Source organism: Quercus lobata, chromosome 6 (assembly GCF_001633185.2).
Source record: "Quercus lobata isolate SW786 chromosome 6, ValleyOak3.0 Primary Assembly, whole genome shotgun sequence".
Taxonomy (NCBI): Eukaryota; Viridiplantae; Streptophyta; class Magnoliopsida; order Fagales; family Fagaceae; genus Quercus; species Quercus lobata.
The window spans coordinates 31853680-31925768 of record NC_044909.1 but is presented as its reverse complement, the minus strand read 5'-3'; the positions used below and the strand labels follow the sequence as shown (position 1 = coordinate 31925768).

The 72089-nt window shown below is 32.9% G+C and overlaps 5 protein-coding genes across 10 annotated transcripts in view; 3 read left to right on the top strand and 2 right to left on the bottom strand.

The window, feature by feature from the left end:
- Positions 1-1450, top strand: part of LOC115994208 — a 3479-nt gene extending 2029 nt beyond the window's left edge. For all 3 annotated transcript variants that reach the window (XM_031118268.1, XM_031118269.1, XM_031118270.1), the window contains exon 2: positions 20-1450. In XM_031118268.1, coding sequence (XP_030974128.1) covers positions 28-1326 — 1299 coding nt within the window. In that variant the 5' untranslated portion in view covers positions 20-27 and the 3' untranslated portion in view covers positions 1327-1450. The remainder of the gene's footprint in view (positions 1-19) is intronic.
- Positions 1451-16795: 15345 nt separating this feature from the next.
- Positions 16796-30474, top strand: LOC115995398 (agamous-like MADS-box protein AGL11). 2 transcript variants are annotated; one of them, XM_031119952.1, is made up of 9 exons: positions 16796-17094; positions 18532-18721; positions 26214-26295; positions 26700-26761; positions 28090-28189; positions 28446-28487; positions 28580-28621; positions 29536-29690; positions 30182-30474. In XM_031119952.1, the coding sequence occupies exons 2-9, from the start codon at positions 18540-18542 to the stop codon at positions 30183-30185; spliced, it is 669 nt and encodes a 222-aa protein (XP_030975812.1). In that variant the 5' UTR covers positions 16796-17094; positions 18532-18539; the 3' UTR covers positions 30186-30474. The 2 variants fall into 2 exon arrangements, with proteins under 2 accessions (XP_030975812.1, XP_030975811.1); XM_031119951.1 differs by having other exon boundaries at positions 17020-17212.
- Positions 30475-43509: 13035 nt separating this feature from the next.
- LOC115993976 lies at positions 43510-45885 on the top strand. Of its 2 annotated transcripts, none has more exons than XM_031117977.1 (2): positions 43510-43599; positions 45133-45885. In XM_031117977.1, exons 1-2 carry the CDS (start codon positions 43563-43565, stop codon positions 45657-45659), a joined length of 564 nt encoding a protein of 187 aa, XP_030973837.1. In that variant the 5' UTR covers positions 43510-43562; the 3' UTR covers positions 45660-45885. The 2 variants fall into 2 exon arrangements, with proteins under 2 accessions (XP_030973837.1, XP_030973838.1); XM_031117978.1 differs by lacking the exon at positions 43510-43599 and adding an exon at positions 44156-44178.
- A 514-nt stretch (positions 45886-46399) lies between these two features.
- On the bottom strand, positions 46400-52414 carry LOC115995016 (small GTPase LIP1). Of its 2 annotated transcripts, none has more exons than XM_031119413.1 (7): positions 51675-52414; positions 50269-50360; positions 50033-50174; positions 48247-48551; positions 47512-47565; positions 47278-47408; positions 46400-46819 (listed from the first exon to the last, which is right to left on the bottom strand). In XM_031119413.1, exons 1-7 carry the CDS (start codon positions 51772-51774, stop codon positions 46621-46623), a joined length of 1023 nt encoding a protein of 340 aa, XP_030975273.1. In that variant the 5' UTR covers positions 51775-52414; the 3' UTR covers positions 46400-46620. The 2 variants fall into 2 exon arrangements, with proteins under 2 accessions (XP_030975273.1, XP_030975274.1); XM_031119414.1 differs by having other exon boundaries at positions 46400-46816; positions 51675-52413.
- A 12425-nt stretch (positions 52415-64839) lies between these two features.
- On the bottom strand, positions 64840-68903 carry LOC115950939 (probable WRKY transcription factor 51). Its single transcript, XM_031068220.1, has 3 exons — positions 68564-68903; positions 68132-68278; positions 64840-65415 (listed from the first exon to the last, which is right to left on the bottom strand). The coding sequence occupies exons 1-3, from the start codon at positions 68788-68790 to the stop codon at positions 65214-65216; spliced, it is 576 nt and encodes a 191-aa protein (XP_030924080.1). The 5' UTR covers positions 68791-68903; the 3' UTR covers positions 64840-65213.
- Positions 68904-72089: the final 3186 nt, after the last annotated feature.

The following is a 72089-nucleotide window of genomic DNA, read 5'->3' as shown; positions in this document are numbered from 1 at the left end:
GCAAATTTAATTTTGTTAGATCAAAAGATGGGGCGTGCAAAAATAAACATGAAACTCATCAGCAACGAGAAGTCTCGTATGGTAACCTATAGTAAGAGAAAAAAGGGTTTGAAAAAGAAGGCCTATGAGCTTTCCACTCTTTGTGGTGTCGATGTGTGCATGATCGTCTATGGACCCATACAGAAGGACAATTCTAATGAGCTAGCAATCTGGCCTGAAAATCAAGAAAAAGTCGAGAAAATAATCAACAAATACAAGGGCACGAGTACAGGTACACGTAAGAAAGAAACTCTTAGCTTATCTGACTATTTCATTCAACGGAAGAAGAATATTGAGAAGGAGATCTCAAGAGTGCGTATGGAAAGCTTCAAAGCCATGTATTCGACATGGATTGAAGGTCTAAATAGTTTTTCAGATGCACAAAAAGAAGTACTTCTTGGGTTATTGGACTCTAAGATCGATGAAGTACAAAGAAAAATTAATGTTATAAGAGGACGTAATTATTTGATTAATGATGCAGCATTAGGAACAGCTAGCAGCTCCAACTTTGGATCAATCCGAAGTGATTTTTCTTACACTCAAGGCATGATTCAAAGGAGTGTAGCACCAAAGATTATCAACCAACAGCCTATATCTTATGTAAAGGTAAAGCCACTAGAAAACCAGTTGCCTATGACATGGGGTGAGCGTCTCAATAATTTTTCGGATGCACAAAGAGCAGTACTTCGTGGTATATTGGACAATAAGATTGATGAAGTACAGAGAAACATTGATGTTTTAAATGGAGGTAGTTACATGATAAATGATGCAGCGTCAGGATTAACCAGTAGCTCCAACTTTGGATCAATCCCAACCGATTTTTCTTACACTCAAGGCATGCTTCAAAGGAATGTGGAAACGAGTCCTATTAACCAACAGCCTATATCTTATGTGAAGCCACTGGATTACCAATTCCCTTCTTGCTATTCATCTGATCAAAGTCTTTTCCCTTTACTTCCATTTGATCATCTTAATCCTATGGCCAATCCAATGGAGGTGAAGGGTGTGGATTATTCTCAATTTGGAGGCATGTGTAGTGGCATACAATATACTCCATCAAATGATCAAATTTGTTATGATCCAACAGTTGGGATGGTGGACAATGTGATGGTGAACAACTCTAGGGTGCCTGCAATGCACTACCACAATCCTGCTATGCAGCAAATGGTGGCCTATGGACAGCAACCCATGATGCAAACTTTTTCTTCTCAAATTGAGGGTTCTCCAGTGGATGAGTTCTACAACATCAATGAGTTTGAAATGAAGAACAAGATGGAAAGGTTTTAGGCTTCTAGGTATATCTTAATAGTTTTGGATTAATTAGTTTTAGCATTATCTTGGATTTCAACTTTGATTTACTATTTTTTAAACAAAACATATATATTCTACATTATTCATGTGGTCTTATCTTGAGGGTTTTATTTTGATTACAATTGTTGAGATGACATGTTATGATAAGTGTATATCTTACAAGCTTTGGAAGTAGAGAATATTATGTATTGCATTAGTTTTAGCATTATCTTGCATTTCAGCTTAGATTTTACTATTTTTTAAACAAAACATATATTCTACATTATTCATTTAGTCTTATAATCTTGAGGGTTTTATTTTAATTACAATTGTTGAGATAACATGTTGTGAACTGTATACATCACAATTTGACTCAATAGAGCCATTTTTACCCCATCATAGAAAGATTGAATGGAGCAACTTGCAAATTCAACACAAGGGACAAGGCTTTGTTTTGAACTGAATCCCTAATTTTGGCTTTGCTTTCTAATCTTCCCTCACTCTTTCCTATCCCTCCAAACATGACACGTGGTTGCATCCCAAGCCAATCTACAAATAGAATGCTTTCAAGTTTTTCCTTTTCAGATTGTGTGGGAAACTATATAGGAATTGTCTACCATACCTTTATGCTGTGGAAAACTAGGAACTGTCTTCTCTTGTTTAATGTTGTGATTCAAGTAATAATTTTCAAATTCATTAGATGTGAATTTATCTATATATGTTGTCCGAAGACACTTCAAAATCTTCCTTTTCTTCCTTTTTTATTTTTATTTTTTATCATCATAAAATTTCTTGAAGTACTAAAAAAATTAGTCTTTTTTTTCCCCATAAAACTCATCTACACATTTCTATAAGTACGATCAACCAAATCGACAAATTAACTATTGTCATCTAAAGATTAATGAAATGATCACTCTATGATGTTTGCCAAATAAACCAAATCTTTCAAGTAGAGGATTTCTAAAATGAGATTCTAAAATGTTTACCAAATAAACAAGAGCCACAGGGATTTTGTGATAAGAAATCAGAGACTAATATTTTGCCAAAATGTGCAAACCATTTTCACTCATGTTAGTGAGGCACTGATGCCACAAGTTACTTGTCTCTCTTATAAAGTTTTACAACAAATCTTTCCTCTATCAAAGACCAATGACCCTCTTGATGCTTTTCTAAAGAGAATTTCCATTAGTTTGTTGATATATATGATGAAACACCATTAACGTCCATACCCTGTCTAATACCTCGAATGATTTTTCTATACATATTTTTCTCTCTTTGTTTGATATAATGCTTGGCTTGGCATTAGCAATATAGAATGCCTCCCATCATTAGCTTCCGACATGAATTATTTTATATGAACAAAACTTAGGTACAATACCTTAAGTGCTGATCCTTAAGTTTCTCTCTTAAAATTCAGCCATGTGATTACTTAATTAAAAAATATATTTTCATTCTATGAAAAAAAATCCACATAACAAAATCTTAATGGGAGAACCTAAAGAATAACACTTAAGTACTGTACTTAAGTTTTGTCCATTTTATATTGTGAGTTTAATTATGATGCTCCACATAGTCTCCAATTAATTTACAAAATAGTGCCCAAACAAACAAGTCCAAATCTTTTGTCCTACTTTTCCTACTCTACTCTATGCTCTACTAATAAAAACTTGTCATATGTTCACCTAACTAATTAAATACTACTATTATTGACTTATTATATATATATATATATATATATATATTAGGTGAACATGTGGCAAGTTTTTATTGGTGGAGTATAGTGTGGAGTAAGAAAAGTGGGACAGAAGATTTGAACTCCAAATAATAACCACAACTTTGATGCCACTTGTTGGAGCAATTAATTGAAGCTCTTTTATTTATTTATTTATTATTTTTATGGGAGAAATAATTGAAGCTTTGATACTACCAACTATCTAATTAAGCAATTAAATTAAATTAAAGAGACCCAAGCAATGATTAAAAAAAAATTCACACACACCAAAACACGCCAAATTTACGTTTAAAACCCTCTAGTGTAGGGATTATATTTGGCTGTCTTATAAAGGTAATTAAATTAATTATTAAAAAAAAAATAAAGGTTATCAAATTGGGAAAATAATTTTTTTATAATAATTTTTTTTGATAATTAATTTAATTACCTTTATAGTGAATAAGTGGACCCGACTATAAATATAAGAGAAAAAAATATCATATATTGTATTCCGCGAGGACTAATGCTATAGCTATAAATTATTTTACAATAGGACTTAGTTTAAGTCCAGTGCATCCAGTGCATTGGACCCGGTCAGATAGTAACACGTGTTCAAAAGTGGATACATGTTATTATCTCAACGAGTCCAGTGTCTACCTGAGCTTGACCCTTTACAATATTTTTACAAACTGTTGATATGACTAACTTCTTATTAGATTCACCAATAACCATCCATCACATCAACAGTTGGTTAAATTTTTTGTAAAAGACTTTGTATTTTTAGTATTACTCATTCCGAGAGTACCCAAGAATTACTCATCAAATTGATGATGTTGTGAGTTTATATATGGCTGTCTTAAAACGGTAATAATTTCATTGACTTAATTGATTATTGATTATAATATGATCTTAATTAATAAAGTATCTCGTAATCTCACGATTATAATATGTCAGATGGAGAACTGGACTCGGTGTGATTCTCCAATAAAAGTCATGAAGATGGTCTTCAATATTATGACCAAAGAAGCACGCAGAAAAAATATTAGAAGAATTCTCCTCTGTAATGGTATTTACTCTATTCCAATTATTTTCCATAGACTCCAATCAATATGTTAATGCTTCATCAACTCCAGAATTAAGGATTTGATTGATCTCTCTCAATAAATTGATTAAAAATATATAACTTCTTAATTTTGTAGAATTCCATCTTGTATCAAAAAAAAAAAAAAAATTTTTGTAGAAGATCAACATAGAATTTTACCAAAGAGGCTAATCAAACTTAGTTCTTTATTAATAGTTTAATATTTAGCTTACATGAATAATAGATCTCCTCATGAATAGCATCTATAGCAGTGGAGCAAAAAATTTAGCTTTTTAACTCTACCAAAAGTTACTTTATATCTATTTTACCTATACACATGCTACAGCAGTGGATTTATTTTAGCTTTCAACACAATAAAATAATATAAATATCACAATAAAATAATATAACCACTACAATAAAATAATATATCCCACTAATAAAAAAACATCCATAGCACCAACCACAACCACCTCTACCATCAGCCACAACCACAACCACCACCACCACCACCGCCACCACCATTTATCAACTAGAGAAACCCAGCTACCATTCATCAACCATCAACAAACCCCATTCATCAACCATCAACAAAATCAAAACCCATTCATCAAAATAAAAATAGAACCCATCATCAACTATCAAATTAGCCAAAAGCTACCATGAAACCAGAGAAACCCAGCCACCATTCATCAACCATCAAAAAAATCAAAACCCATTCATCAAAATAAAAATAGAACTCATCAACATAAAACCTAGTCACGGTGACAACGCTGTTTTGTCAATCACGGCGACAAAATCAAAACCCAGCACCAACGATCATGGGTCTTGGTGTTTGAGATGGAGAAAGATTGGGAGACAGAGTACAGGAAAAATGAGATAGTAGAGAGATAGGGGCGGATAATGAAGAGATCAATTGGCATTGTCGACGTTGGGCAGGGGCTTGGGTCGGTGTTGTTGGTGCTGGGCAGAGGCTTGGGTCGGTGTTGTCGGTGCTGGGCATGGGCTTGGGTCGGCGGCGAGTGAAGGAATTGAAGCTTGCTGAGGACTGACTGAGGGGAGAGAAGAGCAACGGGTAGAATTGGTTATAGCTCCACTGCTGTAGCTCTTCTTTTGTGATTAGTGGTGCTAAAAAATAGCAATATAGCTATTTAGCACCACTGCTGTGAGTGCTCGAGTATACATATTCATAACATTGTACTCTCTCCCTCTTCTTATATAAATAGTAGATCTCCTCAATTAATGAAATTCACTATTATGAGAGATGAGAAAGCATAACATGTAGTGAATAATTTCTCAAACTTATATTGTTTTTATTTATCATCTAATATTTTTTCTTATTTGAAACAGGAAATTCTTTTTCTTATTCTAAAGCAATAAAATGTCAATGTGCAAGAAACAAACCGAGAGCGAAACCATCAACAAGACCACTGAATATACGTTGCAGCCGTAGAAATAAGGCTATAATGTTATTAGTTGTTAAATCTTTCTCCCCCTTATGAAAGAAGTTTATTATGTAATTAATTTTGCAATTCAAAAATGAAAAATAAGTATAACTATAATCACAAAATCTTTCTAACACATGAAAATATTTAAGTCTGTGCTTTATTATATATATATATATATATATATATACATATATAATGACAATATGATTGAGAGAGGTCAAAAAACTCGGTTGACCTGTTCTTTTCTCGTCCCATAAGGGAGAAATACCACAAAAAACTTCAAAACTCTTGCTACAACTCATCACGTAGCGAATTGTGAGTAGTGAAAGTGTGGATTTACATAGACCCATATCGACATTAGTTTTGAAAAGGATTCCTCTTCCATACAGTATCTGCAAAGAACCTTGTAGTTGTAGTATACTTCAATGAAGAGTCTAGGGAGTCAAGTAGCTATCATATCCCTCTGGAAGTCCTACAAGCTCCTGAAATAGCCACCAAAAGTGAAAGTGATCAAGTTGGAAGGCAATTCAAATTATTGCTGGTCTCCTGCCACTGGTTGTGTAAAGATCAACTATAAAATTAGGCCCAAGAAATCGGCGAGCCATCTGATGCAGAAATTGGTGGTTCATGAGCTATGTTGGAAACTGTTTGATTTTTGAGGGGAAAGCAACCTGTTATAGGTTCCTAGCCTTTGGTATTAATCTCATGGAATATGTGAATTTCAAAGTAGATTCCCTCAATGAAGGTTGTTTATTGTCATCATAGATCAAATAGGCTAGCCATTTATTTTTGTCTAGATCATTTTTAGTGGCTATAAGATTAATCTTCCAGCCAATTTTCATCCTAGGCTTACCAAAAGTCTCAATTACTTAGCTAAAGATACGATATCCTTATTAGTTGAAGAGAGACCAAATATTTCTGGTCAAAAAGACGACTTGTACATGCAGAAACGGTATGACACTAGACGCATAAACTGAATCTTGTATGGCATGTTTTTACTTTTTTGGAGTGAAAAATGACATTCAACAACGAATGCCGTGTTAAAGTTATAATGTTTTGTCTTATTATTTTATAAAGATGGGTTCAAGTTACACCTGGTGTAACTCTTGTAAAGTGTTATAATGTTTTGTCTTATTATTTTATAGAAATGGGTTCAAGTTACACCTGGTGTAACTCTTGTAAAGTTACACATTTTTTACACTGTAGATTTCTAAAAGATTTAACGGTTAAAAAAGACACCATTAAATGCTATTATTTTCCACCTTATTACCTAATTAATACTAGCATTCTCTCTCTCTCCTTATTTATTGTTTTCCACCAAATTATATTTCCTTCAACACAATCTAACAAGTATATATATATATATATATATATATATGCTTTCCACCAAATAATATATGTAGCAATATATGCTACGTTAAAATTTTTTTTCCTCTCTCTTTCAAATCTCTTGAAATGTATTTAAAATTGTTCCAAATGGCAAAACACAAACAAAACTTAGCCAAGTTTCCTTGCACGACTTGGCTAGCTCAAATAATAAATATAGTGAAAATGGGAAACCAATTTTCTTTTCTTTTTTTCCCCCTAAACCCCACTACGAAGAAAGATAATCATTTCTTAAAATTCCATATCCATATGCAACTCAAAATACCATATCCATATGCAACTCGGAACAGAATACATATGCTATGTTAAATATTTGCAACTTCCAGGTTCCAATTTGTTTCAAGTGATTGAGTTTTATGGAAAGTTCCAATTTGTGCTTTGCCATTTGGAACAATTTTAAATACATTTCAGGAGATTCGAAAGAGAGAGGAAAAATAATAATAATAATTACTCGAAATTTCTAGCCTAATTTTATTGAAAAGTTTAATGAAATTTATTTACTTGAAACAGGTTGGAACTTTGGAAGTTTGAAACTGTTTAACGTAGCATATATATATTATTTGGTGGAAAGCATATATGTATATATATACATATTTTGGTTGATTGTATTGAAGAAAATATTATTTGGTGGAAAGCAATAAATAAGGAGAGAGAAATGCTAGTATTAATTAGGTAATAAGGTGGAAAGTAATAGCATTTAATAGTGTCTTTTTTAACCGTTAGATCTTTTAGAAATCTACGATGTAAAAAAGATGTAACTTTACAAGAGTTACACCAGGTGTAACTTGAACCCATCTCATATATATATATATGTATATATGTATTTTTTTTTCGTGAATTTGATTTAAATAGCCCAAACTTATTTTAGAATTATCAATCCTTTGCATTATCCATTTTTGTGTATTAAAAAAAATGTACTTGAAGTTCTGGGTAACTCAATTCACAAAATACATTTTACTAAAAACTGAGGTTTCTGTAAAGTTAATAATTGATGATCCTATAAATAATAGCCAATTAGCCACACATTTGGGTTCAAATCTGTTCGGGCTTGAATGAATAACATATTTTGTTTTACAAGTATAGGGTAGAACTTGACATTCAAACTGAAACATATGAAACCAATGAATTTCTTGTAATAAATACTCCAGTACATATAGAACTTGACATTCAAACTGAAACTAAGGGTCCTTTTCATAATAAAACAAGACAAACAAAGTGATGAGCCATCACATATTCACTTGAGTTCCCCCCTCACATAAATGTCCTTATCTATGTGTCATGTACTATCTAAATTTGTAGAGACTGAGACTATGAATAGCTATTGGTAGAAGTACATCAAATATCACTATAGGTGATAACATATGAATTTTACCTTGGTGTTTGTGAGTTACTGGTTCATCGATCCTATTAGTGATTTGGTTGCGTTTAAAGCCAATGTGAATGAATTAGTTGGTTTGGCCCCTATTAAGCAAGGGCTTGATAAGAAATTCCATTATGAGCTGAATTGCAAAGCTTGTAGATTTGAGTTAGACTCGCCAAGAGAGAGGTCTCAATTAGCCAAAATGTTTTAGTTAAAAAATAATGAGGCACACTAATAATGCAAAACTGAATGTTGCTCATTGCTAATAGAAATTACGACACATTTGAGGACCACTAAAGGGACCTCTATGTATAGAGAATAGAGAAAGACCATACCTTAATAAGACTGATCTTGTTATGGGAAATCTAAAACTAATTTATATTTTAGTGTAGAAATTAAATATGCCTCCTCATAAATTCAAAACGGGTGGGGTCCTAACATGAGAATGATGGGGAAACCACAAATTAGAAAGTGGTGGAAAGAAGCATTAATTGCAACCAAGAAAAAGATCAGATTGTAAAAAGAGGAATTCACATACATTTAACCAGCATCCTTTTCACTCATAATTTTGTTTTGTTTTGTTACACACTAGTGTTTGAGCAATGAGACATATCAAAGTTCCCTAAACATGCTTGGTCGGTTGGTGATCTCTTCATCCACATCATCCACAACAATCAAAATCTAAACTAAAGAGATATTGGGTAATGGTATTTTGATTTGACAGTAAAGAGCCATTATCATTGTGATTATTTTAGTGTAACTAGAGCACAAATACAATATCCAACCAAAAGAGTTGAAAAAAAAAAAGACATTACAAAGCAAGTTGATTGATGAAAAGCACATCTACATATAATGTGACCTACTTTACCAAAGTATATGTCATTTCTAATGCTTAACAAATCTAATTATTGATTTATGATTACTTTCTAAAAATCTAATTAAGAATGAGTTAAATAAATTAATTCCAACCATTATTTAAGAAGGGAGTTGTCAAGTCATTGAATGTACGTCATTTTCACCAGTAGAAACTTGAATAGGAACAAGAATGGAGGGCCGCTAAATACATATCTCTATGCAAGGGTGATTTAAAATAAAACAGAGAAAGAATGAAGGTTTTGAATCTTTTGATTAGATATTCACATGGTTGGCTAATTCAGAACTATATTATCATATAATATTATTAGCCTCACCGCATGTGCTACGGGCTCATAATTTTATTTTTTAATTTTTATTTTTAAATGTCAATATGGAAGTCTTTTTTAAACTTATGCAAAACAATTAGATTAAATAGAAATTTCGATAGAAGATATGTTATATATGTATAACAACATGAATCACATATGCCATTAACTTTGAGCAGATTTTAGTGTCTTTCATACTTAAAAATGTCACACATGAGAATGTTAATTTAAAGAAAGAATAAGCTTTTTAAGCTTTTTACACATTAGAATCTTTTATATGTCATGTCACAAGCCATTCTACAAAGAATTGCTTCCTTGAGTAGTTTTATTTGTTCATTTCATAGTTGTCCTAAATTCAGATATGAAGGCTTTAGATGGGCAACTTAGTTATTTTGAATGCCAACTAATTAATTAGGCCTAATATAAGGATTAAAGAATTTGCTCCAGTCCAAACCCAACCCTGCCTAGATAAGGCCAAGCTTATATAAGTCGTGTTCCAATCACTTTACAAGACTAGGGTTAGATCAAGTTTATGTTGTGTTTTCAAATTGTTCTCATTATGGTGAAGTATGTTTTTTTATTCTTAGCTTATTCGTTCCAAAATTTTGGATTAGGTTATGAAAATACTCAACAAACTAACGAAAGTCAAATAGAACATGTTTTATGCTCCTATACATTCCCATATTTGACCTAATCTGTATATAAAACTCTGGACCTTGACTTCGAAAATACAAGCTTTAACTGTCAAGACTCAAAAGAGTTTCAAAAGGTTGCAATAGAATAGACTGATTAAAATATTTATATTAATATAAAAGTGGTCAAAAAGTAATAATAATTGCACATTGTGTGCATCTCACCATCCCACTAACATTATTTATTTTATTTTATTTTTTAAATTTAAGATTAAAATTCTAATCTAAATATATGTGTGTAAAACTTTTTTATGGAGATTTGAACCCTGACATTTACCCTCCATCCCACAATAATTTATTCTTGAAAAATCTATTACGATAAGGGTGCATACTGCATAATGATTCCAACAACATTGTCAACTTAAACATTCAATTACATTCCCAAAAAAAAAAAAAAAAAAAAATCAATTACATTAAAGTGTAAAACTAGAGTTTTTGTTTTTGTTTTTTCCAGTTAGGATATAATTTGAACATATGTGGTATGTTCCGTGATAATTGCTCTTATCATAAGGGTCAAAACTCAACACACTAATTTATTATTATTATTATTTATTTATAAGAAGGCCAAAATACCAATTGATTATTAGTATAGGTGAGGTTTAACTCGAGGTCCCTTATATGATAACGAATTTTTTTACTAATTTAGCTAAGTTAGAACATGTAAAATTTAAATCTAAAGTGTAATAACAATCTTTATCAAATCGAAGCAAATGTGGCCTAATGTTAAAGTACCTGTAGTCTCATCATTATCAATGTCATCATTGTTAACATATTTGAGCTAAGGGTATAATCAGGACGCTATTTTAATATTGAACATTGGAGGGATTATGCTATGACGTTTTGTGAGGATCCTAAGTAAAAATGTATTAAGGGAGATAATACCTTGGTAGACTTCAATTCATATTTTAAAATAGGGATACTACTTTTTAAATATATAAGTTTGGGTCCGGTTATATTATATATCATATTATATTATATTATATTATATTATATTATATATAATAAAAGTTGGGCTTAAACACCGTGGTTGCGTCACATGGCTTTACCAAATTGCAGAAATTTTATTAAATTTTTAGATTTTTAAAGAACTAAAAATTAATAGTATACTATCAGGACTCTAATTCATTCTTATCATTAAATAAATTTAGATTAACATTATTTTTTTATTCGTTAGGATATATTTCTTAAATTAAAGGATAATATTGAACATCCAAAAATTTAATTTAGATAATATTTATCATCAAATTAACATTATTTTTTATTTGTTAGGATATATTTCTTAAATTAGGGGATAATACATAACATACAAAAATTTAATTTAGATAATATTTAACATCTAAATTTTCAAAATTTTAATATTATTAAATTACTATTATTTTATTAGAATATCAAGCTACAAAACTTGATTATTAAGGGATAAGCATAATCCAAATTCTTCAAGAGGTGATTAATATAAATTGGGCTTAGACGTCGTGGTTGCGCCACGTGGCTTCACCAAATTGCAGAAATTTTATTAAATTTTTAGATTTTTAAAGAACTAAAAGGGAAATAGTATACTACCAGGACTATAATTCATTCTTATCATTAAATAAAATTAGATTAACATTATTTTTTTTATTTGTTAGGATATATTTCTTAAATTAAGGGATAATATTTAACATATAAAAATTTAATTTAGATAATATTTATCATCAAAATTTACAAAATTTTAATATTATTAAATTAATATTATTTTATCAAAATATCAAGCTACAAAACTTGATTATTAAGAGATAAGCACAATCCAATAATTTGATAATCTCTATCCCAAGAAACAGTATATATCTCCAATAATTTGATAATCTCTATTTATTCCAAAAAACAGTATATATCACCATAAATTTGATAATTTCTACGTTGATGACATTTAAAATATATATATCAAAATTCCTTATAACTATCAACCATGTTCTCTCTTTTTTTTTTTTTTTTTCATTCTATTCATATGACCATTTTTTAATTTCAATTTTTATGAGATAAAAAAAAACACATTGATTAGATATCTTTAATTTCAATAAGATTTAAATGAATTATATTTTAAATGGAACTCTACCAATATATATAACCTTATATATCCCTTTTGGAGTGAAGCTTATTTCAACATGTGAATGCCTAAATCGCATGACAATGCAGATATGCATTCTTTCTTCTTTTATTATTATTATTTTCATTTTGTTTATTTTGTTTAGTGTTATTATTGGTTTTTTGTCTTCATGTGATTTTAATTGATGAATTCAAAATATTCGAAAACATTGTCAAGTTTCTAAAGGCTCCTTCTTTATTTTTGTATTTTGTTTTTATTAAATTGATTAGGTTTTGTGTATTGGTTGCCTTTTGTTTAAACTATTTTTCTTAGCTTTGATCTAATTTATATGCTTAGGGTTAGGGTCTTAGAATTAATGATTAAATTGTGTTAGAATTAATAGATTAATTTTAACAATTTTCTTATTTGATTTTTATGTTACATCAAATTATTAAGATGTTCTACACGTGTATTCTTGAATTATCACCTTTAATTTATAATTTATAATATTATCAAGATTTTATTAATTTTAGATTTATCAATTTTTTAGTACGTTTTAAAAAAAATAATAATTATCAACTTAAAATTCAATTTGGAATTATCAATTTAATTTAGTAGGAAGAAATCTTACCCCTTATTTTAGTGAGATAATTATTTACACTTGATAATTTTTTTCTTTTATCTTTATTGAATCTATTAAAATATATAATTATTTATACATTTATTTTATAAGCTTTTTCACAAAACCGTGCAATGCACGGGCTTATAACTAGTATTAAATGAAAATTCAATTTTTTTAGTAAAAAGTTTTGTAATTCAATAATAATAGTATTAGTATTAGTGATTATTCCGATAAAAAAAACATAGGTTCTACTTCCTATCCTTTATCTATTATAAGTTTATAACTATCGCAAAAAAATCCTTAATTATGTAAGTAATTTTTTTCTTTATATAAGATTCACTTAGGTGCATATCCAACAAAATCAACTGACTCATGGTACATATTATGGGGTCATTTGTAGAGGCCATAATTCATAAAAATTTGTACCTAGTTGGCATTAAAAGAAAATAAGAATATCTCTCAAATCAATTGGACTTGACCTAGTTGGCATTAAAAGAAAATAAGGATATCTCTCAAATCAATTGTATTCAAGTCCAGTAGGTCATTCCAGTATTCCACACGTTACCGAACTTTATTTTGATTTGACCCTCTTAACATATGTCACATTAAGTGGTAGAATTAAAATGTCAATTGGCTTGTATTCTCTACTCTATGACTAGAATAATTGTCCATTGTCTTAAAAAAAAAGGGACAAAAGACAAAAAATAAAGGAAAAAGAAGAGAATTCTTGTCCATTAAGGCATTAACTAATGCATTATCTTGCTCCCATTCAATTATTTAGACCAGTAATGTTAATGGTACAACTTTTATCATAACATTTTTCTATATAGATTAAAGTAAATATTACTATGAATTTTTATTTTGAGGAAAAGGTAAATGAACTTTATTACTGTAAATCAAACTAGAATACATCATTCAAATTCCATGGAAGGTCTTCCAACCACACATCAATATTTGCAGATAAAACTACTCTTCTAGCAAGGGCATGAGCTAATTTATTACCCCTCCTATTAACATGCAAAAAACTACAACTAACTATGGAAGACAAAAATCTAATCTCTTCAATAACATGTCTAAACAAAGTCTTAACTGGCCTAGTATCAATAATGGCTTGAATAACTCGCAATGAATCCCCTTCAACCACCATACGATGAATACTAAGCTCCTTGAGAAAGTTGATGGCCCTACTGGCAGCTTAGGCCTCCACCATATCAACCGAACCTGGGAGCCTCACTTTCTGACTTAAGGCCGCAATTATAAGCCCATCTGAGTCCCTAATGACCACCCCTAAACCTGCACACCCCTGATCCAAAAATAAGGCACCATTAAAATTGATTTTATAGAGACCAGAATTAGGCGGCTTCCAACGTAGGTCCTCATTATGAACAATCGCCCGAAGAGGCTTCTTATTATGAATTAATATTGATGTTACTTGTATTTTATATCAATTGATTATGTCAGTGATTTTTTAAAAATATTTTGTTTCTAGAAAATACTCCAAAAAAAAAAAAAAACATATTTAGAAAATACAAATATTTTCTTAAAAATAATTAAATTTGTCAATTTCTCAACTTTCCAAGCATCCATATAATATTTCCCTTTATTATTATCTTCTTCTTTTTTCTTTTTTTGCCTTTTTAACCTGTTTAGAGGGAATAATCTTGGCCAAATCATCTCAATTAATCATGTTTGGATCGATCTCTACAGTAATTTCTTTAATCAAAATTGGGTTTTTTTTTTTTGCTTTTTGATCCTGAGAGACAGTAAAAATAACTTGAGACCAAGAGTTTTTTTATTTATTTTTTATTTTTTAATAATTGTTTCCATTAACAAGTCTCATCTTTGCTAAAACATAAGAAGCATGATTACTACCAAACGTAATAATAATTTGAAAAGTCCTAAAACCTGCATGATTAACAATCACGGTCCATTTTTCTAAACTTTAGATTAGACCATAGATATACTGTGTGAATAAATTGACCATGCCCATGGTGTCTGGTTTATAATAATTATTCTTTAGTCTTTATTATTAAGGTAGGACACTAATATATGTTTATTTTTTAGTATAGGTGTGATTTAATATGCTATTTCACAATGAAAATAAATGAATTTACTAATTAAACTAATAAGAATTCATCTTCTCTTTGTAAAGCCAAGTAACCAAAGGAGGTACCTCCCCACCTTATTTTTGTACTTTTGGCCAATCATGGCTAATATTTTTTCTTTTAGTGTACGTTTAGATACTGTTTATTTTGTTGAAAACTGAAAACTTATTGTTGAAAATATTGTAGCAAAATATTTTTTATTACTACAAATTACTATTCATCCATTTTTATCACTTGGCTGGTCCATGAACAGTGCTATGGACCAGCCAAAAAAAAAACAATAAGGAAAATAAATGCAAATGCAGCCGCTCTACACAAACGGACCCTTAATATAAGTTGATTCCGTTTGCTTCTAAAAAAAAAAAAAAAAAAGGTAACCAAACCTTTATTGATAGAACACAATTCTTTTTTTTTTTTTTCCTTTTTTCTTTTCTTTGTTAAAAAAAAAAAAAAAAAAAAAAAAAAAAAAAAAAAAAAAAAAAAAAAAAAAAAACTAAGAGTGTAGAACTTGCGCGGTTAAAAAAAAAAACTATTTTGTATAATCTATTTTTAACAACTTTTCCATGTATGTTCATTTCCTTAATTCTAGGTCAAACCCTGCATTGACTATGAAAACGACATACCAGCCACCACGGCAAGTTCATGCATGGCGCCAATGGGCCTAAACCATAGCATTTGAGTTCTATCAGTGACACCGACTAAATCTTGGTTAAAAAATAAAAAAGTGACACATATATGTGCTAAATATAAGAGTACATGCCCAACTTTTATTACCACAAGAGGCCAACATCAAAAGAGTAGTGTTGAAGACGCAATAAATTTCATAATAATTGACATGTCCTATTGTGAATTTATGATTGAAGTATCACTTTTAAGTGAGTTTTTCAATATTAATGATATTATTTTAACTTTGAATCAATCACATTACACTATGTTAGCAGTTGTGAAAAAAAAAAAAAAAGATAAATAAAAAACTTGTCTTCTGTATTTTATTTTATTTTATTTTTTATAGGTAAACTTACTGAATCTTTGTTGTAATATTATTTCACGATCTATACAATCAAGCCATGATCATTCAAAGTATATAAATCAAGTTTGTTAGACTTTGGCAGTGGAGCTATTCATTTTTCACGTAACAATGTGCCTAAGAACAACGTCCATGCAAGGAAAATAAATAAATACTAAATAAAAAGCAAGCACACCGTTTGACCTCAGGCTCAATTAGTTGGTGCAATCTATAATACATACGAGTTACTTTTTTTTCCTTTTTCTTTTTTCCCTATTAGCATGAAACATCCATGGCCAAATTATATAGTGTTGTGGCCCTAAACCATAGCATTTGAGCTCTATTAGTAACACATACTTGGTTAATTAAAAAATAAAAAGTGACACACATGCTAAATATGATAGTACATCGCCTAACTTTTAATTTTTTTATCATCACAAATGATCAGTATCAAAGAGTAATGTTAAGGACGTAACAAATTTCATAATAATTGACATGTCTTATTGTGATTAAAACATCACTTTCAACTGGGTCCACTATTAAAGATACAATATTATTTTTATTTTGTATCAATCACACTGATTGGCATCAAAATGAGCAATGAGTTTCTTTTCTTTCTTTCTTTTTTTTCAAATTTTGGGTTTTTATTTTTGATTGACATTTATCCTAGTGCACATATACGTGGACTGCACATGTCCTAATCTTGTTTCCTTCACACATTGTCAATCAGTCTCTCTCAATCTCAGACACATACACCATCATATGCATTCCTAAGACACATTTGAAATCTAGATTTATGAGATAGATTCTTGAAGGGCATATTAGTCACTCAATGAAACAGAAATATTGAGTAAGCTTTTGCCCTATTTGGTGCGAATTTGCACCTGCAAAAGCATCCACACTTAGCAAGAAACTACTACGTCTTGTATGGCATTTAGGAAATCCCTATTCCCCACATCCTTCTCTCTCTCACTATAGGTAGACAAAGACAGAAAGAGCTATTAAAGAAGAAGAGAAGTAGCAGAGAGAACTCTATGAGCAAAGTTTCTTAGGGATATATTAGAAATTTTTTTCATAAAGCTGAACTAGCCGGAGTGAGTTCCAAAGCCAGGTCTGTGCTTGCCTCATATCTCTTCTTGCTCTAGAATATAATATTCAAAGTAGGTGAAGTTTTGAGTTCATCTCTTAGATCTATTTTCAGACAAAAGGATTTTCTTTTCCTTATTCAGGTTTACATTCCCATTTATTACTATTTTCTTTTCAAAACCCTTTTCTAAATTTGCTTGATGATACTGATTTTGTTCATGTTATAGTATTTATTTTTGGCTTCTAGAACTCATGGTTTTATGTAATAGCTAGGTTCATGATGGTGCTTTATCTTTCAGTAGTGCTGTTTCTTAAGCTTATTTACTAGCTTTTCCATGGCTTTGTTTGGAAATGTTTTTTTTCCCCCCTCAAAATGATTAATGAAAAATTTGCTTGATATTGCTGATTTTTTTTCTTTATATATATATATATATAAATATGGCTTCTAGAACTCACGGTTTTATGTATTAGTTCATGATTGTGCTTTATCTTTCAGTGCTGTTTCTTAAGCTTATTTTCTAGCTTCTCCAAGCCTTTGTATGGAAATTTATTTCTTTTTCTTCTTCTGTTCCCCCCCCCCCCCCCCCCCCCCCCCTCAAATGATTAATGAAAAATACTAGGCCATTGCCTCAAGTCTCATGCCAAGTTTGAGTCCTAATGATTTTCAGATTTTTAAAACAAAAAATTCTCAATTTTGTTCAGCTGATCTGAGTTGATTTTGACATGTTTCTAGTCTCTGAGCTTCTCATGAAGATCATGGATTTGGTTAGCGTAATAACCATAAAACCCTCAAAACACGCACAACACTTGCACACAAAGACACAAAAACTAATAAAGAAAGAGAAGGCCAGTGACAAGAATATAGAGGTCATGCACTCTTAAAGTACTAAACGAAAATCTTAGGAATTTTACTGAAAGATCTGGCTTTGTTACTAGGTTAAGTGCATGTTTCAACAGTAGTAGTTTATAGCTCTTAATTTATGCTTCTCCTTAATATTGAAGTAATTGTTCACGATCTATGTCATCCCTCCTTAATATTCGACATTCAACACATTAAACCAATACCTTTTTGTTTTTAGTAACCTCATTTCTTAAGGACAAAAGATTTTTAGAGATGTACTTTATTACAGTACGTATATGTACTCAATTAATCCTAAAATGTACCGTTGTTCCTTACAATTTCATATTCAATTCTGCAAAACCATTTTGGCAAGCATCAATTTTCTGTTGAAACTCTTAAATTTTGAGGTCTGTGGGGTCCTACAAATTATGACTTTGATTTTTTTTTTTTTTTTTTAAATTCTAAAAACTCTACATTATTTGAAATGTTTAATTAATTACACGCATCAAAGAAACGACTTGTGTAATTTTCTCATATTGAACAGATACAACTACTGATTTTGCTAAAGTAAATAACATATAACTACATGATGTCACTTTCTAATGTGTTTAGGCCTCTCAGGTTGTGCAATGGGGAGAGGAAAGATTGAGATCAAGCGGATTGAGAACACTACAAACCGTCAAGTCACCTTCTGCAAGAGGAGAAATGGTCTTTTAAAGAAAGCCTATGAACTGTCTGTCCTATGTGAAGCCGAAGTGGCTCTGATCGTCTTCTCCAGTCGTGGGCGGCTTTATGAGTATGCAAACAACAGGTAAATTAACCTCACATATCTTCATTTTCATTGTTTGTCATGTTTCTCTGCTCATTGGGTGAAAATAGTTAAATCAAACATATATAAATATATTTGTATTTTGGGATTTTCTAATTTATCTATATATGTACTTATTTATTTTTCTTTTTGACATTGATATCATAGATCTTTTATATATATATTTTTTATATGTGGAAATTATGGTCTTCTTTTATGTCATGACTTGTGTAATGAGTTAAAAGAAGAGAGTGAGGGCAGACTATATTCAAAGTAGGTAAATGAAAGTGAAGATACAAACATGGACTTACAAGTATATTTTGAAATTTAATGAGCTTATATATATATATATATATATATATATATATTGTGGGGGGGGGGGGGGGTGAGGGTAGACTACCAATGATTTCTGCAAGTTTCATTCATGCTGCTTCCTAGAAAAAGGAATTAAAAAAAAAAAAAAAAAAAAAAAAAAAAAAAAAAAAAAAAAAAAACCAAGTTACAGTTATCTCTTAAAAAAAATATACTAGTCTAATCATATGGTATTCTTTGAATTGAAGTACTTGTTAAGAAATGTCTGCACTAATGTGTGCGTATCAATCTAGAAAAAGGGAGTTTCAAATAACTGCCCATGAGAGTATCTAGAAACAAGTATCTTTGATTTGAAAAAACAGGCTCAAAGTATTTCTTAAAAATCTAGTTGTTGACTTGTGCCAAGGTTATAAGAGCCTTTACACTTCTAAGTAGTGTAGTTAATTAAATCTGATATCAAACAATAGTGACAAAAATAAGTGGTTAAGATAATATTGTTGGGATCAAACCTACAGACTTAAGCTTTCAACTATCATAAACCCCAGGTCCCAATACTTTTTTTTTATTCTAAGAGTACCTCTAGCAAATTCATTAAATTTTTGTACTATTTGGAGAATGAACAGTAACTTTTACCTTTTATCTATTCACTTTTTCAAATACACTTTCCAACAGATTCTCTATCACATTCTCTATCTCATTTAAATATTATTTCTTCATTTATTATTATTATTTTTTAATAACTACACATTTTTTAACATTTTTTTATTCAACACCTATTATTATAATAGAAAAAAAATTGAAAAACAATAGCCCATCAGACTTGATAAGCTACTGTTTATGAGCCAAAAATTTTTTTGAGTATAGAGAATCCATTGGAGTGGCTTTTTTTGGTCTCATTTTCTATTATAGAAAATATTTTACTTTTGCATAGACCATTGGAGATGCTCTAACATAGTATAAGGAGGTATGGGATTAAATGGGGATTGAATTGGGATGGCATGGTTTATATATCATTGGAATGGTAACATTAATATAATCCAGCACCTTCCTTCTTTACCCTTGTAAAATATACCTATACAAATTAAATATACTCAACAATATGGATTAGACTATATATATACACGAAAACCAATTGGTTTTGCTAACAAAACAAGGAGAAAAATACATACAAATGCAAGATATCCATCCAAGCATTGATGAAAATATTGCACTGCTACATCTCACGTACAGTGTCTTCATATGGTAATAGTTCATGTACACATATGTTCTCAAAGTTGTTTGATAAGACTGAGATGCATGAAGAAAAGGCAACAAGAATTCCCAGATGCATCTCTAGCAGTACTTTTGCATACAAATACATATGTTTACCAACAGTAACCATAAGAAACAAATCCTTGCTGGATGCCTTTTACACTTATTTAATTTCACTTTTTAGATTTGTGATCTTTGAGATTCTAGCAGTGTAAATAGAAAGATTACTTATCAGAGGTTCTGATCCTTTCCTGTTCTGTTGTTTGTGGGATCTCAGTTGAAGTAGTCTTCTATTTCCACTATTAGCTCAAAAATCTTCCTATAATTTCTTTTATTTCTATTGAGTGAAAGCCAATTGCTTGATATTTTATATGTGTGTACTGTACACTTTTGTTTGGTATACTTCACAATGAAAAGGTCTACAAGTTTCAGTGAACTTTTTGTTCTCTTTCTTTTTCCAATCTCATGCTAAGAGAGCTAATGCCAAAAGTCAGAGACTACGTTCTATTAGGGTTTTAGTTTTTAATGGTTGGCGCGTGGTCTACAAGTGCTGTAGGGTTTATCATTACCCTCTTCCATTCTTTGCAGGATCTGTTTTCTGTGGTCATCTTCTACCAATTCTAGCTTTGAGGATTACACTCCCTCCCCCCCCCCCCCCCCCCCCCCCATCTTTTGTTTGCTTTCTTTAGTGAAAAGAATGCATAACATATGTTTTTTTTTTTTTTTTTTTTTGCTTCATCCATGAAAGGTTTAAGACTTGCAAAGAGTCTTTGGTCCTGCTTTCAATTAGTACTTTTTGGTAAAAAAGAATGAAGTAGAAAAAGAAGACAGTCAAAATATTATGTTCATGTATTAGTTGCACAAGGATAACCCTTTCTGATCCATCAAAATGTCATAAAGTAAACAGACTTGAGCGCCACTAAAGCGTTTTCTAGCAATCTTCGGCACCCATTACTTCCTTGTTTGTTGTTTCAAGTTTGTTTCCCTCGACATTTATTTCCTCACCTCCTTTAAAACAAAGAGCCTTTGACTAAAGCTCTTTTATTTTTGTTTCTAATAAATTTTCAAATCAACAAAAGAATTCCTTACTTCCTTTGAAAGAGAGAATGGCTTGACCTGGCAACAGAAGTCAATGGAGACTTAAAACCATGGACGGAGGTAGACTTGGACATTGCCCTAATTTTTTTTATAAAAAATATTAGTATATATATAGCTACTAATTTTAGTAATTTTATTCTATAAAATTACACTTTGTCCCCCTTAATAATATCATTGATTTTTTTAAAAGGTAATACTATAGTCATAAACTTTTTACAACATATTAAAGTAGTAAATTCTTATTGGTTTGCATCTAGAGTTTTAAACTCACTACTTGCATCACTTTTTTACTTACTAATAACCATTTACCACATTAACAATTTGTAAAAAAAATTGTAACTCTAGCCTTTTCCTCTTTCTAAAGGCCATAAAAATTTTTATAAGTACAAGCTAAAAAAAAATTAGCCCAACAAGAAAAATTACTAATAGTGAAGCTAAAAACAATTAAGTTTAATCAACTAGTTTTACCCAAAACAAACAACCCGATCCTTTAAAAAATTTAAATAAAATATTTTTGTCCTTATCAAAAATAATAAATAAATAAGAAATCCCTTAGCAGTTACTTAAGTAGCAGAGCCGAAGGCCAAAATTGCCGTACATAGTCAATAGCAACGCCGTTCTTCTAACTCTAAGTTCTAACTTCGTCCTTGCTTAAAACACTACATGAAAGTCAAAGACACGCTTGCACACACACAAGACATACATACCTTTTTATATGTAGGTAATGGAGACACTCAATGATGCAGCTAAGGAACTTTGATAGGATGTAGTATTTAAAATGGATAAATTCAAGATATTAGAAAAAGATAGAGAACTCCTTTAGTAATTCAAAGGGCGCAACTTTTTTCACAATTTATTGAGATAGAAAATTGGAAAACCATTTTTTGAGAACCATTTAATCTAAAATAGTCGATTTGGTTAGCAACAGAAAACTTCATAATTTTTTTTTCTCACCTTGATCTTGTTAATTGAAATAGTATTACTTTCATGAGGGTCAAACCAGTTAGATCACTTCACAAGGCTACATCCACAACTTTAATAATCATAACCATGAAAATTTTTGTGCAAGAACCATGTTCCACCACCACGGGCAATGATAACATTTAATATTCGTACTATTTTTGTGGGGGGACAAATATTAAGTGGCAACACAACACTTGCCCTAAAAAGAATGTCGACACTGGAGCACAGAGCAAAACGTGTAAGACTGGAATTCTTGTTCATCAAAAGCCCTCTTCACTTTGTGGAATAAAATGGTTTTTCTCTATGCTTTTCTTCCTTTATTGGACCAATTTTGTTATGATACAATTTTTTCTGCAATTTTTTTTTCCAAAATGGCTGATCTAGTAAATTATAGAAAATTACCTTTACATGGATCTACAAGTTACATCACTCTATTTTTTACCATTCACAACCTACCACTGCAATAAGTTATAAACCGTTTTAATAGTATTTTTTTTTTTTTTTAGAAAAAAATAATAAAAGAATGTGTGTAAAAAAAAAATGTAGATTATAGACTCTCTTAGTAATTTGTTTTTGGTTAAATGACATGACTTGGATTAAGCTTAATCCTTATTTCCCTCATTGGCTGAAACTACTAATTATTTGAGTAGGACTAAGTTTAAGCTATGACTTAAGTCGCTTGATGGAACGCTTGTCATCCTTCATCCCCCTCTAGGCCACTCATTGATTCTTCAACAGGTGAAGGAGTAGGAATGAACCCACATTAGAACCAAAGGGTCCATGGCCTCGACCCCCTCTTTTCTTCCTGAATTCAATTAGTCCAAATAAGGTCTAGAAAAACAATCAAAATAAATGGTCGGTTAGTCTATAACTTTTGGCTTTCCTCTAAATAAAAAACCTTTTTAACATTAAATATTTTTGAAATTTGTTGTTTTACACATCTAAAATCAAAGAAAAAAAAATCTTAATTATTAGAGAATTAAGGGCAAATCATGAATAAGAGACTAAAGCTACGTTTGGATTGCGCTGAAAATCAACGCGTTTGCGTTTTTCCCTTTTTTTTTTTTTTCACGCATTTTCAGACTTGCGGTTACTGTTCATGTACTGTTCAATGAACAGTAACCACAAATTTGGACTTTTCAAACTTTTTTTAGCCAATCAGAGCACATCGTGTACTGTTCACGGACCCACAAATTTCACTTTTTAGCAACTTTTTCATTAAAAATGGGTCCCACGGTATTATTCACACATTTAAAAATTATTTTGCTACAGTATTTTTCAGTTTTCAGTTTCAGTTTTCAGTTTTCAGTTGTATCCAAACGGACCCTAAGGGCTTCAAGAAAAATACTTTTTATTTCTATTCTAAGTTAGATGATTGTTCTTATGTGTTTGTTTTTTTCTCTTCAAAATTTTGATGGGAATGGTATAGATCTTAAGTACATATATGTTATTATTATTTCTCTCTTGATTGTGCCAAGTGGTTAGTAAGAATTGGAAGATTAACAACTTATTAATTTGTTTTCCAGCCAAAAATAAATAAAACCAAAGTTTTTTTTTTTATATATATAGTGATTGTACTTGTACTTATTGTTCTTGTTTTTACTACAGCTAAAGTACAAACATTTACAGTTATAAATTTATCTAAAATTTTGCATTAAAAATGAAGAAGGGACTATTTGATTTTGCAGTTTAAAAAGAAGTTATTGTGAATTTAGTAAAAGATCAATCATATATTGTTTTGGGTATTTAAAAGAATTTTGAATTCCATTTGATAAATTCTGAATTTAAAATGTATCGAGACAAAATTGTTTTATATCTTTTCTTGAATTTATAGTTTTTTTTTGGTTAAAATTTTATTTATATCTTAACATTAAATTTTAAATGAATACTAATATTATTTTAGTATATTTTTCATTCATGAATTCTAAAAGAATGTTGGTTCATATATTATTTAAAAGAATGTTGGTTCATACAACTCCTAAAACTAAAAGGCTAGTTCCATCCTTATAAATTAGTTAGTATGGTCATGCCTAGATAAGATAGCTACAACTGATTCTCTCAATATTTGCATTAAAAAATTTATATATATATATATATATATATATAAAACAACTCTCTCTCTCTCTCAATGTATAGTATGTCATGAATCTGAATTTTTTTTATTTTATAAGAAAAATAATAATATATGATAGATTGTAATTAATAGAACACAAAATGGAATATTATAGTACAAATTCTACATTTATTGAAACATTTCATCTTTGAGAGGCCTTTTGTACCAATTAAGAGGGTACCGTCAATATTGTAGTACAAGTTCTTGGTGTCTAGCTTTAGTGTTTTTATTAGAATTTATACACTATACTTAGGTATGTCAAAAAGGTTTACCTTATAGTAGCTACATTTCCTTTCTTGTTCCATAGTTAACATAAAAATCTTAATTCCCATAGTTTTTCTTTCTAAATCTCATCTTTAAAGGTTTAAATTCCCTTTTTTTTAATGTTTTAATTAATTAAAAGCAATCTAAAAATATACTTTCTTTTAAGAGTTGTTCACTCTTCTATAGGACTAAAACTTTCAATACCGGTTTTTTTGGTCCATTCTGCTTTTATAATTAATTATACCAAGTGATAGATGAAGCAAAAAAGTAAATACTTATTCACAGTATGGTTTCTTCTATTTAGTGTAGAAATGAGAAGCAGGAAAGGTGATGCATGTCACCCTTTCTATACTTTGTGTGTGGGGATGCAAATGCATAGGGTTGGCATTAGTTTTTCTTTCTATGTAATTGAGACACTGAGTTGACTTGAAAAGGTACCACTTATAGAGTCATTAATGATTCTTTGGATTTTAAGGACATTGTTCTTCATCTTCTCGACAACATGTACAGATCACAAGGATTCTATTATAAATTTGATTATGAACACACCCCACTTCACAACCTATTGATTTGTGTAATTATGAGTGGTTGATGGAAAGTGATGTTCATATAATTAGTAGTAAGTAGAAAGTGTTAACCACTACTCACAACCACACAAGTTAACAAGTTATGAAATTAAGTATGTGATTGAGTATTCCTAAAATTATGCCCCTATTATATACCGAGTGTAGTCAACCTACCGATTGAACTCCTCATCTAGTTTGTCTTTTCTTCAATTTGGTTGAGCTAACTTAAATTTCTATTGTTTTAAAAGTGATGCTACAAGTGCAATATTTTTGTAACATTTTTTTTTTTTTACTCTTGTTGAGTATCAAGTTATTATTGATTTTCACATTGATTATAACTAATATAGTAATACTACTTAATTTCTATCATTAACAACTTGTTACTTTAAAGATTGTGAAAAAAGTTTTTGGCTATAAACTTATAGTTTCTCTAAATGATTAGTTTCTAGTCTTGATAAAGTATCATCCATAGTGTGACTCTCGCATTTGTTAGGAAGTAAAATGGAGATAGGATTGACGAGCATGATCAAAAGTATAGTATTCCTCTCATATGGCTAGTTCTAAACGCATGTATGTCGGTAAAATAAACAAAAGATTTATTCAATTAGATGAATTGTGGAAAATGTTATCAGCATTGCTTTGAAAACTAAAGCTATAACTTCAAGCCTTATGTGTTCTGATCTTAAATACTTACCTTCCCTTACATAATTTCATCTAGTGAACAATGTCTTTATTTAATTTTTTAAAAAGTACTAAACATGATCATCTTGGAAGCATAAGCATTTTATGACATCAATTTTACTAAGAACATAATTTTGTAAGAATTTCTAATTTATGTATGTGTTTTATTCATTTATGTGTTTGCATGTGTACAACTTAGATGTGCGTTTGAATTAACATTAGAAACTTAATTTGTTTTGCCAAACAGCACAAAATCAACCATAGAGAGGTATAAGAAGGCATGCAATGATGGCTCAGGAACAAGCTCTATTGAAGAAACAAATGCTCAAGTAAGCTATTTCTCTATGTTCTTTTTTACTTTTTTATCTCTTTCTTCTAGGGAGATATTTTTATATATTCATTATAATGAGTAAGGACATATTATAAATAAAGACGACAATACCCCAAATGTATTGGATTAAATGAGTATATATTATGCGAACATGTGTAGAGTCACAAATCATATGCGTATTTAGTCAATTTGTATCATACAAATGATTGCAAAATTCTACCGGTAACTTGACTATTCTTTTTAGGGCTTCGTGCATTTTGCATATTAACAATTTTTTTGTTAGTTGTTGCATATTTATTTATTTTTTAATTCTTCTTGTTTATCATATGTAATATAGAATTTATGAACTTGACAAAACTAACATATGCTTCCTATATAATTTATGTTTTTGAATGAATACAGTATTATCAGCAAGAATCTGCAAAACTGAGGCAACTCATTCAAAATATGCAGAACTCTAACAGGTTATTTCTATTTGTCATTGTTTCCAAATTCAAACGGAAAAAGAAGGATTAAAAAATTATTTTTCAATTTTATTTTTCTTTGTACGCAATTTATCAAAGACATTGAAAATTTGTTTATTCTATGGCATGAATTATAAGATTTTACAATGTTGCACACATTATGAAAACAACCAATAATAAAAATGAAAGAAAGATAAAACATGAAATTAATCCAAGAATTATATATATTGAATTTCAATTAGGAATTTAAGTTTAATACTATAAAGTGGTGGTCTCACAATTGACAATTTGACATTGTCTCAATTCCACTTAATGCTTTATGCCTCATCTATTATGCTTGTGATATTAATATTAATCAATCAAAGTTATCCAACAATAAATCTATTTGTGGCCTTGTCATGAAAGAGATGAAAATCTAGCGGTCATATCATTCCTTTATCAGTATATGTGCATCCATAAAACCTCTTAGGCAATTAAGCATGAGTTATACTAAGGATATATACAAACATTTTTGAATGTTTATATAAATGGGAGTTACATAAGAATTTGCTTACCTCAATTTTGTTTTTACCACAAGAACTTGAATGTGTTAGATCAAGAGAATTCTTTTCAATAAATATGCTTAGTTTCATGTGTTAGTAATATGTTGGCTTTATAAATTGATGGATGATGTATTAACATAGATAAGTTTGATGATTGGAGGTATTTTGGAGGCTCTTAAAGAGTTTAAAAAAAAAAATTGTTATTTGGATATAGTTTCATTGGTGTTAAGAAAATTATTTTCCTTAGTATGAAAGGAAATAGTTTTCCTTACTAAAAAAGTAATATAGTATTCATTATTCATCAAGAAATATAATTAAAAATTTTAAAATATGCATTATTATAAAAAGTTTGGTTGCTTTATTCGGATGAGAGTTCTGTTTAAATTAGTCCTTTCGTGTAAGGGGTGGTGTGGTAATGTTTTTAAGGTTAAAAATACCAGTCTATATGAGAGATTTTTTGAATGTGTTTGGACTTATGGATTGTGAGTTTGTATGTATGAGATTTGTGGGTTAGTTTTTTATTCTTTTTTTTTGTGAGGGCTTTTTGTGCAAGACTTTTGAGTGAAGTTTGTGAGGTTTGGTGGGTGTGATTATAAAACATATTATTGATGGTGGATTTTGATTGGTATTGTCGATGAACATAAATTTGTAGTTGACAGAAACACAAAAAATATTATTATTTTACGTGGATATCTTTATTACTTGTTTATATTAATGCATTTCCATTAGGCTTAAATCAATGAATTATAACAAAGAGCTTATTATAATTTTCTTCTTTACTTGTAGGCACTTACTGGGTGAGGGATTAAGTTCTCTTAATATCAAAGAGATGAAACAATTGGAGAGCAGGATTGAACGAGGACTCACTAGAATCAGGTCAAAGAAGGTAAATATATATATATATATATATATATATTGGTGACATGGAAAGAAAAAGTAAAGAAAATGTTAACATGCATTCCAAGACACAATAGGATAAGACCAAGTTCAATCACATTTTGACATATTACTGATTTCTTAACTTCTACAATTGAAAAATGCTTAACTTCTACTATCCAATATCTTAAAACCCTCTTGTCTATCTCAATTAATTTTCCACTCTTGTAATGTAGTCTAATTCTCTTACTTGTTCACTACAACAGCATGAAATGCTGCTGGCTGAAATTGAATATTCTCAGAAAAGGGTAAATCCTATCTTACTTTATTTTTATTCATTTCTATTTTACTACTTGTCAAAATTTCTTATAGGCTAATTGAAATCCAAAATTTTCTCTAGGTGATGGAGCTTGAAAATGAAAGTGTTTATCTTCAAGCAAAGGTATATTTGCTAAACTTCTTAGACTAAATTATAGAGCACTAACTATTGCACACACTTTAGTGTACATTGTTTATACACATCATCCATTTTATGCCTTAAACTTGGATATATTTGAAAAATGTGGATATTGTATGTGAAATTATAGACATTGTGTGTACGGAGTATACATTAATAAGTGTGTAAGAATATTTCTCTTAAATTATATATGTACCTGAACATGAGATTTGTTAAATAGCTTTCTATTTTGAGGATTGGTAACAAATTAACGGACTTAAAATAACTTATCAAAACAACTAGTTATTTGTATTTACAGATTCCAAATAATTTTAGTACAACACTTGTTTAGATAGGACATACCTATTCAACCTTTCAATAGGATTATCCCCACCTTATATTTAAATGGTGTGTCTTGTGATCCATTGCTTATTTTCACACCAAATTGACTTTCAAAATCCTTCCATGGAGTCATAAGGAGGAGGACGGAGAAGGAAAAAAAAAATACAAAACAAAACAAATAGGAAAACACAAGCAAGAGTTTATTAACTCCTTCTAGAAAGTGATTTACGTACTAGAACTCAACATTGTGGGATTTTGATATTTGATAGTTTGAATTGAATTTACATGCGGTCACCTTTGAAAGGTGATTTACGCACAAATGAGTGAAACATAACAATTCAGTTTCATGGCATTCACATTTTTAGTCTTATATATTTTCATTTCTAAAGTTGGAATTGATAATCTATGAGCTAAGGTACATGTCTGAATCATTCTAAAGTAGACCTAAAACCAAAAAATTATTTCCCAATAAAAAACATAATTAGAAAAAAAAGAGAATAAAATTTAATGGCATCACACGTAAACTTTTTTGCAAAAACGTACATTTCTTACTTCTAAATTTTTTTTCTACTTTTTAGATAGCGGAAGTTGAAAGGCTTCAGCACGTAAACTTGAATATGTCTGGATCAGAGCTCAGTGCAATTCAGGCATTATCTTGCAATTTCTTTACTCCACTTGTAGTTGAGGGTAGCACTTCCTACTCACAACCTGAACAGAAGATACTTCGTCTGGGGTAATTTATCTACTTCCTTTTATTTCATCATTTTTAAAACATTTATCTTTGGACTAATTAGTATTACTTATATTTACTTATAAGATCCAATGAAAAACCTTGTAATCAACCAAATTTTAATACATCAGTAATTTTAAATACTATGCTCTCTGAATACAACTACAAGATTGAAAGTTAAGCCTATAAGAGTTAACATAAGTAAAAATACACCATATGGTCCATATGTACTTTGACACAATTTTTTTGTCCCAAGCTCTATGAATATTGGTATTTAACATCTAGCTTGGTATTCTTTGACTTGCACTTTTTTAGAATTATTATTTTTTCCCTTAGGTTTAGTATCCATTACTTATCAATAATGGAAACCTAAGATACTATTCTTATCAAGCTTAGCAATGAAAAATATCTTTATGTTCGACTTGATGATCAATAACACTAGAAAAGAGAAGGATACATATTCTAACTTTAAATTCTTCATTGTGTTTATGCAGGTAAACTGTTCAACACTAAATCTGCAAGTGAGATCATATTATATAATGCCTAAATAAAGATCTCACTATCTACTATCTTATTAAGTTATTTGCCATTGAATCATTGTGACTTCTTGTTATGTAGCGTCCAACATTTCTTTCTATATGATAATTTGCACTTAGCTTTGCCTAACAGTATAAGATATGGTTATATTTTTATTAAGGAGTATAATATCAATGACTAGATTAATGCCAAGTGTATTTACTGTTGAATGCCAAGAGTATAATATCAATGACTAGATTAGTTTACTTTTGCATAATGTTTGTCAATCATTTTAAGGCAAAACCAATGTGACACAAACAATGCACAAGTCATGCATGTTATCCACAAGATAACTAAACTTGTGATCCTCATTCCCTTTACTTCACTTGTGCTAGCAGGGGTTCTCTATTGCTTAAAAGGGCCAAAATGGGCATTTGCCCTTTTCGCCCAAAACAAATAGCAAAATGCCCATGTTCTGAAACTATTTAATTAGCAAAATGCTTTTGTTTTGAAACTCGATTTTTAAAAAATCGAATTTCAATGAAAAACACGATTTAATGAAAATCGAGTTACTTGCAAAATGTTACATGGAACTCGAGTTCCATGTATTTTTTATTTTATTTTTTTTAAGTTTTTTGCCTATAAATCGATTTTCTAAAAATCAAGTTTTTCATTGAAACTCGATTTTTAGAAAATTGACTTTAAAACAGGGGTATATGGCTAAATAGTTTCAGAACATAGACATTTTACTACTTGTTTTGGGCGAAAGGAGCAAATGCCCATTTTGGCCGCTTAAAAGTTGGACACATGATGACCATTTTTTATTATAAGTAATGAAAAATAGTTAAATTTAAGTTTTTTTTTTGGTAATCCAATGATATGCATAATCTAGATTGTAAAGGTGATTAAAATTTAGTTTAAATTTTAAGTTTTTTATTGTGTAAAATTCTTGTGCAAACAACATTTTTCTTTAATCCCATAATGAATCACTTATTAGAAGACCACAAAGCTTGTTAGGGGTGTCTTTATCCCATAATGAATCACATTTTTCTAACTCAAATGTATTTTTTGAGTGGTAAACTTCCTTTGGTAATTTGGTTTTTGTAATAAGAAATGATTCTTAAAAACTTTTATTCTTTTTTTCTTCTTCTTAGAATTGTGTTTAGTTGGCAAGTAGATTCCTTTAAATAGGACTGCTCTTCTTTTTATTTTTAACCAAACCACCTCCACAACTAGTTCTATCCCATGATCAATTTTGGCTAAAATTACATCAAAATTTGTAACCATGGCCATGGAGTTCCCAATATGGAGCCTTGTTGTTGCACCATGGGAGTGCAACATTGAGTGGTTGCCAAATGGGACTTGGAGTCCATTTTTGTCCTTAGTTATTCAGCCAAACCAATAATTAATCAATTATTTTTGAAGAGGTGAAATTTGAACCATGATTATCCTAAAATTTTATTTTGAAAAAAAAAAAGAAAAAGAAAAAATGTCAATAATAACCTAACTACAAGCCTTTTAGCATTATTAACTCATTTTCAATGAAATGAACTTTATAGAGTCACAATATATTCATTACAAATGCCTATCCTAATGCTGTATTGAGTGAGATTGTATATGGCAAAGGCAATTCTTGAAATCCATCTAAATGCAACATTTCCATAACCAGTAATTAGTATAGAACCGGGACATTTTAATTGTCAAGATAGCTTTGTGACACCGACATATGTATAGTGGCAGTAAGTAAGCTTGGAAAGCATTGAAAGATACATAATAGTAGATAATGATTTATGATCTCTAAAATGCACTACATGAGTTTATAAATAAGATGGATTAAAAATACAAATTAAACAGATACCCAAAGTATCATATATTTCAAGTGGTAAAAATGAAGTTGGTATAGACATTAAATTGTATATGGGCCCACCAAAACATGAGACGCTAAAGAGAGCTGCCATTGTTGTTGTGTTGTGACTATCAGATTACAACTGGGCAGTTAATGCTAGATTGCGACGCAGTCTTGCCATTTAAGGAAAAACAAATAGACCACATTTGGCATCTTATAATAAAGTATAAACCATGTACCTCGATTGAAGTTGCTTTGGCCTGGTCCCATGTTATATTAATCTTTTTTTAATTTTTTTTGTTTACTATGATTTATATTTTATTTTTCTTGTAAAAACAATGTCAACTTTCGTGCCTGACAAAAATATAATAGGAGAGAGACAAAATGGATGCCTTAACATCATCATATACTTCATGGTCCAATTTAGAATAAATGCTAGATTTAGTGGGTATAAAAAACATTTTAGCTTTTTTTTGGTTATTGTGCTTGGTTGATAATAAATGCAATTACAAAACCTAATTTCATATAAATATTTTTATCCAAGAGAAAATACTAGTAAACACCCTATTACACACTCTTATACACGAACATTTCAAATGTGCATTATAGGGTGTGTATAATAAACACTACTTTTTTATCCAATGTTAATCTTTTGAACATGTCATAAAAGAGAGAGAGAGAGAGAGAGAGAGAGGTCAATCTAGAACTCAGTCTACGTCACCTCAAAACCTTTAGCTAAAAAATGGTTATGGAAAGTGTTACGGCATCTAAAATCATGCTTTGGCAGGCAGTCATAGAATAGAACCATTTTGTTATCATTGTGGGTGAATCATGAAGCTATTGAAGCTCAAAAATGGTTGATAGGAGTAGAACATTCAAGTACATGATAGTAGGAAGGGGAAGCACACCTAGTACTGGCTTGACTTATGGCACCCAAAGCCAAAAGGCCCTCCATGGTTGCATTATAATTCAAGGGTACCGGTACAGTTAAATGCTATAGGTACAAAATTTTAATAGGTAATCAGGAATATCTCATGGCATCTGCCTCCAAAAAGGTCCATCAGTTGGTGGGATATGCAAAGGGCTGTAGTATAAGTCCTTTTTCCCCAGAACTAGGTAGGATAGTATTATGAAAGACTACAATTAGATTCAACTGGCTAAGTTAAAAAAGGTTAATAAAAACATATCTATATTATATATTCTTGTTTTGATTCTAAGCAGGAATTGTAAACAGATACATACAGATCAAATCTTTTGATGATTAGATAAATTTGCAAGCAATAGCTTAAGAAAACTCCACAAAAAACAGAAAAGGGAGGAAAAAATATATTCTTGATGATCTGAACTCCACAACACATTGTCTTTATAATCTTTACCTCATAGAATGGCACACCGATTCTCACTTCTCTTATGGAGTTTCTCCTCCACTTTCTCTAGATGTTCTCTGAGCTTACGAATTTCATCATTTGAGTTAAATGTGCTAGCTCTTCAGCCCTCAGACGTGTAGCTTGCTCTTCTGCCAATTGTTGCTCAAGACTAGTAGTTGTCTCTCTAAGCTTTGTCTTGACCTACAGAACAATGCATCATTCATTACTAGACAAATTAAAGTAACAATCCAAAAGTAATTTTCTTCACAAAGCAAGATTTGAACCTGAAAATTAAACACACTACCACAAGCCCACCCACCTTACAGCTTACACTAACCATTTTCCACCTAAATCAAGGTCTTGTGATATACATAAGTTGTGCACAGCAGTTTGCTAAATAGTTTAGAATTAGATTACCGCATCAGATACATGTAGTTATAAATCTTTAAAACCATCTAAAAAATGGCTTCTAGTATTCAAACTAAACAGGGCAAAACAATAACACACACAGAAAGATCTTTCAACTACTTGCGAATGACCAATTAATCCTTAAAGATAAAAGAACAAGAAAGGACAACCAGAACCAAATAATGAGAGCATAAACTATAAGCTGCTTGAGTTCAAAGAGAATGATATTAAGTTATAAGCACTGATCCTTATTATTTTCTTTCACCAAGAATTATTGATGTGGTAAACACCAAATACTATTTAACAAATGAAATCCTACTTCATCAACTTCTATGTTATTAGCAAGTCCACATTCTCCAAAATTCCAAACACACCAACTCAAAATGCAATTTATTACTTGTGAAATCAATGAAGTTGACACCAACAGCATGTCATCCATTTCATATTGATTCATAGTATGATGCCCTGGATTGTTATTGAATTAATTGTGTTGTTGTAATGAGTCCCACATTGGGCTTATACTAGCCTAGCTTTATAAACAACTACAAGGAGCCTCAATTGTGACTAGACTAATCCTTTCAAGTGGTTAGCACTTTACTTTGGGTCATTACAGGTAATCATCACCTTACGAGATTCTAGGAGTAGGACATAACTGATAGATAGACAGATTCAATCAAGGTCCACTTCAGCAAATAAACTACAAGTCTAAAATGTGTATAACTAGTAGAAAAGGAGGGTAAAATTTTTACTTGGAAAGAATGTGCCCAGTGTTGCTCAAGAGGCACTTAATCACAAAGGTCTCATAGAGCATCGGTTCAAAGCATAAAGCAAAGGTGGGCCTGAACAAAGTACAGCACATGTTTTGGTGAATTCATCTAAGTCCTATATTAGCTAGGGATGGACTCAGCAATTATTCAATTATATACACCTCGTGTCCACACCATTTCTTTTTATTGGTAAATCACTCACAAAACCTGGTGGGTCTTGAGTTGTGACCGAGTAAAAAATGAAGGAGAAACTTATATATATATATATATATATATATATATTTAAAACAGGAGCAACTTATATTAACTTATGCAGCTTCACACTCATGTCTAACCAGGAGATAAAAGAACAAAATATGTTTCTGCATAATTTAATCAAGGTGCCTGATAAGACATCTTTTGCTGAAGGTAGGGTGGTCTTTAACAGTCATGGATTAAGAGTGCGGTAGTTCACTCCTTACCCAGGTTCTGATTTTAACACATTGATGACAAAAGTATACCAACTGTGAGAAGACAGATGCAGGTGGCAAAATATGTAAAATAGAGGAGCATTGAAGATACCATCTCAGTAATTTGTTTGAGCTGCTCCTCATATGAAAGATATTATCCTTTAATATTTCTCGTTCAGAGTAACCTTTCAGAGAATCAACATGTTCCTATTGATTGCGGAGTTTCATGGCCTCCTTCTGTTAAATGATCGAATTTGTTAGAATGATACTTTCATAGAAATTTTGATGAAAATATGAGAATTAATGTAATTAATGACCTTTTGTTCAGAAAATATCTCATCTGTACATGGTTGTCCACCATTTTGTGCTATTACCATGTTTACAAGCGAGAGAAGCTTCTGAACCTATTCAACCCTCTTGCTTTCATCCTTGGTCTTGTTATCAAAAAGCACAACCCGATTAGTATAACTATTATTTTCATAACTATTTAACCATCTGTGGTTCTTCCACAATAACATATGTCAACCAGCTTACAGCACCTTAGCATTTGCATATTGTTCTCATATGATTTTGTGACCAGACTGGGCATTAGCAGTTCGGAAGGTTATCAGCAAGTCCTTTCATGAAAAGAAAATGGGTAAAGGAAGTTGAATGGCAGAGGACCACAGTCGATCAAACAATTATACCCAAATAATAATATGATATTTATTCACAAGTCATTCATCCTATGCATTCTTCTTCCTTTGCAACACCTTTATTATCACCAGCGAAATCATATTAACTTTCTTCAAGTTATGATTCATGATTAATTATTGGCTAGGAAGCAATAGATTCATCAAGATTGAGAGAAATATCTGTATGCCTAAAATCCACACAGAACTGTGAAGAATAAGAGACAATAATATACCAAGATTCCTCTCTTCATAGAAGGGGCATCCTAAACAAGAGAGGGAAAAACACCTAATAAAGTAAAGAGGAATATGACATCATAATCATAACATTCTGACTTCATGAGATAGAAAAATACCATAACAGATTTTTCTACTGGGCTGGGGGGGCATGGAAAAAGCAGAGGAAATGTAAGGACTACTACCTTGAACCACACCTCACATTGCTACATGTTTCATGCACATCAAGAATCACGAAGCAAAAGCTAAAGTAGCTAATAGTTTTTCTCAATTTTTAATGAAAGAAATTCATCACATGCTAAGTTCAATTGATTGTCAATAGCTCACTACAGGAAAGTGGTCCTCATATGCAAGTGACATCATAAAAATAAGACCAAAAATGTAAAAAATAGAACATTTTAAAGCCGTCATTGATGTAACCATTTCCTAATATAATCAATATTGAGCCATGATGATTAAAAAAAAACTTCTACAGGCATAGTAGGAAAGTAGTCCTCATGCACCAGTGACATTGTAGAATTGGTCCAGAAATGTGAAAGATGAAGCACAATTCAAACATCACACAATGTAAATGTTTCCTAATATACTGAACATGGAGTCAAGATGATGAAATTACTTCTACAATGTATATTTACAGGTGTAATGAATCAATAAGCAGTTTGAAGAGGTACATAGGAGCTATCAACCATCACATGTCTGGACTAAAAAAGATAAATGCAAAACCAGAATACCCTTTCAAATATAAAAACTCAAATGATGCTTTTGAGTGAGAAAGCAGAGTGAGTTCAAGAGAAGGGGGATGGGGGAGACAACAAGGCATACTTTATATAGTTAATATTCTATCTTATGATGGTGTTCGTTCCATAATATTCATGCTGAACTTAATGAATTAATACTATCTCTAAGGATGACAAATAAGAATTCAGATTTCAGAGGTTTGGAAAGTCTACAGAAGATCACTGGTCTAAATTGTTGAGAATCCATAGCATTGCTGAAAATTTGGAGCCCTAGGAGATTGATGACAATCACACTTATGACACATTCAATAACAAAAAAAAAAAACAACAACAAACAAACAAACAAACAAACATGTCTAAAGAGCATAACTTGAGTCATTTCCAGCTTCAAAACTGAGATCAGTTCTCTTTTGTGTATGATCAGTTCATAAGTAACATAAAAAGGGAGCTATAAGAACAAACGTGGATACGGTTTTATTATTATTATTTATACATCTATAGTTGGGGGGGTGGGGATATTTGAACCCTAATGCCTCTGTTGGAAACATCAGGATGTGCATGTTGAGATACAAGGCTTTTGGCAAGAACAAACATGGATACTAACATATGAAGTAATGAATCCTATAAATTAAGGGGAGTCATGCAATTCAAAAAGTACTTACGGTTTAGACACCAGCAAGATTTTCAGCCAAAGAAGAAAAAAACATATGTGGAATCAAAGAGCTCTCTAGATGTGAGCTATTCGTAGTTAAGATGTAATTTATGTGTGTTTTTTCTAAAGTGGGCAACCTAGCATTGTACAACAATGTTTTTTCTTGTTCAATCTATAGACAGAGAAAATCAAGATTTTAAAATCATATAATCAATAGCTGAAAATATATAAAAAAGAATTTCAAAATTCTATCTTAGTGATTGCGAGGTTGAGCCCACATCGGTGCAACAACTGGAAGAGTACCAAAAACTTAGTTAGCATTTGACATCAGGCAATCACCAATAACCTGGTAAAGTAGATTTCTTAGTTAACAGAGCAGAGAAGTGAACAAATATCACCTTGACAATGTCAGCATCGCATCTGTTCTTCCACGAATCTCATGACTCATATGTCATATCCATTTCCTAAAGAAGCGTTGAAAGGAAGAGGGAGTGAGATAGAATCAATAAATCATATAATAACAAGATATAGTCCTTCTCAGAAATAAAACATAAAATAAAATAAAATGATGTAGCTTGTTACTCAATTCAATTCAAAAGCCTTTTTCGCAGAGCTGGTGATAGTGTGGTTGTGTTCTCTGTCTCTCTGTCTGTGACAACCCGAAACTTTTATACTCCTTTGTTGTGTTCCCTTCTTATCGTCGTTGGCGCCACCCTAGTCGTAAAGGAATTCCCAGAACTGAAATGTAAGGCCTGTTTGAGCCAGAGAGAACATGTAGGGCATGAGAGGTATAGGGTTGGTTAAGATATGTGTTACGAAATGCAACGGTTGTAAGAAAAACATGATAATTGAGTGTTGGACCTAGGATAGTATGGATAGGTTGTGGAGATCCAACTCCTCTGTCAGCTCCAGGACTAGTTGTCCTCCTGATATTGTAAATGAAGAAGATCACACTATTGATGAAAATGAGTTGATCCTTGATTTTCGTAAATGGAATATTCCTAAAGTTGATACTAAAATTGTTTATAAAACTAGTTTTGTTGAGAGTACTCTTCATTCTGCTTACAAAGCTAGAACTGTTGAACAAATTCTGTTCTTATGTGTTTAAGAGATGCTAGATTTAAATCTTTAAAGATAGCATTCTTGGTATGATTACGGCTTCTATGAATGATGGTCCTGTTTACTTAACTGTTATCCTGATCTTACTCTTACTTTGGATGATCCTAATATTGTTAAAGCTTTGACATTGAATATTGCTTCATATGGTTACCACATGGAAGAAGGTAGTAAGCCTTTTGTTTTGATTTATCGCATTTATTATAGACTGTTGGGTACTCAAATAAACCCTGGTGCTAAGATTCCTAGAGAACCTTCTGGTTAAACCATGTTAATTCAATGTTCAACCCCTGATGCTAAAGTCAAGTCCCAAAAATGATCCAATGGCAATATGTTAAGCTTCCTAATGATTGGTTGTTGGAACAAGAATCCCCTCCTGCTAAACCTGTTTTTGATGAGCTAGATCTCACTCATATTCAACAATATCTTGATGGTACTGTTAAAATAAATTTTCAAAACAATCCACCTTTAAAGATCAACGAAGGAAGACATTCCTTTGCTAGATTTGAAAGTATTTCAAAAAGAGATCAAGAGATCAATGATTTTTTGCAAAAGAATTTTGATAAACCCTTTGATTTAAAACTAAAAGGTATTTCAAGTGATAAATCTCAAATTAGCTCTGTTTACTATTCCACTAACCCTGACACTTCCTCTCCATATAGCAGAACAGCTAATGAAGAAGAAGATGACACTAAATCTGTTTGTCCTTCTGATTCTGATTTTCCTCCTATTAACAATCCTGTTTACCAAAATCAACTAAGAGTTTTGAATGTTTTGGATGAAAGATTTGAAGTTGATATAGTTTCCCTGTATAATGAATTTATGCTCGCTAAAAACATAAATAAAAGAAAATATTTCTAAAATAATTCTGCTCAGTCTAAAAAAGACTGTGTTAAGAGAAAATGGTTAAAAAAGATGAATCAATTGAAAAAACATAACTTGTTTTTTTATTTTCTTAAAAACCATTATGTTTCAAAAGATGAAGCTTCAATACAACATTTAAATGTGATAAAAAAATCAAATTTTGTTAAAGAAAACAAAACCATTGTTAAGTCTACTCATCCTCCTCTTGAAATAATTTTGATAACTACTAAGAAGAATGAAGTCAAGGCTTCTCCTTTCAAAATTGTTGATGATCAAACTCTCATTGTTAGTCTTATTGAACAAAACAATTTTACTAATGAATCTTTGCATATTATTGGTCAACAGTTTGACTGCATTGAAGAAAAAATTGTTGAAAAAACTGTTTCTCTTGAAAAATCTATTTCTATTAAAATTGAGAAACCTTTGATTGATTTACCCAGTCAAAGAGAAAAAGTTATGTTTAAAACTTCTCAGTCCAAGACTCTTGAAATTGTTGAAAAAAATGTTTTCTGATTTAAAAGATAAAACTGAAGGTACTTCTACAAGTACTCCGACCACTCAAACCACTACGAGTACTCCAGCTGCCCGAACTATTTCTAAAAATAAAATTGTTTTTGAAGAAAATACAGATTCTGATATTGTATCTTCTGTTTCTGCTAAAAAGTTTTTTGATGATGATTTACCAGAAATTAAAAGATTTATTGGAAATTCCAAACTTATGTCTTTTACAAAGAACTGGTATTCAAAACCCACTCCTCCTGATATGCAATTTGAAGAAAGATCTTTTCAAACACAGTTTTCTGTTTCTGCTGATAAGATTTATGAATGGAATATTGATGGTTTGTCTGAACAAGAAATCATTAATAAAATGAGTCATATGTCTATGGTTGGTATTGCTTATCAAAATAATCATGATCTTGATCAACCTGAAATTGTTAATTTACTTGATACTGGTTTTTCTGGTAATCTTCGTGGATGGTGAAATTCATATATCATTGAAGAATCTAGAGAGTCTATTAAACATGCTGTTAAAAAAAATGATGAAGGTTTGCCTATTTTTGATGAAAGTATTGGTCGCGATATTCCTAATGGTGTTAATACCCTGATATATACTATTCTCAAACATTTTGTTGATACTCCATCCAATATTTCATCTCGTGTTTCTGATTATTTAAATAATTTGAGTTGTCCTACTATGTCTGATTACAAATGGTATCAAGATGTTTTTACTTCCAGAGTGATGCTCCGGAAAGATTGTCACAAGCCTTATTGGAAAGAAAAGTTTATTGATGGTCTGCTTCCTATCTTTGCTCATAAGGTAAAACAAGAGTTAATGGGTAAAAATGATTCTATTGATTATGATAATTTAACCTATGGTGATATTTTCAGTACTATTAAAAAACTTGGTATCAATATGTGTAATGATGAAAAACTGTTAAAACACCAATTAAAGAATAAAAGAAAAGCTAAATATGAAATGGAAAATTTCTGTGAACAATATGGTTTGCCTCCTATTGCTCCTTCTAGGCAAAAAAGTAAAAAACATTATAAAAGCCATAAAAAATTTAAAAAAAAAATACAAAAACAACTTTGTTAAACCTAATGATTTCTATGCTAAGAAGAAAAATGTTTCTAAAAAATATGATAAACAGAGATCAAGTAAAGATAAATGATTTAACTGTGATAAACCTTGACACTTTAGTAAAGACTATAAGCTAAAACCTGGTAAGTTGAAAAACAAGTTTAACATGTTAAATATTGATGATAAAGAGCAAGAAGAATTATTCAGAATTCTTGAATCAAACAACTCGTCTGATTCTTTGGAAGATGATTTTTCTTCTTCATCTGATTCTTGCTATCAATCTGCTAATGATTCTTCTGATTCTCTTAATATTAAAATTGGTTGTAGAGATTCCTGTTGCAATGTTATTAATTCTGTTAATGCTCTCACTAAGAGTGAAGAAGATGAAAAATTAATAATTCAACTGATAAATCAAATTCAAAATCCTAAATTACAAAAAGAATATTTGGATAAGTTTAAGAAAAATTTGATAAAAGATGAAACTAGTAAAAAACTAAAATCAACTATAAGCTTTGAAGAAACTTTGGAAAGATTTAATAAGAAGAAATCCAAAGAATTGACTGTTAATGATCTCTAACATGAAATTAATGTTGTTAAACAAGAGATAAATGAATTAAAACATGAATTTAAAAGCATTAAAAATGATAACAATAATCTCAAACAAGAATTGATAATGTTAAAAATTGATAAAAATCTTAATAAATCTGATAACGAACAAGATGAACAAGATGAGCACAAAGATGAAGATGAATCCAGTTAACAGGCTCTTCTTTCTAATAAAGGTTGATAATTCTCAACTTAGTCTTGTGAATAAATTGCTTCCTCCAAAATGGTTTACAAAAGTTAAAATTGTTGTTTCCCATGATTATTATTTCACTGTTATTGCTATGATTGATTCTGGTGCGAATATGAACTGTATCCAAGAAGGATTGATTCCTTTAAAATATTTTGAAAAATCAACTGAAAGATTGGTTTCTGCTAATGGTTCCCAAATGAAGATCAAATATGAATTGAATAATGCTCATGTTTGTCATGATAATGTCTGTTTCAAGATTCCTTCTGTTCTTGTTAAAAACATGACTAATAAAGTGATTCTTGGTCTTCCATTTATAAATGCTTTGTATCCTTTTCTTGTTGAACATGATGAAATTATTATTGATCCTTTTGGACAGAAAGTAAAATTCAAATTTGCTTCAAAGTTTGAAATTGATATTGATAATCTGTCTTATGAAAAAGACTCTCCCATGAATGCGCTTATTCAAGAACTAATGATGAGTTCTTGCCAATATTTCACAGATGATTTTAAAGGTAATATTCATAATACCAAAATGTTAAGTACTATCAACTGTCCTAACATTATCAATGTTACTTTGCAAGAATCAGCACATGTCTCAAGGATAAATACCACTAATAAGTGGAATAATACTAATACTTATACCACTAGTAAGTGGATTATTATGACTTCCTCGGCAGAGAGGAGGAACAAGGGAAAAGCACCAGCACTCTATTCTCAAGACAAAAGGCTATATATATACAATGACAATGAGATTAAGAGAGGTGAAATATTGGTTGACTTTCTCTTTTCTCATCTCGTAGAGACATTACCTTGCCCTGTCTTTCAAATTAGGGAAACTTGCCTGGCAAGACTTCACCATACCTTGGTCTACAAGGCCTTTTGTAAAATGTTTAATAATAAATAATATTGATATTTTAAAACACAAAGAATTTCTTTATCAAGCAATACTCAATGAAAATACAGCAAATCTTTAACACTATTAATAAAAAATTTCACCCCAAATTTTTTAACAATCAAATAATACAAAGTTTAAATTACTAACACAATAATTTGTTGAACCAACAAATTCCATCTAATTTAAAACATGCCAAGTAATAATAAAAATAATCTCATTGAGGAGGTTCATTATTGAGTATTGACACTCCCTGTTTGTCAACTCCTTTTTTTAGACACAAAAGGATTTGAAAATTTTGGTGTTTATTTCATGACGATTGCTCAATGTTGTCAAGCCAAGATATTAAGTGAATTTTTTTTGGTAGACAAAATTTAAATCCAAATCCATTATTCAATAATAAGAAATTTTATCAACTGAAATAATTGAAATTTACTAGCACATCAACATATTGATTAGCCTCTCTAGTCTCTAAAGTAGTGTTTGATATGAATTTAAGGAATCTGTTGATCAGCTTCCCATAATCTAATTATCTTTAATATAATAAATTTTTTATTTAGTTTAGACATATTTTTAGAGAAGGTTTTTTTTTTTTTTTCCCTAGAGAAGTTTTTATAAATAAAATCCATTATCGTTTAAAAAAAAAATCTATAAAGAAGAAAAGAAAAATCAATGCCTTTTGTTTATTGAGCTAAAAACTTGCGCAAAATCTTTTGGTCTGAAATCCACATATGTAGCTCTGTATTTATAGATTAATTAATTAAGTTCTTTTAGACAAAAACTAATCAAATCTCAGCCCTTCATTTTAGGCACAAAGGAGAGTTGCAATTGCGAACCGAACTAGCTTTTTTTTTTTTTTTTTGGTGAGAAGCCGACAAAGCTAGTACCTAGTAGAATACTGTATATATACATAGCATAACGCCAAAACCCTCTCACAGCCCTTTTTTCTTGTTTCTACACTGTCTTTAATTTCTTATGTTTCCACAAAGTACAAACTCTTCGTCCTCTGCTGGTACGTGTTGATCTTCGTCCTCAACTTTTCTACTAGTCTAAATCTGTATTTATTTTTCGTATATATTCTTTCTTCTATATCTGTGTTTTGTGGATCTTTGTTTGTATTTTGAGTTTCATATATAGCCTGTGTGTGATCAGTATGTTTCTTGGTACCCAAGCAAAAACTATAAAGATAACTTCTTTTTTATGAATGCTTTTGATAACAGTATAAAGATACCTTCTTTTTTTATGAATGCCTCTGATAACCGTATGTATTTTTATATGATTCTATTTGATCATCAATGATTAATATTGCACTTGCACAGCTTCTGCCACAATGTAAATATATGTGGAATTTTGTATCTATGTATGAATTCTTTATCTTTCTCTCTCATTCACTTTCTTTTAATCTTCTTGGTGATTAATTTTATTATGTTCTTTATATAATACAAGTAATCACAAATCTAAACATAAACTTCTTCGGAAGATTTTCTAATAATTATCTTCAAATCTCTGTTGCATGGGTAGGCTAGCGTTGTGGTTATTCTAACCTTACACCACACTATCAGGGTTTAAAGCTTTATGGAATGGGTTTAAGGTGGGTTAGGTTTCACCCCTTCAATTTTCTCTTTGGGGGGTATAAAATTAATCATGTTTGTTAGTTTTTCTGGTTGCATTGGTTTGTTACAACAAATTGGTAGGCTTAATTAGATACATAGGTAGGCACTAAATTAGGTTAGAACTGAATTTGGTACAACAACTGCAAAAATTTGGGTTGGAATTGGATTAATTGATCAAAGTTTGTAAAATCGATTTGCAATCTATTCTTAATAACACGACGAAATTTAGGATATAATAACTTTAAATATACTTAAATGAAATTTACTCGTTTGATCACTTAAATTAGATTGTTGCATGCCGTTGCATAATGACATAAACAAAGTTAATGTTAAAGATATTAAAAGTTAAAACACAAACCCAAACCCAAACCCATGATATTATTCAAATCAAGATTCATGATATTATCCCAGACCAAATTGTACTAATAATCCTAATCCTATTACTACGTATATATGTATATCTTTTGCTGCCAATTATATATTATATGTTATAATGATTTTGAGAGTAAGGTTGTGTTTGTTGTTGTTGTCTACGTATAGAGAAGTTGGGGTCAAACTATAAATATGGGGTACCGCAAAAGGATCTAATCTAATCCAATTAAAAATAATTATTTGTCCAAGCAGTATTAAGATCTTAATTTGTGGGTTCAATTTATTCGCTCGATTTTTTGTCATTGAATAAAAGACTTGTGTTCAAATCGTATTATATTTATATTATTAAAAAAAATTGTAATCTTACTAGTATATGTTCTTATAAAATGGTACTCTCTCATATCTCATTAATAATGGATCTCCTAATTAATTTAATTAATGAGACATTATTATATAAGAAGAGAAAGATTCACAGGTGTGTTGAATAATTACTCACTCCAAATTCATATTGATTGTGCTGTGTCTATTTGCTATCTAATAATTTTCTTATTTGAAAGCAGGCAAAACTCTTTCTTATTCTCAAGCATTAACAATGTCATCTTACGAGAAGAAAACCAAGACCAAAACAATAAACAAGACCACCAGAAACATACCGCATCAGCAGATGCCAACAACTAGAGGAACAAGAGGGACAAATGAAAAGTGCACCTCAGTTGAGGCTTGGTCACCACCATACATGGATGGCAAAAGCAAGACCACAAACAAGACCACCCAAAACGTAACACAACAGCAGATTCTAACAACAAGAGACAAGAAGCAAACCGAGAGCAAGCCTATAAACACACCACAGCAGCAACAGCAGGAGATACTAACAAGAGGGACAAATGAGAAGTGCACTACTTCAGTTGAGAATTGGTCACCATATATGGAAGGCATAATGCCAGAAAAACCAGAGCACATGAGCCCAGAGATGGAGTTTCATTTTAGGAGGGCATTTCATCATTTTGTGGATGACTTCTTATATAATCCAAATAGGACAACTCGTCGGTTGCCAATCTTTGAACAACAATGCCAAGAGGAAAAATGAATATGGGAGAGCTTTATGCATTTTAGTCTTAGAGTGCAGGGAGCAATATGGACATGTTAACCAATCTAAACACTCAATGACTCTTTAGCTCATGATAATTCTTTAGTGGAAAAAACTAAAAATTTTAGCTTCGAACCAATATAGAGCTAAAGTTTGTCAATCTTTAGTTAGATGATTTTTGTATTTTTTGTGTGATACTCTATAGTGATGCAAATTTGCTCTTCAAATCATATTCTACATTTCTATGTCAGGCAACTAGAATTCACTTGGAAGCCAACTCTTGCTCTTGTCATCAAGATGATTTTGTAGACGGTAAACCTACGCAAAAAGTTGCTATTAGCTAGTTCCTTAGATTCTTTCATAAAAATAAATTAGAGAGAACTTTGAATCTTCATGCTCCAAAATTATAGAATTTAATTTCAAATTAAAAATCAGAAAAGAACATTTTACATAACAACCGAGCTTTTTTTTGAGTCACAAAGCCCACTTTTTTACTCAATAAAGTTACAAAATAAACTCTTGCCAGTTTGCCAAAACACCACTAAGATTAAGATTAAAATTTAAAAGTAGTGAAAGTATAAGTTAAAGTATGAGTTTGCTATATTTTAGGTCTCAGCTTTATGACCATAAAAGGTCAATTGGTACCAGAAGCACTCGAAAATATATGTCAAGGTTCACTATATTCATTATCCAAAGTAATTTTTAACTTGTACATTTAAAAAAATGCTTTACAAACAGAATTACTAAGAAAAAGAATTAAGAGAGTTCGATTACAAAGAATCACCTGTAGTTTCAGGTTCAACAATTAATTTTCATACACTTTAATTAATGGTATGACAAAAACCGCTTACTATGGGAGAGCCTGTAGATATAAAAGAATCAATAAAACGTTTAACCAGCATGGCAAAGAAATGGATTAACAGCTTATATGTGCAATCTTTGCAGCTAGAGGCAGTGATCATCACACGTTAATATCTGAGCGCTTTGATCTGGCATTACTGCTGAACTCTGAAGAGCCAGTCAGGGAAAATCTAGGGAGGCTGTAACTTTCTGAAACTGAAACTGGCTGCTGAGGATAAAGTGTGGGAGGTGGCGTGAGATTGCGTTGTGCTGGAAGGGGAGGAAGCACGTTGTATTTGTAAGGATCACCACTTAAGCTGCTGGCAGTAAATATATTGGTAAGCATAGCTACACATAGGGTGACTGAAAACAAGTTAAAAGTAGAAAGACAATAAATGATAAGCCAAAGAGGTCATGCTATAGAGAGAGAAAGCATATCAAAGGAGTCAATCAGTAAGACTTGTAACTACCAAAAAAAAAATAAACTACCATACAAACCCTTCATAGTAAAAGATTTCAGAGTTCTTGTCCTTTCCTCCATCTTTTTGATGATTAAACAAAGGCAAACCCAAAGAGCTATTATAAACAAATAGAAATGTAATCATATAGAGTCTAAAAATCAATTACCATATTCTATCATATGCAAAAGCTCTAATTTTAATCAAGCATACTTCAGCACAAGATGATGGGGCTGACAACAATGATTATTGTGATTGTTGTATAAACAAGCTTTGAATTGAAAACAAATCAGAAATTGTAAGTGTTCAGCAGAGAGTACCTCGTATTCTTATAAGACTGATCCTCATCACTTAAATCTTCATCTAAACGATGTGAGACTCTCTGCACTGAAGAAATAGACCAAGGAGTTTGTACAGATAAGTCATCTGAAAAGTATCTTCTTCTGATTAGCTGAAACAAAGGGTTGACACAGGAGTTGGATGACATCCCAAAAAGAAGGGAAAGGAAAAGAATGGGGAGGGGCAAAACATACAAAAAGAACAAGAATACAGACCGAACGAAAAAATTTCACCACAGCTTCCTTGTCATATCTTGCTTCTTTAGCAGCCTGCATATGTCCAACATTTACACCATTACATATATAAAGTAGTATGACATACACCATTACATAAATACATACAATGCATCAAATACTACTGTTTTAGTTTTACTACATGCTACACCTGCCTTTCAATAAAATAGTTTAGGAGTTAAATGACCATCAGGTCTTCCTAAATGAAATTAGGAATGGAACCTTTTTTATTTTTAAAAATTTGTTGCACAGGTCTTCCTAACAGACAAGATAAAACTACCCATAATTGAAAATGAAAATAGGAGGATAAAGTACACTTTTAACTCTCCAATTTTCTTTTTCTTTTTTTCTTTTTTTTTTGTGTATAAATAAATGTCCAATTTTCATTAATTAGTCGCAGTTCTTATAAGTATACCATATTGTCCTCCAATTTTTAACATCATTCCAAATTTGTCCTTCTGTCCAAATTTGTTAAGATTAAAATAAGACCATTAGTCCTGGAAGCTGACATTTCTTGTTTACATGGCAACCAAAAACACTTAATTTTCTGTATAAGAAGCCACACCTTAGCTCAAAAACATCACTCATGATACTCAATTATAGGGTCCATGTTGAAACCATTAATATAGCATTAGCCAAGAAGAAAGGAGAGAAAATACCCCAAGTTGAACAAATATTGATGCATTGAAACTTAAGAGGTTAAGTCCAAATTCTTACTGCAAGAAGGCCTCCACTGCCTGGAAAACTCTCAGTCAGCGGAAGTTCTTCACTGGATGGAAGCAAACCCTGCTTCTCAACCCACTGGCGAGCTGCATCAACAAGATTGCCACTGCTTCCTCTTGTACCCTCTTTTGCAGCAATATCAGCTTTGTTACCAATAACAATATATGGGACAGGAAGGCCAAAGGGACCTCCAGATCCTAGGGGAGCTGAAAAGGTCCCATTTGCAGCAATCTCAGTTGCCCATTTCTGCAAGCTTGTTTTTGTCCTTCTCTGGGAGAGATCATGAACAAAAATAATACCTGCATCCAAATTTCATGCCAGAACCATAATTAGAAACCATAGGATCGCCCTGTGTGCAATAAATATTGATGCACCATTAGTTTCAATGGGAACTGAAATTAGGAAAAGGACTTTATCTCAACATGGAATGATTTGTGTACCACTACAGTGATAATATCAGTATGCTGCTACTACTTATGAGAAATGTGAGATAGTAAGAATTTTATAAATGGCTCCAGAAAGCTTCCTCTAAAAGATAGATTTTTTATACTTCATCTATTTTTTTTTTTGATAAGTAAGAATGATATATATACGAAAGGCTACTCTATGCATGAAGAACATAGAGCAAACCTAGAAAAAACAAGAAGAAGAAAACAGAACAAAAACCAAAAAGAAAACCAAACAACAGAATAATTACAAAAGAGAGAGGGGGCTAAGAAAAGAAGGGAGAGAGTCACTAGTCGTGAGTCCCCATGCCTGAGACCAATCAAAAAGAGTCCCACTAAAAGAAGGAAGCATCTGATCACCGGTACTATCCAAGTCCTCAAAAGTCCGCCGATTCCGCTCCTTCCAAACACACCATAGGATGCACAACGGAACTAAATTCCAAATCTGAGACGAGTGCTTCCCCAATCAATTCCACCAGCCAAAAAGCAAATCTGGTATCGATCTAGGTATATCCCAAGACAAGCCAAAAGTTATAAAGACAAATCTCCATAACCGATAAGCCATCTCACAATGAAGAAGTAAGTTGTCTACCGTCTCTCCACAATGACGGCACGTAATGCACCAGTCCACAAAATCCAATCTCCTCAATCTCAAGTTATCACCCGTTAGGATCTTATTCCAAGCTACATACCAAACAAAAAAAGAAACTCGCCTAGCGGCCTTTGCTCTCCAAATAGCTTTCCAAGGAAAGACAATTGAGGGAGAATCCCTTAATTTATTATAAAATTTTCACAGATTTACTTTCAACAAATTACCAAATAACTATGATCACGTAACAAGTAAGAAGAACTTTCTAGATTATTTACTAAGTTTACTTTTCTACAGCATCATACTCAAGACTCAATGAGAAACTAATACTTAGTTGGGGCATATATGCATTTGTTTACTCTTCACTTGATGTCGATACATTGGCAAATTGCAGGATGGATCCAACTGACTAACCCATAGTTCTCAAAACTTGGTTTTCATAGTGTGAAAGTCAAATATGCGATCATCACCATATAGAACCTGAAAGGATCAGGAGATGCAATAATGTCTACTTATACACTGACTAGTGACAAGCCTAAGCAAGGTAGTGTATTTATTAACTAAACATATATATCACTTATTGGAAATTACTATACTTTTGGAACAGTTTTTATCTTCTTCAGGTTTTACATACACATGTTCTTTTAGGACTTCTTTCTTTTTTTAGATTTGAGTCATTTTGACACACACAATTAGCTATGAGGAGAATATGACATTTGTGAAAGGATGGAAATTCAGTAATCACCATTAATTTGTGAATAGAAAAGAGACCGGCAGTCTTTGTAACGATCATGGCCTGACACATCCCATAGTTCAACAAAGAAATCTCTCTCAGCATCACCTTTTATGCCACTTGAAGAGCTCCCGGAATATCCATAAGTAATGTGCTGGATAAAAGAAACAGCAATTACTTGGTGCAAAATTAAATTTCAGCACTATCTTAAAATTTCCTTGCAGAATTAAAAGAATATTAAATCTTACCTTCACACCAACAGTACACCCAATTGTTTGAGTAGGGCGAGTGATGGAGGAACCTTTGATAATCAAATGAACAAGAGAAGTTTTCCCAACTCCTATCAAAAGGTTATGAATTGAAAATAAGTACCTAAACATTAAGAGAAGTAACAAAAAAAGAAAGAAAAAAAGAATGCTATATGTACACACATACAAAAAGCAGCACTCATTTAGTGAAAGCAGATCATGGGTCTTCCTCCATTCGTCATTGATTTACATAGATTAGCATATCTCATGTTAGGCACAAGCACAAAATCAATTAAATGCCTATGAAAAAGCTTAAATTCAAATCACAGTCTGCATGCTTTAAAATTACTTCAAACTAACGCAGTTGCTCAGCATAGAGCCAATCACTGTCTAGTACAACCTAGTTCTGAAAACCAACATGCATGCGCGTACATACAAAAACACACACACCTGGGTTATAAGCACCTGAAGAACTTGTATACTTCTTGAAATTATTAAGATCTACATTTCTAATCTTAATTTAAGGAAAAGGCAGGTAAGGTTTTGCCAAAAGTATGGCAACAGTTACCAAGTCCTCCTGACATACAATGAGAGTAGAGTTTTCTGGTAATCAAAAGAATAAATCTCTAAACCTGATCTCATTGATAACAAGTCTGACTAAATAATTCAATCAGAGTAAATTCTGTCATTTAAGTCAGTCATCCTACCCAGTGAGATTTTCAAGTCCATGCCAATGAGCTATAGCTCAAATGATACCAACTTTTTCCTGTATGAACAAGATGGAGGGTGAAATCATGCATTCAAAACCTACCATGTGTTCTGTAACTTTCCAATAAGAAAAAAAAAAAAATGCCTGCAACCATCTGCCATTAAATACAATGATTGAAACAAAGACCACATACACTTCCAATTTGGAGTTTAAAAGTCATGGAATATCAAATCATCAATTAATATAGGTCTATAGTTTCATCTCTAGAACCAATTTCACGGATCATCTAAGTTCTTGTACGCTTTTCTAAATGTCAGTAATCATCTGAGAATGAAATGAGATCTTGTATAATTACAGTTCACGGAAGTAAGAGTGAGAAAAATAAAAGTTCAATCAGTCTACTTAAGTTGCACTTCTTGATCCAGAGTTCATGCGCTAATATAATCCAAATAAGCAAAATCATACAAATATTTACCTCCTATTCATCCAAATTGTTTCAAACAGAAATTAAGTCTCAGCAGCCCTATTCTATATATGGGGTTAACACATAAGGAAATCATTAAACATCCAACACACTAACACATTACCAGAACCATACAAGCATATATAAAACAACACATACCAAAAGCAATCAAAATTGCCAGAACCAACATAGAGTTACAAAACAGCAAAGAAAGAAGATTAAATTAACAATTACCTGAGTCACCAACAACAAGTACTCGAACCTGACCAGAAAGTGGTCCACCATTTTGCTCTTTGCTCTCCCTCTCCCTATCACGCTCCCCTCTCCAAAACATGTTTTCCTCCAAAAATCACTTCAAACTCCAAACAAAGCCAAACAAACAAAAACCCACCAACCAAATCACTCTCCCTCAAAACTCACACATTCACAAATCTCTCCAACTCTAAGTCCCATCAAACAAACTCAAACTCCATGAAAAGAAACAAATTTTCCAATTGGGTACCCCGGATTCCAATCTCAAATCCATACTAAACAAAGATTAGCCCAAGATCTAAGCTTGAATTACAAAACCCATAACCATACATCTCCAAAAAAACCCAATAACCCCAGCTGCAACAAAATAGATCTGGCAACAAATCTTGAAGTGGGTCTCTTTGGAAATCACAAAAAATAAGAACTGTGTCAGTTAAAGAACAAGTTTAAGCTCACAAAACCACAAAAACAAGAGGCGGGTCTTGCTCCAAATTGATGGAGGAGTTCAGTATTGAATAATAGACAATAAAGAACAAGATTTGAAGGAATAGGAAATGAGTGGGTTTTTTGGTTCTGTGTTTTTTTTTAGGGTCCAACAAAAAATGTTGGAAACAAAATAAAAAACGGTAAGCAAAATTGGTTTAGATCGGTGAGGTTCGAAATCCTTGGATTTGCTGGAGAAGGTGTAGTTCACCTTATGGAAGCGCGTGCATAAATGCTTTTTTGGATATTTAATATTAGTTAATAAATAAATACAGTAGAAAAAAAAAGTTTTAATTAAAGCATTTGTTTTTAAAAATCACTTGTTTAATTGGAATTTGTTTAGAAGAGATCAAAATCTAAATTAATCATAATATCTTTAATGCTGCGCTGCTTTATCAAAAATAAATACTGAGTACTCCTGTCAAAAATAAATAAATACTGAGTGAACCAATTGGGTGGAGTTGAAGTGGTGTGAATTTCCAATTGCGCTGGTTCGGAAATTTCACATGCAACATGTCTTTATGAGAGAGAATTGATAATAGGCTTTTACTATTATATATAGTAATAGAAATGATTGAGTTTTTTTTTTTGAAAAAGAGTTTCAATTTATGACATTTGCTCTTAATGATAGGATAAAATAGATAACATCAATTGATTTTTTATGTAGATGGGAATTGAACCTCAAATCTCTTAATTAATCATCAAAGATTTTACATATTGAGTTAATTGGAACCCACTATTAGGTTTTAATTAGTTTAAGATAGGATAGAATGGATAGCATTATTTGTAACACTAAAAACTATATTAAAAATATATACATAAAAAAAAAATGGATTTTTTAAGTTTATGTGGCAACATTAAAGAAACTATTATCTGTAAGTGCCGAAAATAAGTTGACGTAATACAATGAAAATTTGTAGAGGCAGGAGCTTGAATCAAATAATCTAGCACAGTTGAAGTAGAAGAAAAAGACAAGGAATGATGAAAAACACTAGTCCTCAGCTAAAATCCGAGGACTGATACTTGTGTTGGACTAATCTCAAGAACAGTTTGCTACAGTATTCCTCTCTCTCTCTTGGATTTTTCCAAACCCCCTCTTTCAAGAGGATCCCTTACATTATATAGCTGCTTTTCGCTGATCTTGGCTCTCTATTTGTTGATTATGCAGGCTACTACTCAAGTGCTTGTCCCATTAAACGCCATCCTAAGTCTTCTGTGAGTTGCGACAACCAAGACAGCACTATTCAAAAGTCTTCTCCACATAAATGTGACTAGGGGGTTTGGTAGGGTGCATTAAATGTGGTGGCAGCTACCATCCCTCCAATCACACCAGGGTTAGCTCTCTCTTTGAAGCTCTTCCTCTACAGTGTGACCCTTTTTGGTAATGTGCCATTGACGTGGCCATGGCTTGCCTCTCCAGCCTTATCGTCCGAGAATACGGTCTCCTCAGAACTGCATTGGCCTCCTTAGCCTCGGGAATGACATACGGCATTATTACCTTATTACCCAAGGCATGGGTCCCAGGGACTAGGCATGGCCGAGGTTTTGTTTATCCCTTAGATAATTTGTTGAGGCATTAATTTACCCAAGGCATGAGTCCGAAGGACCAGGCATAACCGAGATTCTATTTGACCCTTAAATGATTTGTTGAGGCATTAATTTACCCAAGGCATGGCTGAGGTTCTGTTTAACCCTTAGATGCAATGACACAAGAATAACAAATGAAATATTCTTGCATTAATAGTAATATCTTTTCAAGTTACTTACATTTCAGGTCGTAGTACAGTGTTTCCATCTAAATCTTCTAGTCTAAATGCACCTATGCCTACTACTGAGGTGACGTGATAAAAGTCTTCCCAATTTGCCCCAGGATGGGTCTCTTGTATTACCGACCACTTTCCTGAGGACAAGATCCCCTAGCACGAGTGGACGTGACTTCACCTTTTTATTGTAACCCTACCTTAGCTTTTGTTGGTAGTGGGCCAGTTTTATTGTTGTCATCTCTCTTTTCTCCTCAGCCCAGTCCAGACTTGCACATAGCTGACTATCATTGTTATGCTCCTCAAACTGATCTGTTCTCATCGATGGGAATCCTGTTTCCATAGGTATAACTGCCTCCACTCCATACGTCATGGAGAAAGGGGTTTCCCCAGTTAATCTTCTCGGAGTAGTTTTGTATGACCATAGTACATGGGGCAACTTGTCTACCCATTTCCCTTTTGCCTCATCTAGTCTTTTCTTTAGCCCATCAAGGATCACCTTATTAGTGGCCTTGGCCTGCCCGTTTCCTTGTGGGTATGCAGGGGTAGAGTAGTTATTCCTAATTCCAAGTTCACTACAATATCTCCTAAAAGCCTTGCTGTCGAACTGCGTCCCGTTGTCAAATATGAGGGCGTGTGGTACACGGAACCATGTGACAATGTTCCTCCACACAAATTTCTTCACGTCCCGGTCTCGGATATTAGCCAACAACTCGACTTCTACCAATTTCGTGAAGTAATCTGTCCCAACAAGTAACCACCTCTAGTTTATAGTAGCTCGGAGGAATGGGCTCATGATGTCTAGACCCCACTGAGCGAAAGGCTATAGGCTAGAGAGTGGGTTCAGAACCCTTCTGGGTTGGTGGATATTCGGGGCGTATCTCTGGCACTGATCATATTTCCTTGCGTAGTCTCGGGCAAATTTTTGCATATTGGGCCACTAGTACCCTTGGGTGAGGGCCCTATGAGTCAAGGATCTTCCTCCTGTGTGACTCCCACAAATTCCTTCATGTAACTTTTCTAACAACAACTCCACTACTTCTGGGTGTACACACAATAGGTATGGCCCAAAAGAAGACTTTCGATACAATTTTTGCTCCTAAGATAGCTAATATTGTGGGGCACGCCTCTGGATCTTTACGGCCTCCTCCTTATCCTCTGGCAGGTCTCCACCTCCTAGGAATGCCACTCTGGGGTCCAGCTTGAACAAACTGTACCATGGTTAGGCTCTAGTCCTTCCACCTTGGCCTGTCTAATTCCTCCACTATGATTAACCGCGGAACAGCACCATCGGACATCGTCGCCAGTGTAGTTAGTGAATCAGCATGAGAATTTATGCACCGTGATACTTGCTTCAAGGTGAAGTCCTGAAAGTGTGCCTATAGTTGCTTTATCTTACCCAAATAGGCTTGCATTCCTGCATCCTTGGCCTCGTATTCTCTCAGTACTTGTCCCACTATTGGTTGGGAGTCACTGAAGACCTCTATGTTGTTTCCTCCCAAGCCCTTTATTGCCTCCAGTCCTGACTATAATGCCTCGTACTCGGCCTCGTTGTTAGTGGCTGAGAAGGATAACCTTAGGGATTTCTCCAGAACTATCCTGTTTGGGGAGACGATGACAACTCCAACTCCTGAGCCCCACTGGTTGGCTGTCCCATCAATGTACATAGTCCATGGAAAGGAAATTTCAGTGGCAAAAACCCCCAACAGCTTCCTGGCTTTGTACACCCTCCTTGGTTTGATCCTCTGAGAACTCGGCAACGAGGTCAGCCAGGACTTGGCCTTTAACTGATGTCCTCGATTAGTACTTGATATCAAAAGCCCCTAGCATAGTGTTGAGGTCTAAAATAGGTCATAAAGAAATAAGCCCAAAAACAAAAGAACAAGTCAAGCCCAAAAGAAAAATCTCAGGCTAAGCCCAAAAGTAATAGGCACGGATGACCCATGGGAGGCAAAAGGAAGGCCCAGAGGATCCTGAAGCCCAGAAGAGGAAGAATCATCCCAAAAAGAGACCACGGCAAAATAAAAAGAAACAAGGATCCTCAAATCCCTTCAAGCACAAATAAAAAAAGAAAAAAGAGAAGACTGGGACAGATCGGTAGAAAGAAGACAGGAAAAGAAAAGAACAAGAAACGCAAGCTACCTTTCATGGCACAGACAGCAAAAGGGGCCTCGGGAAACCAGGACAGGGAAGAAAGAATGGCAACGAATGACTTTCAAAAATGGCAGAACAGGATTCCGCCCAAATAGGAAAGAAAGGAATACGCCAGAAATGAGGATACCGAGAAGGGCATACCTCAGCACGTCCTAAAGAGGATGGCCAACCAGAAGCTTTCGAAGGAATCAGAACCAAGAGAAGGAAAAAGTGAGAAAAAACGGCAAAGGGACTTACCGAGGCGACAGAGACAGAACATGCTCTGTTTGCAAAAGAACAAAACAGGGGAACCCGGGACACCCAGAAAAATTCCATTATAAAAGGAGGGGACGGGTCGTGAAGAAAGCAGCAAGAAAAAAGGAAAGAAAACACACACAAAAAAGAAGAAACTCTCTAGGAAGAACCATCAGAAAAATCTATCCAGAAAGAAAATACTAAGGGAAGAACGAAATACTTCTTCCCGATATCCTATAAAGGCCACTATTGCACATACTCGGATTCAACAGGAATCAAACTTTGCAAGTTTTGAAGGCTGAAATAGCCATTCAAGACTGCAATTTTTGAGCTTGATTGGACCTTGTATCACGTCCTAGTGAGCTTTCTGTAATCAAACAGATAACTTGTTAATGAAATACTGCCTCATAACTTCTAGGATCCCCACTGCACCTTTTTCTTTATCGTTTTTTGCTAATCCTGTCTTTGTTCTGAATTTACGTTGCTAACATTTTTGGGCATTCTACGATATCCTTGTTTGTCATTTTTTTATATTGTCAGGAGTATTCTCTGTACCTACTTGATTCTTAAACAGCTCGTTAGCTGCGGTGAGTCAAGGCCCGGTCCACCAAATCCCTCTTTTTTTTCATTTGGGCCCGGGATCCTTGGGCCTGAGTATCCTAAAAAGGGCACTCTCACACATAGTTCCCCATTGCACCACCCTTTCAGAATAGTCTAATTTCGTAATACCACTTGCAAGAGAAGCCGAGTCAGGACCACCACCGTATGTGCTTGGAAGTAGTGTAGCAACTTCCTGATAGCGTGGACGAGGGGTAAGATGGCTTTTTCTACGTGAAAGTATCTCGTCTCGGCATCTTACAAAGATTTGTTGACGTGGTACACTGGTCTTTGAACCTTGGAATAGAACTGAATTAGGACAAGGCTGACCGTGTGGTTCGTGACAACTAGGTAGGCATAGAGGATCTCCTCCTGCCTGGGACAAGACAACATCGACAGATTCAATAGATACTCCTTTAATTCTTGGAAAACATGATCACACTCCTCAATCCAGGAGAAATCCTTCAATTTGTGCAGAAGTTGGAAGAATGGTCTTCATCGGTCAGCCGATCGTGATATGAATCTATTCAGGGCAGCTGTTATGCTCGTCAACCGTTGCATCTCTTTGGGTTCTGAGGCGAACATAGGTCGTTTATGGCCTTGATTTGATCTAGGTTGACCTTAATGCCACGATGTGTTATCATAAAACCCAGGAACTTCCCTAAGCTCACTCCGAACGAACACTTTGAAGCGTTCAACCGCAGTTAGGGTTTCCTAAGCATAGAAAAAGCTTCCTCCAAGTCTTGTATGTACTTGGACGCAACTTTACTTTTTATCACCATGTCGTCTATATAGTCTTCCATATTCCTACCTAGTTGGACTCGAACATCCTTGTCACCGTACTTTGGTAGGTGGATCCTACATTTTTTCAACCTAAAAAGTATCACTCGGTAGTGATAGTTGCTGAGGGGAGTCTTAAAGGCTGTCTTTTCTTGGTCGGCAAGCGCTAGAGGCATCTGGTGGTATCCCTATAAAGCATTAAGAAAACTCATCCGAGGGTGTCCAAAGGTGGCGTCTACCAGCTGGTCTATCCTCGAAACAGGGAAAGGGACAAGCCTTATTGAGATCAGTGAAGTCCACACAAACTCTCTACTTACCATTCTTCTTTTTTACTACCACAGTGTTAGCCAGCCACTCTGGATAGAAAATTTATTTTATTGCCCTAACTTGTTTCAGCTTATTAACTTTTCCTTTTACTACATTGGAATGCTCATCGAAGGATCTTTAAGGTGGCTGTTTCTTTGGCCGAGTTTCGGGATTCACGTTCAATTGATGGCATATGAAGTCCGAATCAATCCCTGGCACTTCGTATGGGCCCAAGCGAATACATCAATATGCTGCTTGAGGAAAGCCACCAACTCGTCCCTTTCTACTGGTGATAGATGTGCTCCTAGCATAAAGTATTTGTTAAGACCGTCACCAATAGCCACCTTGATAAGGATCTCACAAGCCTTTGCCGCTCTAACCCTATCATCCTCGACCTCAGCCGAGATAAGCATTAACTACTATAACTTCGGTGGCGCTTCGTTCACTCCTTTTAGAGGGGTTTGATTATTGATTGCTGCGATGAGGCATTGTGTCACCAAGGCTTAGCATACTCGTAGTTCTCCGATTCGACCTTCGGTCGGAATTTCACCTTTTGGTGCAAAGTGGATGATACGGCTCTGAGGGCATGTAGCTACGACCGAGCTAGAATAGCCATGTATGGTGAATACGCGTCTACCACAATGAAGTCCACCATCACCTCTTCTTGCTCTACTTGGACCAATAGCTTGATTCTCCTCTTTGGGATAACCATTTTCCCATCGAATCCCATGAGTAGGGCTCTGTAACTCTCTAGGTCTTCCTCATTTAGCCCCAGTCCTTTAAACAGATTAAGGTACATGATTTTAACACCACTTCCCCCGTCAACCATTACCCTGTGCACATCAAAGCCCCCAATATGCATTGTGACAACCAAAGCATCAACATGGGATCAGGCAATGGCCACCAAGTCTTCATCGAAAAAACCCATGACCAAACTAGGTTCTGTCCTAGCCCTCTTATAGAGGTCTTCTTAGTTGAAATTGATAACAAAGGAGACACGGACATCACCCTTGTTGATGTGGCCAATGCATGTTTAGGTTCGGCGAGGATGACATGAATAGTTTCCAAAGGGGGCCGTGGCCTTGGCCCTCCCTGATATCCTCGATATGGGGCTCCTCTTTGTGCCAAGGTATCGTTCATGAACTTTTCCAACTTTCCTTCCTTAAGCAGACAGTTCAAGTATGACCATAGGGTTTTACACTCCTCAGTGGTATGCCCTTTATTTTAATGATGTTGGCAACACACTAACTGATTTCTTCGAGTCAGCTCCCTACCTATCTTGTGCGGCCAAGTGAAGTAAGGCTCATTCCGGATCTTCTGCAGTATTTAGTGGACTGGGACCCTAAACACCGAGTTAACCGGTTGGACCTTACTCGACTGTCCCTGATTGCGGAAGTTTGCCTTGGGCCAGTTTTCCCCTGTCTTATTGAAGCGGTTATCCTTCCCGTCGTGGAAGCCCTTTGCCTTTCCCTAACCTTGTGCTTGGTCATCTTCCACCCTTTATGCTTGTCTATCCGGTCCATCAACTGTCTCATGTTCCAAGCAGGCTTCATGGTGAGGGACTCCTACAGGTTAGACTTAATGGGCAACCCGTTCTTGAAGGTGTGTACCACCACATCCTCGAAGTCCCCATCCAAATTGTTGTATAGTTCCTAGTACCTATCCAAGTATGTCTTCAAGGTCTCTCCCTCTCTCATTGACAGCACTAGCAGGGAGTCTAATGTCCTCGATACTCTACTGCACGTAACAAACCTTGCACTAAAAGCGCTGGTGAGCTTGTCGTAGGAATCATTAGTCCTTTCACGTAGTCCATCAAACCATCTCATCACCACTGGGCTGAGGCTAAAGGGAAACACCTTGCACATCAAAGCCTCGTTTCTGGTGTATATGGCCATCTTCTGATTGAAATGGCTAACATGTTTTATGGAGTCGGTCCTTCCATTGTAAACAGCGAAGGTGTGTTGCGCGAAGCGTTTGGGCAGATTGGCCTTTTCGATCCGCCTTATGAAAGGTGACTTGGATATCTGGGAAAGGGCCTTACTCATGGTGTCCTTATCTTTATTTCCCCAAGGGATAGGTCTGTGCTATTTGTGATGCTGCCTTTCTTTGTACGAATCTTCAGAGGAATCGATTTCCGTTACGCTAGAAGGTGTCCTACTTCTCCTACGATGCCTTCATTCTGGCTTTGAACTAGAGCCTGAGCTTGCAGTGAGACTCCTACTCTGTCGGTCGCTCTAGTTCTGCCTTATTCGCCTGCGAAAATGGTTCACCTCCTGTCTTAGGCCAACGGTCTCATTTGAGAGATGACTACGTTGACCAGGATGGGCTAGTCTCGAGCTCCCGGACTCGGACCTAGCTATCTCACGATCTTGACGGTTTTTCAAGTTTACGAACTGGTCCTGCTGCTTAGGATAAGAACTCACGGATCCTTCCCTGCTAGACATCCTTTGGCGTTCTCCTTAAAGGTTGTAGGTTAAGTGAAGTTTTCCACAGACGGCGCTGATTGTAAGTGCCAAAAATAAGTTGATGTAATACAATGAATTTTGTAGAGGCGGGAGCTTGAATCAAATAACCTAGCACAGTTGAAGTAGAAGAAAAAGACAAGGAATGATGAAAAACTCTGGTCTTTAGCTAAAATCCGAGGACTGATACTTGTGTTGGACTAATCTCAATAATAGTTTGCCACAGTATTCCTCTCTCTTTCTCTTGGATTTTTCCGAACCCCCTCTTTCAGGATGATCCCTTACATTATATAGCTGCTTTTCGTTAATCTTGACCCTCCATTTGTTGATTATGCAAGCCATTACTCGAGTGCTTGTCCCATCAGATGTCCTCCTAAGTCTTCTGTGAATTGCGGCAACCAAGACAGCACTGTTCAGGGGTCTTCTCCACATAAATGCGGTTAGGGGGTTTGGTGGGGTGCATTAAATGTGGTGGCAACTACCATCCCTCCAATCATGTTAGGGCTAACCTCTCTGTGAAGCTCTTCTTCTACAGTGTGGCTCCTTCTGGTAATGTGCCATTGACGTGGCCATGGCTCGCCTCTTTGGCCTTATCGTCCAAGAGTATGGTATCCTTGGAATTGCATTGGCCTCTTCGGCTTCGAGTATGACACAAGACATTATTACCTTATTAAATTTCTATATCCCACACTATCAAAAATCATTTTATTGTGTAGGTTTTTTTTTTTTTTTTGGTTGAATCGTTAGTGTTGTCCCTAGAAAAGGTGAATAATTAAAAAAAAATACATAAGCAAATAATATAATTATTTAAAAGAAAAGGTTATTATTAAGATATTAAATGGTGTAAGGACATGGTGTAAAATTCATGTTTTACCCTTCCAATCCTAACATGTCATATCATCTTATTATATATTTAATAATAAGTACAATCACACCCAATTAATTCTAATACATACATACATACATACATACATACATATATATATATATATATATATAAACACAACCAAATTGGGAGTTTATTGAGATGTTATTAAGTGTAGTAGGATATATTGAATTTTAAGTAAAATACTGATGTGAAAATCTCTTATTGGAATGTGTAAAACTTAGGTTTTACACCCCATCTTTACCAAATTTGGACTCTATTATTAAACAGACGCATGACTGTTTTATATTCATTTGCTTGATTCTTTTTATAAAGAGAAATTAGATTGAAATTCCCTTACTCTTATTTGCCGTAACAAAAAAAAAAAAAAAAAAAAAAAAAAAAAAAATACCATCAGCAACTCAAACCCATAATTTTTTTTAATGTGAGTACAAATCTCTTCACCTTTATTTGATGTAATTCAACAATAATTGGTCACCATCATACCTAATCAAACCCATAGTTTCTCAACCAAAAAAATAAAAAACTCCCATAGTTTCTATTAAGAAAAAAACCCATAATTTTGTTTATTTAGGTTTGAATCTTGTGGATTCCAGTTTGCTCAACTGGTAAAGTCTCTGATGGTTGAATTGAATGAGAGATCTGAGGTTCAACCTAGGGGTGGCAATTTGTGTTCGCGTATCGGATTCGTATCGTGTTGACTTATGACTATTTGACTATATGGGTGTGAGAGTGCTTTTTTCTTTAGCACACAGGCCCAAGAATCCTGGGCCAAATAGTTGTATTTTTGATGGACTGAGCTTGGTTCACCGCAGCTAAATGGTGGCTGATTACGAACCAAGTTGTGCGCAAGTCACATAAATCTCCTCAAGGAAAAAATGTGATTCCTCCTGGTACCCCGGGCATACTGTCGTGGGATCCCGGGACGTATTAGGCCTGTAAGAACCCAGAATCTCTGGTTCTCTGCACTATTAGGATATATATATATATATATATTAATACACATACATATATGTAAGTGAATTTTATGAGAATGATTCAGCCACGAGGATCCTGGCCCCAATTCTCACAGACTTATGCTTTTGCACAAGACTTGTGGGATTTGGAACTCAAGTCCGAGTGGCTTTACTTGGGCAGGGACTCAGCTTTACAAGTAAGAATATATATGTATTGAGCAACAAGAAGCAGTAAAGAAATATGCAAAGTAATCGTTAGAAATTCTCAAATCAATATGAGATATTTCATTATTTTTCTTGATTGTGGATTACAAATGTGCTCACTAAGACGTGATACAAGGTTCAAATAAGCTCAAAAATTACAAACTTTGATGGCTATTCAAGCCTCTAAGACTTGCAAAGTTTGAATCCTTTTGAATCCAAGTATGTGCTATAGTGGCTGTTTCTGGGATACCGGGAGACATTCCTCTGTTTTTCTTAAATTTTACAGAGTTCTAATGACTCTGTTATGATATTCTTCCTACTAAAAATCCTCCCCCCTCTTCAACATGGGTTTTCTCTTCCTTTTATAGTAGGTTTTCTAGGGCTCCATGGTACTAATGATTTCTCTCTTTTGCCCCTCAGAGCTCGTGCTGTGACAGTTGCTCAAGGGCTAGTCTCTTCCCCTTTTTCTCATGGTTTTCTCTTCCTTTTATCTAGGGCTCCATGGTACTATGATTTCTGCCCCTCAGAGCTTGCTGTGACAGTTGCTCAAAATGGTTTTCATCTTGTTTCTCTAAAAGTCACTTGCTGACTTTCCATTTCAGGGCGTCCTAGCCTTCAATCTCTCTTCCTTCAAGATTTCTCACTTTTCAGACTCATCCGTCGGTGTTGTTTCCTTGTTGTCATTATTCCCAAATAGTTGGAATCTTTTACTGCTGGGTTGAAAGTTCTCTTCCAGTTGCTTCTACGTATGATTTTCTCATTCTTGGTTCCTTGTGGTACAGCTCCTTTGTTCATGAATGTTTGCTTTATACTTTCTGATTCTTTGCTGCACCAGTGGGTACTTGAGAAGGACATCTCTGTTCTTCATTTCTTGTATTTCGTGGTACCTTTGAGTTGTCTCAATCCTACAGCAGCTGTCCTGCATTACCTGAGGATCCCGGGCCTCTGGCAGCCTCTGGGTATCCCAGCCCAGTTCTTTCACTGAATTTTGCTGGACTTTTTGATGACCTTTTTGTTGGAAATCTGAATATAAATTGGGCCTTAATGTTGATTCTTCTTGCTGCTTGAATTGGGCCTTCTTTACTTTTCATGGAATGGGCTTTTTTTGTGAAATTTTAGCCTTCAACAATGGGTCAACCCTAACCTGACATGTTTATTAAACATGTCAAGGTTCATCAATCCTAAGACAATCAATTTATTAAAAGGGTCAATGGTGTCAACCTATTTATCAGATTTTATCAAAATGAAAAAAAAAAAAAAAATAGTATTAACCAAATTGATATGAATTATGAAAAACAAACAAAAACAAAATTTAATATAAAATTCAGAACTAACGAATAACTGCATTATAAATAGTTAATCAAAATTAAAGCATATTTCAATATCACAAATAATCAATCATAATATGTCAGAGAAAATAAACCACAACAACTAATAAGTTTATATACCTAGGATTTGAATGATATATTGGTAAAATGTTATTCAATTAAACAGGCCAGATAGGTCAAACGGATTCTATGTGATGAACACTAACTCAATTCATTTATTAAATAGGTCAGTCGTGTCAACTTGAATATGACATGAACCCATTAAGCCTCAACACATAACCTATTAATTTCGTGTTGTGTCGGATTCACGGGTCGTGTCTAATTTTGCCACCCCTAGTTCAACCTCCTCTTATACCAAAAGCTGATTGGTGTCTTGGTCTGATTATAAAGAGTTATAATTAGGAGCGGACGCCATAGGTTGGAACTATCTAAAAAAAAAAAAAAAAAACTTGCAATACTCTAAGGTTGAATTTATAATAATCATAGATTTCATGGTTTAATTTAAAACTTTTGAATCTATAAAGTTTAAAAATTACCCTTAAAGTATAGAGTTTACAGATTAATTATCTTATAATTTGTTAATTTTTTATTGGGTATTTTTTTTTTATATGTATTAATTGGGGGTGAGGAATTTAAATCCTAGTTACCTAGACATCTCCATTGAAAATGTCATAAAGTATTGGTTAATTTAAAGGTCATTGGCTTTAATTAGGTAATTTTTTTTTTTTTTTAAAAAGTTTACTAAATCTATTAAATTTTTTGAAAGAACTGATGTGGCTCATTACCTAAAAATATTTTCTCTATCGGTGTTATTTTTTATTTCTTATAACTCCAATAATCAAAATTCATTTTCCTCAAAAAAAAAAATAATAATAATAATAATAATTAAACTACATAGCGGTGGGTATGTATGTATCTTAATAATCGGTTGACCCAGAATTTTCAATTGTGCTCTTAAAGTAACTTCAATACTTTATTTCTTTTTTGGTCCTAAATATTATATTTTATAATGCGAGTACATAATTTCTTTTCTTAAGTGAAACTGCAAAGTCGTACATAACTTCAATATACATAAAGTAAACCCATAAACCTGAGTTTATGGATAAGTCTGGCCCCATTTTCTTTTTGGGTGCCCAGGAGCCTGAAGTGTCAGGCCCAAACTAGTGCAGTCAGAGTCAAGCCCATAGTGGACCCACCTAACGCCAAGTTGCCTACGCAATAGCTGTTCTAAATTCCCAGCAAGTCCCTACTACTATTCTCTTTCCACATTATAAATTATACACAAAATGTCATTTCTGTCACACTCTTTGACTCTGGTACAGTACAAACACCTTGTCTAGAATAGTAACTACGAAAAAAAAGTTGTGTTTTTCATGGCGTAGAAGAGTGGGATGAAGCTTGTGATGTCCAACCATTAGGAATCATGTACGGCATCTGATTATAATAGACCATACAAGGGCTCTCATGGTTGTGTGTTCCTTCATATGTTGTTATCACATAGCTTGAGTCATCTCTGTCCCTTTCGACCCTCTTCTTCACGTTACATCCTCCACTTGAACATTTGTAATAATTCCTTTAATTTAAAAAAAGATAATATCAATTAGAATTTTCTATCTCAAAAGATAAACACAGTAAAATTTCAAGTACAAGTACCAAGTGCATGAGAGCCAAATATATTCCAAAAATAAACATAGTCAAGAATAAGGCTAATAAAAGGGCATAATCATATTGCTTGCCATAGGATTCCCTTCAATTGGACTATCTATGTAGTAGTTTTTAGTATTCTTACATCAATTCATTACCACCATCCACTACTTCTAAGGTAGTTTCCTAAGAGTTATAATCTTAGTATATGATAAGTCGTGAGTTTGAACATTCAAAGGTAACATAAAGTCATTATTTAGTGATCACAATTTTAGTATAAGGTAAGTCTTGAGTTTGAATATTCAAAGAGTAATAACGTATTGTTGATTTGACTTTAAAACTGTGGACTGCTATCATCTGAAACCACTAATATTCTAAATAAACTCATATAATCAATGTCTCTTATATGTGGTCCAGCTACAAAATTTGTATTTGAAATTTGAAAAGATGGCTTGGGTAGTGTTTGTACACCTGTCTTGCAGTCCAATTAATTAGGCTCCAAATGGCCATGTAAATAGACCACATTCTTTTGGACTAACACTTCACCATCATTCTCCTTCTCTTTCAGCCCTCCCAATTCCTCCTATAATTCACCCCATTCTTTTACAAAGCTTTAAGCACATATACTCTAGTTGCTAATCTATCCAGGAAGCTTAGCCTCCGTACTCTCTGGACCCCAAGAATCATACTTAACAATTATTGACCCACCATTAATTTGAGAAGCACTATATCCTGAACTACTCTTCCAACAGAAAGTTCCAACCCACTGGGCAAGTGGGTAACTACTAACCAATGCAAGGCAGCTAATAATTATAAGAAAACTCCACTTGAGTCTTATATATGACTGTAGAAAGGAATGAAAACTCCACTGGTAAAATTTAAGTACAACTTTTAAGGCGTTATCTAAGGGTTTTTTTTTTTTTTTTCCTAATTAAAATTTACTATGTGGGTGTGATCTTGAAACTTGGAAGTTGTAATTATATACAAATAAGTGCATTGGCAAATAAGTTACTAAGCTATATGGTTGTAGTGCATTGGACAAATCACTTGATTGAGTTTAATTTGATGATTGAAGGTACAATTAATCTAAGAAATTGTACCTAAATTAGTGAAAAATTCTGACATCAATCAAGTATTACACCAAAAATTCATTGACAAGTGGATGTTACTCTCTATTTATGAAACTATTTTTCCATAAGCATATTAATAATTATTTCTTTTCAGTAGTGTATGTGTATAACTAGAATCGACAAAGCTATAGCACATCCTGCATAACTCACCGTTATCCTGAATCTACCATGCTTTGCATAAATATAGAAATAAAAAAGTTGGACGACCATGCTTTTGCATAGGACTAGAACGGTGCAAAAGGTGTGCAAACTAGAGTGATGTGTATGATTATTATGATCAACTCAAGTTCAAAGTGTAGGGTTTATGAAGACCCAGAACTTCAGGTGAAGTTGGCTGGCTACAATTAATGAAACATTCACTATCATACCCTAATATTATCTTAAGCATACATTGTACCACAAAAGTTATTGCTGTCAAATAATCCAAAATCGAAGCTCATGTACTAATTAATATGCATAAAACGCAAAACTTTTTGTTGGCTAAGGAAGTGTATCTAAAGCTGTTATATAAGAGAATTGCCCACTTGCTTGAATGTCGATTGTGGTCTAGACTCTTCCTTAATCATTTGTCTTTCGACACATGACAATTATTTTATAAAAGTCATCTTTTCCTTTACTTTCTACTCATATTCCTTACCCTCAGTATTGGAAGCATCTGTTTAGTGATATAATGATAATTATACAAGCCTCTTTGCCTCTTCTGTATGATGTTCCCCCTTTCTCTCACACACACAATACAAAGTACAAACACATGAAGACCCTAGTGCAAGAGCATGTATATATGTGTCATAGAGGCAAGCATAAAAAGAAGAAGAATAGAGGCAGAAGAAATTACTCAGTTAAAAGTGTATGTCAGACAGTGGATGTGGGTGTCTTAACTGTCTTAAGTCCATATATATAGTGGCAACATCCAAAAGTACAGTACTATTACTATATCTAACAAGTTGTTATAAGAAACAATATCTTATATGTTAGCTTAATCCAAGAAAAATTCTTTTCGATTTTCAGATCTATTCTTAACTATTGATAAATAAACAAACAAAATTCTTATGAGATAAGCAATGTCAGGTTGAACGGCCCCCATTGATCAACAAAAAGAAAACTCAAAGATGGGTTTTTCAATCTCAAAGTTGATTTGCTACCCAGTGCTCATTATGTGTGAGAGAGACATAGAAGTGATGAGCCGCCTAACCAGCCAAAAATGCATACATCGAAGCTGGGGTCCATTGAAAGCATTTAAACCACGAGATCGACTGGTTAAAACCCCATGCAATTAGCATAGATGACATCTACACAGCTCCAATACATTACTGTTGGGAAGCTCTTTATGTATCAAACCAATCCACCATTTTTGTTGAGAGAAAAAATACAATTTATTATGCACATTAACCCATCTTTATCCAATTCTTTCACCATCTTAAGCAAAATAATTTTTTTTTGAAAGTACAACTATATATATAAGAAATAATAATAATGAATCATAAAGTTTGAAAATTCAAGAGTATATTTAATTACCTTGGGTTTGGACTGTTTTTCACTGACTTCTTCCCATACTTCCTCCATTTAAATCCATCATCCATTACCTCTAGCTCAGATTTTGTTCTAAATGCAACCCTATGACCCGCTTCCATCTTGTTTTTCTTGACCCCATCTTTGCAACTTCTACAAGAATTTAAAAACAAACAAAAAATAAAAGGTTATTATTCTCATTCAACAAATACCATAAAATAAGATGAAGATTTGAATGTTTGCAGTCACCACTTTCCAATGTAATGAACATGTCATATATGTAAAAGAAACCTTCTTTCATGTATGCTTCACAACTTATTGAAGATCTAAACAATCAGAATTACTTTCTGAAAGTTGGGCGGTTATGTGAACAAATACCATAATATAAGCATGATAATAATTTTTTGAAACAAAAAGAAAAAGATTTGTATCACTTGCATGTTGTTGTTTCTTAATGTTGCACCAGTGGATCCACTAGAGCCCCCCATAACCTGTTCTGATGAGGCCATGCTTTGTGAGGTTGAATCTTGGTCCACAGCATGATGATGATGATGATCCTCAAGCATCAAATACTCCGATAACTCAAAATCCAAAGACCAAGGGTCACTATTTCCAGTGAGGTTTGTGTTACTAAGGTTAGAATTAGGGTTTTCAAGGTAGTCCATTGAGATGGATAAGCAAGCAGCAAGAAGCTGGAGATGGAAGTGGTACAGCTAGTGAAAGATGGGGATAGCCTGTTAGGTGAGTTTCCCAAATAAATAATATATAAGAATATAGAATATAGTTTATAGTATATATTATATATATAGTGTCAAGAAAATTATGATATATATCTCTTTTGCTTTTGTAGCTCTTTCTTTCATACACACTTTCGAGGAGAATTCACCGAAGGTTCTTTGCCATGGGAGCCACGTGTCACAACAGGAAGAGAGAGTGATGTCATGGCGGTGACGTATAATCAATTTATCATATGTATAGTACTACTATAGGGTATTTGGGACCACATTCTAAATAGTACTTTGTTTTATTGCTTTGATAGGCGGCGGAATGTTGGTGAGCAAAGTGGTGCATTGCCACTAAAAATTGTAGATAAGAAAAGCCATGATGATCAATACCACTATATCTCTTAGCCATTGGATTCTCAATTTTTCTTTTTACTTAGACATTTGAATTTTCAACTCCTATAACTGTTATGGTCATGTTCTTTTTGTTTAGGTAAGTTTTCATGACAATCTTTAATAATAGTAAAAAAAATTATTATGATGTGAGCAATATCACTAGATCTTTAAAGTATTGGATTCTCAGGGTTTTTTAGGTATTGGATTTTTGTAAAAATTGTTTTGGTTATGTGTTCATGACAACCCGTTTTCTTATTAAAAAAGAAAAAAGGTATGGTATGTTGGTTTTTCACGAAGCAGTTGATGAGTTCTCTTTGTGTATATAAATGAGTGAAAAATTATAAGCCAAAATTATAACAAAAAGAAAGAAATTTGAGTTGAAATCTTTTTTCTGGTTTTTTAGTATAATCCTACAAACACTGGTTGGATTTGGAATTGTAAGAATTAGTGCAGTAAATATGTCTTCACCTACTAAATAATTAACTGGATTAAATACTTTAACAATTAAGAGAATATATGTTTATTATACACAATTAACATAAAGATTGATTTATGCTATGCTTATGGTTTTGAGCTCCTATGAAAATGTATAACTCTTCTCTCACTTTCTTTGAATATAAGGGGTTATTGTGGATGATTTTTGTTTAAATTAGATATGAAAAGACAGGAATATGATTCTCTCCATTTCACTTGAAATGAAGATAATTCATTTCATAGTTCGAATTTTATTTTTTGGATTTATCATTGGCACGATACTAGATACAATTTTTTTTTTTAAAATGTTTATAATATTTAATCTAAGCCATGAGATAAATCCATTTATAATAAAGATGATCTTTTTCTAAGAAGATGCTGGTATGTTAAAATCTCATTTTATATTAAGTGGATGATATTTCCCTATTATGATATTGGTATTTCATTCATGGCACGATATTGGCACGCAATTTTCTATTAAATTTAATCCATGTGTTCTAGGAGGTCAGAGGACTTGCACAAACTTCAGCCTCATGAAAGTTATTCAATTTGTCAATTTTATATTCGTTATTGGTGACATATTGGTCGTTACATTACTTTCAGAATCATAGTCAGATTTTTCATTTGACCACTTAATCTAAACCATATATAGTTTGATAGATTCCCCTTTAAGATTGAAGAGCAATTAGGTGAAGAACCATTAAATTTTTGTTACCATCACCTTCTCAGAAGTACCATATTGATACATAATAGCAATAAAATAGTGTGAGTGAGATGTACGCCAACCCAATGGGCCATGGCTTGCAGTAGAACCTCTGATTCTGAAGTCAAATTGATGGAAGGTTTCTGAGACACAGTCTATATGCACATGTTATTATTTAGGACATTACATGTGACTTAAATATTTTCAAAGATCTCTTTCGGAATTTACGTCTTTGGAGTAAAACGGACTAGGATTTTAGCCCTAAGCTAAAAATTGCTTGAATGAAGACATAAAAGGTTAGAGTTCATGTAAGGGGAGAAGGAAAACTGGTCAAGGAAAGAGGCAGCTTAATTTTACTCCAACAAATCTCTTACTAATATATTTCAAATTTTTACCATCTGCTGAATCCCAATCTCTTAATATATTTCTAAATTTTTTAATGGGTAAATTATACTTTTTGGTTCATGAAATTTGGGGTAACTTCAATTTTTGGTCTTTCAAATTTAACAAGTTTGAATTTTTGTTTCTAAAATTTCAAAAAGGAAACAATTTTGCCTCTTCATCTATTGAGCTGCTTTGATTTTGGTCCCACAAATTTGAGATTGGTTTGTTTTTGGTTTTTTTTTTTTTTTTTTTTTTTTTTTTTTTTTTTAATACAAGATAAAAATTGTATTCTAGTCTAATCTAAATGTATATGTATATGAAACTCCCTTCTAAAAACTTAATCCCAACCATTGCCCTTCACTCCACACCAACTTTGTATTTGTGAAATAACTATTACACCAAAGATGCACGACGAATTGTTTTTGGCCTCTTAAATATTATGTTGTTTTGTTTTTGATTTCTTAAATATGGTGTTGGTTTGATTTGATCCCTTAAATATATTGTTGGTTCGATGTGGTACCTTGAAAATGTTGTGTGCCTCAAAATCCCATTAGTGACTTAAATGGTAAAATAGATTAGGGGACTAAACTATTCCCTTGTTTTTAAATGGATGGACCAAATGTAAACTTTTTAAATTCGAGAGTATCCGATCAAATCGAACTTATAATAACCATAAAGTTTGAAATTTTCAAAAAGTTTCTCAGTTTCTCAGAAAAGTTTAAAATTTTGAATATAATACATAAAGTTTCTCAGTGACAAGTTTGCTGCGGAATTTTTAACTTGATCCATACCACATAAACAGTCTTTTGCTATCATTAAAGCCATTCCAAGCAAGCATCCCACAGCAAAAAGGCCTCCACAAAAGAGGTGCAGAGCTTAATTCGGCTTAATTAGGTATCCAAGGATTGGATGGAAAGCTCTATTCTCCCTCTAATTACTGAGAAGTTAAAACTTAAAAGTTAGAAGAAGAAAATAAAATTTAAATTTCAAAATCATTTTGTAATCATTTGGGACCGAGAAGCATAAATCTCTATTTGATTTGGCTTGGTTAAAGCAACACCTTTAATATATTAAACATCAAAATCATAAGATTACTTTACCATCTTTTTCATTCCTCAGATTCTAACAACCCAATAAAGCATTAAAAGATTACAAAGGAGAAGAAGAAGAAAATAACCATGACCGTTTCTATATATAGCTTTGAAGATAACATCTTAAATGATGCTATACAACCTACAATCAGCTCAATAAAATAATGGGAAGAGAACAAAAAGAAAGCATTAAT

Coding starts and splice junctions, on each gene's coding strand:
- LOC115993976 (XM_031117977.1), top strand. CDS start 43,563: ATGTTTCCACAAAGTACAAACTCTTCGTCCTCTGCTG. Junction 43,600..45,132: donor AAACTCTTCGTCCTCTGCTG/GTACGTGTTGAT, acceptor ATTTGAAAGCAG/GCAAAACTCTTTCTTATTCT.
- LOC115950939 (XM_031068220.1), bottom strand. CDS start 68,790: ATGGACTACCTTGAAAACCCTAATTCTAACCTTAGTAACACAAACCTC. Junction 68,279..68,563: donor ACATTAAGAAACAACAACAT/GCAAGTGATACA, acceptor AAATTCTTGTAG/AAGTTGCAAAGATGGGGTCA. Junction 65,416..68,131: donor AAAAACAGTCCAAACCCAAG/GTAATTAAATAT, acceptor TTTAAATTAAAG/GAATTATTACAAATGTTCAA.
- LOC115995016 (XM_031119413.1), bottom strand. CDS start 51,774: ATGTTTTGGAGAGGGGAGCGTGATAGGGAGAGGGAGAGCAAAGAGCAA. Junction 47,566..48,246: donor GCAGTGGAGGCCTTCTTGCA/GTAAGAATTTGG, acceptor GGACATATGCAG/GCTGCTAAAGAAGCAAGATA. Junction 47,409..47,511: donor TGGTGAAATTTTTTCGTTCG/GTCTGTATTCTT, acceptor CCTTTGTTTCAG/CTAATCAGAAGAAGATACTT.
- LOC115995398 (XM_031119952.1), top strand. CDS start 18,540: ATGGGGAGAGGAAAGATTGAGATCAAGCGGATTGAGAACACTACAAAC. Junction 18,722..26,213: donor TATGAGTATGCAAACAACAG/GTAAATTAACCT, acceptor TTTGCCAAACAG/CACAAAATCAACCATAGAGA. Junction 26,762..28,089: donor AATATGCAGAACTCTAACAG/GTTATTTCTATT, acceptor CTTTACTTGTAG/GCACTTACTGGGTGAGGGAT.